General features: G+C 47.2%; 1 protein-coding gene across 1 annotated transcript; it reads right to left on the reverse strand.

Annotated features, from left to right (window-relative positions):
- Positions 1-17,877: 17,877 nt before the first annotated feature.
- On the reverse strand, positions 17,878-60,595 carry NCMAP (non-compact myelin associated protein). Its single transcript, XM_072750793.1, has 5 exons — positions 60,545-60,595; positions 30,815-30,935; positions 26,778-26,863; positions 23,421-23,505; positions 17,878-20,690 (listed from the first exon to the last, which is right to left on the reverse strand). The coding sequence occupies exons 3-5, from the start codon at positions 26,854-26,856 to the stop codon at positions 20,549-20,551; spliced, it is 306 nt and encodes a 101-aa protein (XP_072606894.1). The 5' UTR covers positions 26,857-26,863; positions 30,815-30,935; positions 60,545-60,595; the 3' UTR covers positions 17,878-20,548.
- Between the last annotated feature and the right edge of the window lie 11,107 nt (positions 60,596-71,702).

Raw genomic sequence — 71,702 nt, forward strand, 5'->3', positions numbered from 1 at the left:
TATGGGCAACAAACACACACTTTTGCCAAATGCACAATAGCTGCGTGTTAAAAAACAATGTTCTGCCAAAGCTAAAGACTTCCATCATAGAATATACTTTTGGATACAAGAATAAACTTTTATCAAGAAAGTATGAAATTTGGGGGTACCTGAGTGGCTCAGTTGGTTGAGCATCTGCTTTCTACTCAGGTCATGGTCGCGGGGCCTTAGATCAAGCCTGTATCAGGTTCCCTGCTCAGTAAGGGGTCTGCTTCTCCCTCTCCCTCTGCTCCTCCTTACCACTCCCCACCATCCCAAGGCTTTTGTGTGTATGTGTGTGCGCATGCACTCTCTCTCAAATAGATGAATAAAATCTCTAAAAACAAAAAAGTATGAAATTTTAACAAGTTTAACTACAACTTTATTATTAAAAATTTTGGTAGTCGGGGTACCTGGGTGGCTCAGTCCGTTAAGCGGCTGCCTTCGGCTCAGGTCATAATCTCAGGGTCTTGGGATCTGAACCCTGTGTCTGGTTCCCTGTTTGGTGGAGACTGCTTCTGTCTCTCCCTCTGCCTCTCCCCACTGTTCCTGCTCTCTCTCTCTCAAATAAATAAATAAATAATCTTTTAAAAAAATTTAGTAGTCAAATTTTTAGTAGTCAAATTAAGTCTGGCATTATAGTGCAGGAATAATAGCTTCTTGGTACTACAGTGTTCCTGCATTCACTATACTGCACATTTTTAATACTAAATAGACATTTTATGATTCCTGAGTTTCTCATGGCCTTCTCCATATTTATTTTACTGTCACTAATCAGATTCACTATGAGGTTGACTATATGAAGGGCAGAAATCTCTTGGCAATAAAAGAAAATAAAAGCTTAGTTGAATTTACCATTAATATATCAAGCTGTCAAACGATAAGCAGATTTCTAGTTGTTGTTTTTTTTTTTTTGCATGCATAAATATCAAATATGTAAGACATAGAACAGCAGTCTGAGATTTTCTGAATCTCTCTTTCCCAGTCTAATAGCCAGATTCACTAGATGGCAGTCTATCCTCTCAGAGGGAAGCAAACAATGACAAAGACACTGTACTGTGGTTTGATTGGTGGGTTTTTTACTGAGCCCTGACCTGACTATGTGCACCTTGGGGTTCTTAGATGTAGTAAGGAATACCAGGGACGCTTAAGACAGTCCTCAGAGAGTTTATAATGTAGCCAGAAGATAAAAGCAACAGGCAAATGTCGCAACAGAAAAATATAGCTGCCTGCTTTGCTTTTTATCCTATAGAAAGTTCCCCCACAGATGTTACATTCAGGCATTGTGTTGGTATATTTTTACAAGAAAAGCTGGAACAACACAAATGCCCATCAGATGGGGAACAAGGAACCGTAAATGGGAAAATTATCTTTTCCTGCTCTATGTTCTCTTGTGTTCAAGTGACAGTATCTTTTTAGGTAGGACCTCATAGTAATATTTACATCAGGGAATATACTATGTCAATCTTTGTGTTAGTGCTTTAAACACGTTAGAGAATTCAGTCCTCACAATAATACCTAGTAGGATGTTACAGACTGACTTATGTCCTCTCCTCTCCCGTTCACATGTGGAAGTCCTCACCCCCGGTACATCATAATGTGACTGTATTTGGAGAGACAGAGTCTTTAGAAAGGTAATTAAGTTAAAGTGAGGTCATTAGGTGGATCTTAATCCAATATGTCTGTGTCCTTATGAGAAGCTAGGAAGATCCAGATGCACACGCAGAAGGAAGACCATGTAAAGATGCAGGGAGAAGATGGCCATCTACAAGTCAAGGAGAGAGGCTTCAGGATAAACCCACCCTGCTAACACCTTGGTCTTGTACTTCTAGCCTCCAGAATTGTGGGAAAACAAATTTATGTCATTTAAATCACCCCATCCGTGGTAATCTATACAGAAGCCCTTAAAAATTAATATATAATTATTATCCCAATTTTAGAAATGACCAAATGAGGCCCAGGAAGGAGAAGTACATTTCCTAAAACCACACAGCCAGCATACAGCAGAACTCACTTGTAGGGTTTGGTCTATCTGCGGAAGGTTGAAACCACAACATCATAAATGGCTTGACATTTGTGTAGGTGTTAAGCAAATAGCTAGAGGAGGGAATGTAGACATACCTTATCCTATTGGCGAATGAGCAAATAAGCCTTCCTTAATCTGGTCAGCAAATGCCTCCCAGTCTGTGCCTAAACCCAGGTGAAAGAAAGGGAAAGCCAGAGGGGCTTGGGTGAGTTTTCTTCACCTCAGGCCCGGGACCATTCTGACAATAGTGGCCATAATAGTGATTAGTGATTGAAATCATTCTTTTTTTTAATAAATTAATTTTTTATTGGTGTTCAGTTTACCAACATACAGAATAACACCCAGTGCTCATCCCGTCAAGTGTCCCCTTCAGTGCCCATCACCCAATCACCCCCACCCCCCGCCCTCCTCCCCTTCCACCACCCCTAGTTCATTTCCCAGAGTTAGGAGTCTTCATGTTCTGTCTCCCTTTCTGATATTTCCCACACATTTCTTCTCCCTTCCCTTATATTCCCTTTCACTATTATTTATATTCCCCAAATGAATGAGAACATACACTGTTTGTCCTTCTCCGACTGACTTATTTCACTCAGCATAATACCCTCCAGTTCCATCCACGTTGAAGCAAATGGTGGGTATTTGGTTTCTAATGGCTGAGGAATATTCCATTGTATACATAAACCACATCTTCTTTATCCATTCATCTTTCGGTGGACACCGAGGCTCCTTCCACAGTTTGGCTATTGTGGACATTGCTGCTAGAAACATCGGGGTGCAGGTGTCCCGGCGTTTCATTGCATCTGAATCTTTAGGGTAAATCCCCAACAGTGCAATTGCTGGGTCGTAGGGCAGGTCTATTTTTAACTCTTTGAGGAACCTCCACACAGTTTTCCAGAGTGGCTGCACCAGTTCACATTCCCACCAACAGTGCAGGAGGGTTCCCTTTTCTCCGCATCCTCTCCAACATTTGTGGTTTCCTGCCTTGTTAATTTTCCCCATTCTCACTGGTGTGAGGTGGTATCTCATTGTGGTTTTGATTTGTATTTCCCTGATGGCAAGTGATGCAGAGCATTTTCTCATGTGCATGTTGGCCATGTCCATGTCTTCCTCTGAGAGATTTCTCTTCATGTCTTTTGCCCATTTCATGATTGGATTGTTTGTTTCTTTGGTGTTGAGTGTAATAAGTTCTTTATAGATTTTGGAAACTAGCCCTTTATCTGATACGTCATTTGCAAATATCTTCTCCCATTCTGTAGGTTGTCTTTTAGTTTTGTTGACTGTATCCTTTGCTGTGCAAAAGCTTCTTATCTTGATGAAGTCCCAATAGTTCATTTTTGCTTTTGTTTCTTTTGCCTTCGTGGATGTATCTTGCAAGAAGTTACTGTAGCCAAGTTCAAAGAGGGTGTTGCCTGTGTTCTCCTCTAGGATTTTGATGGAATCTTGTCTCACATTTAGATCTCTCATCCATTTTGAGTTTATCTTTGTGTATGGTGAAAGAGAGTGGTCCAGTTTCATTCTTCTGCATGTGGATGTCCAATTTTCCCAGCACCATTTATTGAAGAGACTGTCTTTCTTCCAGTGGATAGTCTTTCCTCCTTTGTCAAATATTAGTTGACCATAAAGTTCAGGGTCCACTTCTGGGTTCTCTATTCTGTTCCATCGATCTATGTGTCTGTTTCTGTGCCAGTACCACACTGTCTTGATGACCACAGCTGATTGAAATCATTCTTGACTTCATTTAAAATGAATAACAACTCTTGTTACTCTAAATAACCTTTTTATTTATTTATTTATTTTTAGTTTTTTGTCTTTATCTTCCACACCCAAATTCCCTAGCTGGGCAAGGTCCTTATGACATTGTCTTGTAAAGCTAGAGACATTGTCTAGCTGACTAGAGACCAGATGGGAACCAGTCAGCAAATATAAATTTGGACCACACACCTTCCTTTTGGCCCCCATGGAATTACTGAGGTTTGTTGTCCAGTAGCCTATGAGCGATAGACAAAGATCTTTAGGCCAGTTATATGGTGTGTGAGTATATGAATTGTGATTTGTCACCAGCAGACCCTCATCCCAAGGAATTCTAAAGGAAGTTCCGTAGGCTGAAAGGAAATGATAGCATTTAGAAATTTAGATTTATAGGACAAAAAGAACACTGGGAATGGTGAATAAGTGATAAATATTTTAAAAGCCAACTTTTTGTTCTTAAATTCTTTAAATGTCATTTGACTTTCTTTTTTTTTTTTTTTTTTTAAGATTTACTTATTTATTCTAGAGAAAGAGAGAGCACAAGCAGGGGAAGGGGGCAGAGGGAGAAGCAGACTCTCCGATGAGCAGGGAGCCTGATGACAGCAACAATGTGGGGCTATCTCAGGACCCTGAGGTCATGACACCAGAGCCAAAATCAAGAGTCAAATGCTCAACCAACTGAGCCACCAGGTGCCCCATGTCAATCAACTTTAAACCAAAAAAAAAAAAAACAAAAACAAAAAAACAAAAAGACAATGTAACTTGTGATCTTTTTAACATATATAGATGTAAAATATGTGCTAATCATGGCACAAAGGATGACAGTAGCAGTGTAAGTGGAATTGTACCCTTGTAGACACATCAATCTTCTCCAAACTGAATTTTTTTTTAATTCCAGTGTATATGTTAACATACAGTGTGAGTTTTTTAAAAATTTTATTTATTTATTCATGAGAGACACAGAGAGAGAGGCAGAGACATAAGCAGAGGGAGAAGCAAGCTCCATGCAGGGAGCCTGATGTGGGACTTGATCTTGGGACTCTGGGATCACTCCCTAAGCCAAAGGCAGACACTCAACTGCTGAGCCACCCAGGTGTCCCAACATACAGTCTTATATTAGTTTCAGCTGTACTATATAGTCATTTGACATTTCTATACATTTCCCCTCATCATGGTAAGTGTTCTTCATCCCCTTCAGCTGTTTCACCCATTCCCCACCTGCCTCCCTTCTGGTAGCCACCAGTGTGTTCTCTATAGTTAGGAGTCTATTTTTAAGGGGGACCTGGGTGGCTCAGTTGGTCGAGCGTCTGACTTTTGATTTTGGCTAGGGTCATGATCTTGGGGTCCTGGGTTGGAGTCCTTAGCTCCGTGCTCAGCAGGGAGTTGGCTTGAGATTCTCTCTTCCTCGCCCTTTGCCCCTGCCCCAGACCCCCTCAAATAAATAAGATCTTTAAAAAGAGTCTGTTTTTCTGATTGTCTTTTTTCTTTGTCCATTTGTTATGTTTCTTAAATTCGACCAATGAGTGAAATCATGTGGTATTTGTCTTTCTCTGACTTTTTTCACTTCCATTATATTCTCTAGTGCCCAATGATGGCATTGCTCTGAACTCTAGCCATTTCCCCCAATTTAAATTTAAAAATTATCAGTTTCAGTGATAACAGAATTGCTGGTTTTCTCAACAGCTGTTCAAATGTTAATAATATTCAAATGTTTTTTTTTAAGATTTTATTTATTTATTCATGAGAGATAGAGAGAGAGAGAGAGAGGCAGAGACACAGGCAGAGGGAGAAGCAGGCTCCATGCAGGAAGCCCGATGTGGGACTTGATCCCAGGTCTCCAGGATCACGCCCTGGGCTGAAGGCAGCGCTAAACCGCTGAGCTACCAGGGCTGCCCCAATAAAAGTTTTGTTGCATGGTAAAGACAACAACAATGATGGGCAGGGTGCAGGTTGTTGCAAATGGCAAGATTTATTTTTATCTTCTTGAGGTTTATTTTTATCTTCCACTGAATTTCAAAAATCTCCAAACAGAATTTTGAGGCACTTGCAAGCTGATGCCATAATTTTTATGAAGACAAATGTCTAAGAATAGCCAAGATACTGCTGAGGAAAAATTTAGGATAGGAGGCCTTGCCCTACTGTATTAGTTAAGAAAATGTAATGTCTGTGCAGAGCTTGACAAACTCACCAAAGAAGTACCACACATAGAAAAAGACCCACATGTATACGAAAGCTTGGTATAAGACAGAGATGGCATTGCAGATACTGGGGAGTGACACAGAGAAATTGGTTATGCATGTGGGAAAAAATGAAATTGGATCCATACCTTACTCTACACACAAAAGTCAATTTCCAATGATGAAACACTTAAAGTGAGAGGCAAAACTTCAAAAAAGAAAGAAAAAAAAAAGAGAGAGAAAGAAAGAAAGAAAGCTTCAAGACAATATCTTCAAGACCTAAGGATAAGGAAGACCTCCTTAGGATATAAAGAAAGTGCCAACCATAAAAGAAAAAAAGTTAAATTAAAAATGTTTGCTAATAAAAAGATACCACAGAGAGAGTAAAACAGACAAGTTACAAAATGGGAGAAGATATTTGTGACAATGTTACTATAACTGAGAACAGATTCATATCTGGCATGTATTCTTTCAAAAGTATCCTGGGACACCTGGGTGGCTCAGTGGTTGAGTGCCCTTGGCTCAGGTCGTGATCCTGGGGTCCTGGAATTCAGTCCGACATTGCGCTCCCGGTAGGGAGCCTGCTTCTCCCTCTGCCTGTGTCTCTCTCTCTGTGTTTCTCATGAATAAATAAATAAAATCTTTTAAAAAACACAAACTATCGCATACAAGTAATAAAAAAGGACAACCCAATGGAAAGACCGGCGAAGTCTTAAACCAGCATTCCATACAAGAACCTGTCAACTTCTTTAGTGATGTGGGAAATGCAAATTAAGATCACAAGATACCAATTTATATCTACTAGACTATTGCAAAGTAGGAAGTCTGGTAATTCGAAGTGTTTCTGAAGGTGTAGATGAACTAGGAATCTCATATTCTACTGACAGGAGAGTATAAATTGGTACCAACACTTTGGAAAAATGACTTGTCATTATCAAATAAAATTAAAGATGCAAACCTTATGATCCAGCAGTTCCACTCCAAACAAGGTATGTGTGTGCCAAGAGCCATGTATGAAATATTCATAACAATATTCTTCCTACTGGCAAAAACTGGACATAACCTAAATGTCTATCCCCAGGATCATGGATAGATTACAATATGTTTTTAAAATGGAATTTTTAGGGGCCCCTGGGTGGCTCAGTTGGTTGAGCATCTGACTCCTGATTTCAGCTTGGGGCATGATTTCGGGGGCATGGGACTGGCTCCATGTGGGACTTCATGCTCAATATGGAGTCTGCTTGTTTCTCTTCCTCTGCTCCTTCCCTGCTCCTTTGTGTTCTCTCTCTCAAATAAATAAATAAATAAATACATAAATAAATAAAATCTTTTCAAAAAATTAAACATGGATTTTTAAAGGAAAAGAATCGAATATAGCTGCATGTCACTAAATAGAAAAAACTTAAAATTGAGTGAAAAAATACCCAAGTTGCAGAAGGCTATGCACAGTATGAGCTCATTTATTAAAAAAAAAAAAAAAAAGGAAAAAAAAACCCTAGCAAAATTCAACAATGTATTATTTTAGGGAACCATGCACTTATGACTATTATTTTTAAGGTAAGGAACATTCAGGGGATCAGGATAGAGGTTGAGATAATGAAAGAGCCCAGAGGTAAATTATTAAACAGGATTGGTAATGCTCCAACTCTTGGGTGGAGTATGTTCAGAGCTATTTTTTTTTAAATGTTACATATTTTATTTGGTGTTTTACAAATATAACACAGTATAGGGAGAAAGAAAAACTCCTGGCAATATGGTTAGATTGTAGACAAAAGAATTTAATGGCTGGTATGCAAAAAGACAATCGAAAGTGTTGGAGGAAAAGAACTTTGAAACTAGAATTTAATCTCTAGTTATATTGTCCTTTAAATACTAGAGAGAAGTAAATATTTATTCAAGACCTCAGAAATATTGCCACATAAAGACCTTCTTTGAAATCACTCCTAAAGAAGAGAACTGAATCCAGAAGAAAGCAATGAAGCATGGAGGGTAAAGGTGAAAAAATGACTTAATAAATTGTATTAGTGTCCAAAAAATTGCGATCTACTACTGTCCCCCCAAACCCCTAAAATATTACAGGTTCTAGTACTAAAACTCTAAGTGTTCCTTCTTGGCAATCAGAGAGCTCCAAACTCAAGCAACAATAGATAATACTTAATATCCATAATATTGCCAAAAATTAGAAACTCAAAGTAATTCAAAGGGCCAGTAAGGGGATGGAGGAAACAGGATTTTCCACAAATTGATGTAGGTATAAATTATGTGTGCTTCTTCCCTGGAAGGCCTTTTGGCTGTACTTTGTCAAATTAACTATATCTATGCCCTATGATTGAGCAATTCTACCCCAGGGCATATAAACCTTCCTCACCTCCGCCAAAATATCAAAAAAGACCTCACATACAGATCAGTAAGGATATATATTTTAGAGTTTCTTTCCTTTTGTGTATGTAGTTGGAGCTGGAAGCAAACTGTGTATCCACCATTAAGGAGATGGGTGAGAAAAATATGGTACATGATGGACACTGTGCAGTGGTCAAAAATAATAAACTGATTTATATTCAGCAATACGGTTAGATCTTCAAAAAACACACTTAATGGTAAAAATAAGAAACAGAATATATCACATTTATGTAAAACTTGTATAAATTTAAAACATGTATTCTTAAAAGTTTATGTATTTTTCAAGACCCATTCATTCATTCCATCATGTATTCATTAAGTACTTTTTCATTATTTATTATGAGAGGTACTGCTCTTGACATTGGGAATACAGCAGCCAACAAACCAGAATTCTGGTTTTTATGGAACTTATATGCTATTAGAAGAAGGCAGATAATTAAGAAACATAAATGAGGAACGCAAGATGGAGATGGTTGATGAGCGAAATGTGTTGTTTTACAAAGGGTGGCCATGGTCATAATTGCATGGTTCCCTAAAACATGGTCTCTCTGATAAGGTGATCTTTGAGCCTACTTCAAGAGGAGGAGCAAGACAATGGCTTTGTGGAGGAGGAGAATTCCAGGCAAAGAAAACAGTAGGTGCAAAGGTCCTGAGGTGGGCGTGTGTTTGGCATGTTTTAGAAACATTAGGAAGATCAATGTGTGGCTAGAGTGGAGTGAGAGAGGGAGCCGCAGGAAGTGAGACAGGTTATGGTGGCCAAGATTTTGCTTGGAATTCATTAGAGGCGTTTTAGCAAGGGGAGCGAAATGTTCGGCTTATTTTTAAAAGATCACTGTGGTTACTGTGGCAGAGACAAGACTAGAAGCTGGGGGAGCAGAGAAGAGACTGTTACAGGGATCCAGGACAGAGATGATGGTGATGTAGAGTCACATTGTGGAAAAAAAATGTCAAAGGCTAAAAGAAAAAACAAAAACAAAGGAAAGCTTCAGCAGAATATCTTTAAGAACTAGAGACAGGGAATACTTCTTTAAACAACATATTTTTAAAAGTGCTAACCATAAAAGAAAGAAATTGATAAATCTGGCTATAGCCTGTTCATCAAAAGATACCACAGAGAGAGGAAAAAGACAAGTTTCAAAGTGGGAAAAGAGATACAACTTAAAAATAGAGCAGACAATAAATGGGTGGGTGTGAGGGAAATAGAAGAATCCAGAATGGCTGAGGGTTTGGGCCTGAACCACTAGGAGAAGGGAGTTGCTTTTCACTGGGTGGGAGAGACTGGGGAGGAGTAGCTTTTGGTGGAAAAAGCAGAAGAGCTGTTTGAGATGCCTGTTAGACACCCAAGTGGAACTATCAAGCGGTCTGTTGGCCATTTACGTCTAAAATTCGGGGAGAGATCCAATGATACTCACTTGGGAGTTGTAGCATCTGGATGGTACTCGAATCATGGAATTAGATGAAGTCTGAGACCAAGTAGGGAAGGTGATGAGGAGCCAGCAAAGGAGACCTAGAAGGAATGGTCACTGAGGTCAGAGGAGAACCAGGTAAGAAAGTATTTCCAGGGACCCCTGGGTGGCTCAGTGGTTGAGCGTCTGCGTTCAGCTCAGGGTGTGATCCTGGAACCTTGGGATCGAGTCCCACATCAAGCTCCCTGCATGGAGCCTGCTTCTCCTTCTGCCTGTGTCTCTGCCTCTCTCTCTCTCATAAATAAATAGAAAAAAAAAAAGAGAAAGAAAGAAAGAAAGAAAGAAAGAAAGAAAGAAAGAAAGAAGAAAGAAAGAAAGAAAGAAAGAAAGAAAGAAAGAAAGAAAGAAAGAAAGAAAGAAAGAAAGAATTTCCAGCAGGAAAAGGTGATAGGCCATGCCTGGTCCTGCTGCTGTAAGCAGCTGAGGTATGCAAGGAGGACTGAGTTGATCTGGAAAGGATAATTTCATGCAGTGATGGAGTTGAAGGCCTCACTGGAGAAGGCTCTAGAGAGACCAGGAAGAGAAGTGGGAGAGCAAGTAGAGACAACCCTTTTTTGTTTTGTTTAAATTTTTGTGAGCAGGAGATCTGAATTTTATTTCCACTCATCACTCCCTTGATTCAAATAGAGGTACAAAACATAGAAACAACAACAACACAATCAGGCTGTGAGATTAGCAACTCACCCTCCTCCTAATCACTCCCAAATCAGGACATATGGCTGGTGTTTAATTGATGTTTATCCTCCCTCCTCCTGCTCCTCCTCTATCCTGGGCTCTGGTCTTCCCTGAAGCCGCCACCAACAGGTGGGATGGGGGGTGGGGGCAGGGCAGACCTGGAGAAGCTAGTGTAGGCAGCCCAGTCCTCTGAGAATAGGTGAGGTGAGGACACGGGGTAGGCTTCCATCATCTTTCTCTTTCTCAGCCTCTTCATGGTCCCTTGCCCCCCAAATACAACCACATTGTCCCTCTGACCCCTCATTCTCACCTGTACAGCCCCTGTAAGACTGCCAAATGTTAGTGGTCCTCACGCCAAGGTCATCACTTCCCTAGTCTACAACTCCTTCTTTAGGCATATGTCCCTCTACAACCTCCGCACACCCCTGACCTGCAGGAGTCAGAGGCTGGAGGTTTGGGGCGGGGGCTACTTGAGTAGCAATCAGCACCTTCATGACGACTTGCCCCAGCAGCCCCAGAACCTCCAGAAGTGACTGTGGGGATGATGCCTCCTGTCCTCCTCCACCTCCCTCAGATACCACTTCTTGCTTTTTCCTCTGAGCTCCACTTCTCCTTTAAAAGATGCTCCTGTCTTCCCACCCATGACTTCCAAGTGCAACCCTGAGTGTGTGCATACCCTCCTGCTATGTATCTCACAAATTTCTCTACCACAAGAGAGGTGACAGTTCTTCTGAGTACTCACAGTCCCACAGACAGAATGGGGCCCTAACACAGTGCCCCAGAGACAATGAGGTGAGAACAGAGTTCCAGGGCAGGAGGGACCAGGTGCAAGAAGGCATCTCTCAGGAATCCACACTAAGCAAAACGGAAGTAGATCTGGAGGAAAGTGTGGTGCCAGGCACTTGGGCTCTTTGGGGGCAAGGAAGAGGATGACAAACTGAGCTTTAGACATGAGCGCTGTGGCCCCAGTGCACAGGTCCAGAAAGCCAGTGTCCAGGTCCTGCTTGATGCCTAGAGCCGCAGACTCCCCTTGGCCTCTATGGCTGTGCTTACGGTCATGTTCACGTCCTCTGTGGTAGCGCTGTGATGAGAGTGGCCATGGTACAAATCCTCAGGTGAATGTCTACGGTTGCAACTCTGGGCGTGTCCATGCCGGATGCTCTTATGAGTGTGACCATGGCCATGGGGGTTGCTGTGCCCTTGGTGGAAATCTATTCATGAGTGCCTATAATGGTGGCCATGGAAGTGTTTGTGCAGGTCACCAGCAGCCCCAACGCCGCCCAGGTCAGCAGTCCCACAGCCACCCAGTGGGGACCCCCTAGGCCTCTGGCCATGAAGCTGACCAGAGGGACAGAGACAGTGACTCCATTCAACACTTAGCTCTATACCAATGTGGGATCTGCTTCTCTCCACTCATGCCGTCTGTCCATGTCTATGGGCTGCTCCTCTATTCCATTCTATCCCCAGCCGCATTGTTCCCAAGGCTGTTCCTGAGACAGCACTTTGGACGAATCTTGCTGTTGAGGAAAACAGAGAGATGGCACAGTGCCCGAAGGGGCCTATGTGGTATGTAGTCTACAGATAGCTTACCTTTGCTTGACTTTAATAAGAAACAAATTCAATAAATTAAAAGAGGTGTCTATGGCAGAGAAGAAAAGTAGCAGCGGAGATTTAGAGTAAAGTGGAAAAGATGAGAAAAGAGTGGGGTCTAATGTGGTGAAAGATGACGGCATGTTATGAATTGAAGAGGATGGTAGAAGGATTTCTGCAGGGGGCCAGCAGAGGGGAGAAACAAAACAAAACAAACATCATCCTCTTCTCCCCTCTGATCTTCACCTTGCAGAGCAAACTGCTCGATTCAAGGTCACAAACACTTGGAGGCACCCAGCAGTCTCAGTCCGTGGAGCCTGCCACTCTCCATCTCAGGGCTGCGAGTTAGAGCCCCATGTTGGGTTGCAGAGATGACTTAAAAATAAAATCATTAACAAACAACAAGCAGACAAACAAACAAAAACCCCACCAGGTTGTGAATGCTCACACGTGAACATTTTTTCATCTCTTTTACTCCCATGTGCCTCCCCAGGCAAGAACTGAAAAGCTGAAAAGAATGAATAAATTGGTTGTTACATTTCTTTGAGATCAATTAAGGCATCACAGCATTTTTTAAGCATTTATACAGGGGCCCCGGTATAATTCATTCAAGAGGAGGTGTTGAGCAGGAGAGGGACCCTCTCTGCTAACGCCCGGGCTGTAATCAGACAGAGGGTTTCACTTCACCGGACACCTGAAGGCCAGTCCGGTTTCTACCTGCCTCTCCTGAACGTGGGCTGACCGTCAGAGTCCGGGACAGTAGTATCTGCTGAACTGCGGCAGTTTGCTCCTTTGCCAGGAAATGTTCTGTGCAGGGAATGGGTGTTGCGGGACAAAAGGCTACAGAGCTGACACAATGAGCCTGCTGTGTGCTCCCATCCAGTGGGCTTGAGGCAATTCCTGGAGACATTTTTGTTGGGTTACTGCACACCCACAAAGAGCTACTTAAAAAAGGGAAAAGAACAAAACTTTACAATTAGAGGGCTATTTAGAAAAGGCATTTAAAAACTAACAGATACACAGATGCTCCTGTTACTTCTTGCAACGGACTCTAAATTGTTCTCCCAGCCTCCAGTCTCTCCCACGCCACGCCACTCTGCACACTGTAGCAGGATTAATCTCCTGAAAGCACAGATCTGACCCTGTCCCTTCGATGCTCAAGCACCTTCAGTGGCTCCCTACTCCCTTTAAAATAACCAAGCACTGAAGATCCTTCATACTGGAGCCTCTCTTCTCTTCCCTCTCCTCTCCTTTCCATCTCCCACTGCTCCCTTGGACATGTGCTAAACGTCCAAGGGAGCAGCAGGATGCTCATCTTGATCTCTTTTTCCATCCTTCTACTCTTCCCCTGACTTACTCCAATTCAGTCTTTCACTATTTGTTGTTTCTTCTGGGGAGATTTCTCCCCAACTTACCAACCTCTGGGCTGAACTAGGCACTCCAGCAAGAGGCTTATAAATAAAAAAAAACCCCTGAAGTTCCTCCTATCACAAAATTGCTCTAAATTGTAGTTGTTTGCTTAATTGTTTGTCTTCCCTGCTACACAGTAAGCTCTGTGAGGTCGGGCACCATATCCATCTTGCTTGCCACTGTATCTCCAGGGCCTGGTACGTGCTCATGAACATAAGCAAGCAAGAGAGAGAAAATGAACTGAACAATCTGCCTTGACTCCGAAGCTTTTTTCTTGCTTTTCTTTCTGCCACCTGACCTGTCTTTGCCACCTTTCTTGGTCTATGAAATTTCTACCCAAACCACACATATTCACTCCCTCGATTCATAAGAAAGTTGACACTGCAGGAAAGAATGGTCTTTTCAAAAAAACGTTCCTGAGTCAATAGGATGTCTATAGGAGAAAAGAATCTTGACCCTACCTCACACACACACACACACACACACACCAAAATGAACTTCAGATGGATTGTATATTTAAATATGGAAAGTAAAATAATAAGACTTTTGGAAGAAAACATGAGAAAAATCTTCAAAATCTTTAGGTAGGCAAAGATTCCTTAAACGGGATACAAAAAGCACTAATTAAAAAGGAGAACATTGGGGATCCCTGGGTGGCTCAGCAGTTTAGCACCTGCCTTCAGCCTGGGGCGTGATCCTGGAGACCCGGGATCGAGTCCTGCGTCGGGTTCCCTGAATGGAGCTTGCTTCTCCCTCTGCCTGTGTCTCTGCCTCTCTCTCCCTCTCTCTGTGTATCTCATGAATAAATAAATAAAATCTTTTAAAAAAAACTCATAAAAAAGGAGAATATTGGTAAATTACCATTTGGGCTAAAAAGTTATTTTCATTAAAACACACCATCAAGAGACTTAGAAAAGCAGAGACAATAGAGAAATAATAGAGAAAATCAACGAAACCAAAAATTGTTTTTTTTATAACAATTAATAAAATTAACAAACCTTTAACTGAGTTGGTCAAGAAAAAAAGAGAGGGACACCTGGGTGGCTCAGCATGATCAGCTTGGGGCATGATCCTGGGATCCTGGGATCAAGTCCCGCATCAGGCTCCCCACAGGGAGCCTGCTTCTCCCTCTGCCTGGGTCCCTGCCTTTTTCTGTGTCTCTCCTGAATAAATGAAATATTTTTAAAAATTGGACAGATTAATCATACAATGCAGTGATTCCCCTACTAAGGTAAACGCCCAAGACATTTAAATGTATGTCTACACCAAACTTGTACATGAATGTTTACTGCAGCATTATTCATAATAGCAAAAAGAGTAGGAACAATCCAAATATCTATCAGCTGGAAACTGGATAAACAAACTGTGGTATAGCCATATAATGGCATGATATCCACCCACAAAAAGGAAGGGAGTACTATTTCATGCTATGACATAGATGAACCTTGAAAACATTATGCTAAGTGAAAGGCACCAGTCATAAAAGGCTACATATTGGGCAGCCCCGGTGGCGCAGTGGTTTAGCGCTGCCTTGGGCCCAGGGCATGATCCTGGAGACCTGGGATCGAGTCCTGCATCAGGCTCCCTGCATGGAGCCTGCCTCTCCCTCTGCCTGTGTCTCTGCCTTCAATTTCCCTCTCTCATAAATAAATAAAATCTTTTAAAAAATAAAAGGCTACATATTGTCTGACTGCATTAATATGAAATGTCCAGAATAGGAAAATTCATAGAAAATGTGAATTAATGGTTGTCAGGGTCTGGGGATAGAGGGCTATGGGAATTATCTGCTAATGGATAGGGAGCTTCTTTTGGGGGTGATGTTCTGGAATTTGATTAGTGGTGATGGATGCACAGCACCATGAATAGACTAACAACCACTGACTTGTATATATTTTTAAATAGTTTATTTAATTTATTTGAGAGAGAGAGGAAGGATGAGCAAGGTGAGGGGCAGAGGCAGAGAGACCAGCAGACTTCCCATCGAGCGGGGAGCCCGATGTGGGGCTTGATCCCAGGACCCTAAGATCATGACCTGAGCCAGAGGCAGATGCTTAATCAAGTGAGCCATCCAGACGCCCTGACTTGCATGTTTTAAAGGGTAAAGTTGATGGAATGTAAATTATAGCTCAATAAAGCTGTTATTAAAATAAAGGTAAGCCACAGGATAACAGAGGACTTATATCCAGAATGTATATAAAACTCCTACAAGTCAATAATGAAAAAGGAAGACAACCAAAACCAAAAAAGGGACAAATGGAAAAGTAACTTTACAAAAGATGAATCTAAAGGGCTAAGAAACATTAAAAAATGGGAGTGTCTCGATGGCTCAGTGGGTTAAGCATCTGCCTTCAGCTCAGATCGTGATCTTGGGGTCCTGAGTTCAAACCCCCCCATTGGTCTCCCTGCTCAGCGGGGACCCTGCTTCTCTCTCTCCCTCTGCTGCTCTCCCTGCTCTGGCTCTCTCTCTCTCTCTCAAATAAATAAAATCTTTAAAAACAAAGTAAAACTAAAAGAAAAAAAAAACATGAAATAGGAGACCAGTTCCACTAATCATCAAGGAATTCAATTAAAACCATCATGAGAAACCACTGTGAGTCCATCAGAATGACTGAAATTCAAGATAATATCCTAGTGTCCGTGAAGGATGTGGAGCAAGTGGAACTCCCCCACTCTCCTGGTGGGGATGTTAGTTGGTGCAGCTCTGTTCAGCACTGTCAACGAAGGCTAAATATAACCTATACCCTGTGTGTTACTCAACTGGAAATATTCCCCACAGAAATATGTATACGACCACCAAACTGTTCTTAGCAGTCCTACTCGTTACAAACCCAAACTGCAAACCACTTCTATGTACATCAAACAGTAGAGTGGATAAAAACACATCACGTATCAAAGATGACCACAATGAGCACGAACGACCTTCAGCTGAATGTGGACAGATATTATAAACATCGTGTTGTGCAGGAGAAGCCAGAAACAAAAGAGTTTACCCTACAATTCTACTTATAGACAAAATTGTTCTAGGGATGAAGAAGTCAGGACACTGGTTACTTTTTGTGGGAGGGGAGTGGGGTAGGGGGAGGAAAGGAGCTCTTGGGATGCTGGAAATGCTCTGTCTCTTCATCTTCATGCTGGTTACACAAGTGAGCTCAGTTTTTGTGAACATGTTTCGAGTCGTGTGTGTGTACATGTGTGTGTTGTACTTCAGTAAAAAGCTTTACTTAAAAAAATCCTATCCATTTTTCCAGGTCCTTTTATTTATTTATTTTTTTAAAGATTTCATTTATTTATTCATGAGAGACACACACAGAGAGAGGCAGAGACTCAGGCAGAGGGAGAAGCAGGCTCCAATGCATGAAGCCCGATGTGGGACTCAATCCCAGGACCCTGGGATCATGCCCTGAGCCAAAGGCAGACGCTCAACCACTGGGCCACCCAGGCGTTCCCCTTCTAGGTCCTTTTAAAATACTTCCTCATTGGGGGACCAGATCAAACTAGAGAACCAGTTTGGTCCAGACGCCATGGCTGTTGCTATCAAAATAAGCTCACATAGCCAACTCCACCGATACAGGGCTGGACTCAAGAACGGGCCTGCCATGCTGCTAGAACTCCTAATGCTGCTGCCTCTTGAAATGCAGCAAGCCAACATACCTGCCACCAGAGCATATTTACACCTTTCCTTTCCTTTGATGTTACCAACTTCTGGATTCAAAGTCCATAGCAGAGGTGCCTGATTGGCAGGCCGTGGGTCCTATGCCCTCACCCTAGCAGCAAGAGACTCCAGGAAAATGAGTGTCTGTCCTTTTCAGCTTTTATAGCAGGAGATGGTCTTGCTTCTCAAAGAGGCCGACTCCCCAAACACAAGAAGGGCCACCGAAAGAAGGACATGTTACTCCCCTGTGCCTGTTTCCTCACCCCCAAAATAGAAATAGTGATGGCTCCTACACATGGGAGCTGTAATGGTTAGAGGAGCTGGTGCGTATAAAAGGCCCATCACATACCTGGAACACATCAGAAACAATTAATGGTAAGTGTCGTTATTGGTGACTTGGGTTGCATTCTAATGTCTACATCACTCCGTGGGGCCCCCAAATCTCGACATATCAGCATTCCTGGTGTTTAACAGCAGGCTCTGGAATGGGATTCCTTTTGTAAGAGTTAATCAAGCTACCAAGTTTTCCAACTCATGGTAAGGCCCATTGTCGGCAGCCCACCTTTCCCACCGCCCTTTAGAAATGAGAGCACAGTGTTTGCAACAGCCGAGGCTTTCCCCCCACAGGACACTATTTACATTGTTAGGGGAAGGCAGTTCTTAGAAAAGGTATTTGTTAACTCTAAATTTAATTGAAGTCAACTCAACGGATGCTTGATTTAAGTCTCTTTATTTTTTAGACATTTTCTTTAGACATTTAGTATCTTTTGTTGATTCAGTGGCCGATTAAGGCAGCATCTGCTGAGTTAGGAAAGGCACCTGTCAGAAATGAAATACTCCCGTGTTGCAAGGCCCCTGTCCCAGGAAACCACTGCAGCCTCCTTGAAGAGTGGGGACAGTGACAGTGTGTTTAGTAGCACCTCACCTTGCACATAGGTGCCCTCAAAGGATGTTTACTGAGTTATCTTCATTAGTTAAAAACAAAACACTAGAACCCCTTTCTTGGCCTCCCCTCACCTCTCTCTCCGCGCCCCCTCCACTTCCAAGCTTTCATTTAGCAAAAGAACATATAACAGAGAATAATTCCTCTAATAATTCCAGGAAGATTCCAGTATGGGCAGAAGAGTTTGGTTTTAGGGCTGGAACATTCCAAAAAAAAATTTTTTTTCTTTTTTTAAAGCAGAACAATTTTTTGGAAACATATCTATTTGGGATTTGAGTCCTTCAGGAAATAGCTTTTCCTGGTTGGATGCCATTTCACCCTTTGCTCCCTGGGGATTAGACTTATGGGAAATGAAAGAGGAATCCTTAGAGCTTTGATGGGCTCAGAGAGGGGGCCTTTGACTCCAGTCATGGGAGCCCAGAGGAGGCTACCAAAGTGGCTTTGCCCCATACTGTCAATTTGGAAGCTAGACTCCTGACCTCTGCTGAGATACATGGGCCTTTGCTCAGACACATGTTCGGCCCACAAAAGAAATTCATGTTCTCTGAGCCAGGATGTTAAAGAAGAATGTGGTACAACAGAGAGAGGGACTTTGGGTTCAAAGAGCCGTGGGTTTGAGTCTCATCTTTGCAACTTAACTAGCTGTGTGGCTGTGGACAAGCCCTTTTCTCTTTGAATCTGCAACTTGCAGCTGCAAACAGAAAACATAATTCCTTCCAGGGTTATTAGAAAAATAAATCCTATGAGATAATTTGCATGAAAGCATCTTGCCAAGCACCTGATACTTGGTAGATATTTAAACACAGTAGGGAGAAAAGATGTTTGGGGTAGGAAGTATTTGCCAGTATTTTTCCAGACTTATCCAAGCGAGCATTTTTAGAGTGGGATGACATGACTCTGTGACCCTGGGTCAGTCTTCTTACCTTCCTGACCCTCAGTTTCCCCTCAGAAGAGATTTCTGATTCCAAGAGGAAGAGACTCTTAGAATTTGAGGTTAAATGTCGGAGTGTGTCACTTTCTGTAACAGAGTAAAGATTTATGACCTTGTTTCCAAGATGCCTTTAATTGTAAGGTGTACAACTGATTAAAAACAGCTTTTTGAGAGAGAAAAAAAAAATACTACATTAATGGACCCATCAATTTGAAGACATATCCTGATTTCAGAATCATTAAAATGTGAACAAATATGTCTTGCCATTGAAGAAATACTGTAACAATAATGCTGGCTCTCATTTATTAAGCATCTGCTGAGTGCCAGGCACTCCCCGAGCTGCTCTACTAAGTCCTTGACTAGTTAAAGTAAGCTTGTGAGGCAGAGGTCATCATCCCCACTTCGTGGTTAGCCATCCCAGTATGGAGTGCTCGCATCACTCTGCCAAGACCACACAACCAGGAGGTAGGGCTTGGAAGGCAAGTCTTAATTTCAAAATGGCTCCCCTCTCAGTAGATTGTTCTCCAGGCTAAGGAGTCAAAGAGAGAAATGGTTTGCAAATGTCATACTTTGAATGTGGCCTGAATCTCTGTGAGGTTATCAGGAAGGACCCAGGTGACATAAACAGGATTGTCATCTGATCAGTCTCTAATACTGGTCCTTGGAGGGAAATGTTACCTGGAGAGAGAGGATTGCTCAGAAACCAGAGGGAAGCCAAGAAATGAGACTGAGTCGGGCTTAATCCCGCCCCAAAGGGAGAGGAGGGGCTCTGACTAGCTCCAGACTCATTCAAGGTCCACGGACACTGCAATAAGCTTTGACCCCAGAGGCCATCATTCCTCAAGGTCATCCTATTCCTTCATCTCTCTTTGCTAATGAAAAATAGAAAACTTTTGAGGAGAATTGTTTCTCCCCCAACCAAAACCCGCTGACTGGTTGTCATAAGCTAGCTAGCGGTCATCTAGTACCAGAACAAGTCCTACATTAACAAGTTGGTTTTTTGGTTAGTTAGCCCAAGTTAGTTCCCCTGTGCCTGATTAATGGGATTGAGCATTTTGCTCTGCAAAGATGTGGCTATAGCACTTATTCTGATAGGACCCCAGTGGCAGACCCTGTTGTGATAACTCTTGAGAGCATGTGCTGCTGACCTCTGACTCCTGACCAGAAGACTCCTGGGCTGTCTGTCTGTCTAGCAGTTGTGCTTGGGGGAGAGAGCCACACCCGCTTCAGTGGATTCCCAACATAGCTCTACCTCATCAGATCACAACAGAATCTTCAACAGCCTTGTGGAAGGGTGGCACCAGGGATATGGATATAGCTAGGGTGGGGCAGGGCAAGACAGGGTTGGGGGTTGCCTGAAGCATCAGGAATTGCATAAGAGATGTTCCCGTTGACCCAATCCTGGAAGGAACTCTCATAGTGAAGCTGCCAGAGGAGAAATGTGCTTCTGGATCTTGACTGAAGAAGGCCCTTTGGACGGTGGCCAAGATAGCACCCGCGTGGGGGGGCGGTCACCGAGTCTCCACGTGGACGTCAACGGGGCTGAAGGTCACAGTTGCAGGGTGCTGGCTGCTGTTGTTGTTTGGGCCCAAGGCAGAAGGCGAGGCTGGCTTGGGCCCCTTGGGCTCCAGCTCCCGCCTCGTCCTCATTTTCCTGGAATGAGATACGCATGCATGCTTGAGTCTTCGACCTTGTCTAACCTATGATTTTGGCTCTGGCAACGAGATTAATGTAGATCATCATTAAATCACGCTGCTTAACTGCCAATCACAGAATTTTACAACTGGGGGGGGGGGACCTTAGAAATCAGCTAGTCAGACCCTTCCATTTTTTGTGTAACCCAGATGAGATATTTAGCTGTATTTTTTTCCCATTAATGAATGGGTTAAGTGACTCAGATAGGTGATTACATTTTTTTTATTAAAGATTTTTATTTATTTATTCATAGACAGAGAGAGAGAGAGAGGCAGAGACACAGGCAGAGGGAGAAGCAGGCTCCCTGCAGGGAGCCCGCTGTGGGACTGGAGCCTGAGTCTCCAGGATCGTGCCCCAGGCTGCAGGCGGCGCCAAACTGCTGCGCCACCAGGGCTGCCCCAGAGAGGTGACTACATTAAAGACAAATGAAGATACTATGATTTTTTTCAGTTCAAAGTGGTAGTGTGAGTTAAATTTTGCAGTTTCATTATGTTGCCAAGTTTATTGCTAGAAATATTTAAGAACTTTTTGCATAGTTGAGAAGAGAATGGACTTAAAATGTACATCCAATCTTTCATATCATATGCCAGAAAATTCAGTGACTGACAATAATCATTAATTCTAATGTCTACATGAAATTTCATCTTGTTGATCTAACATAATACTTTAAAAAAATTTCAAATGCTCAGAAAAGTTGCACAAATAGTACAACTATTACCTGAGTATCGTTCACAGAACAATTCACTGATTGCCAGCAGTTTGCCACATTTGCCTTCTCTCTCTCTCTCTCTCTCTTCATTAACACACATGCACACACACGCACACACAATTACACAGAGTGTTTTTCTAAATCCTGAACCACTTGAGTTAGCTGCAGACATCATGCCACTTCATCCCTAACTACATCATGCCACTACATCCCTAACTGACTTCATCCCTAACTACTCCTCAAAACAAGGGCATTCTCCATGTAACCATCACTATCCCACTTGGTTATATTCTCCATGTAACTGGTCCCAGTTGAAGAGACCATTTTAAAGATGACCAAATCGAGGCACAGCGAGGTTAAGTGACTTGCCTGCCTTTGAGAGGCCAAAGACTAAGCTCTGGTCTCTAAGTTGCAGCCCAGGCATCATTGTAAACAGGGTGGGGTGGGTAGAGTAGAGTCTCCACCCAAATTACAGCCTAGGCAAGGGGCTCAGAGCTCCCACAATAACAGGCAGGAATGAAGGGCAGAAGTTGCATTTGGATGCCACTTCCTGGTCTGGGGCAGATCCAAATTGTAATACCTTCAACATTTTAAAAATAACATTATTATTACATATAGTGGTAGGACTATTTTATTGGAAACTGCATGTACTAGGTTTGAATCCCAACTCTGCCACTGAGGGCTGAGTGACCTTGGGCTTGTTGGCTCATTTCCTGGTACCCGTTTCACAGCTATAAAGTTGGGGGATATAAAAATACCCACCTGGTAGGGTTGTCGTGAGGATTACATGAGTTGATACACACATAAGGAACTTAGAATTATGCGTGGCACATAGTAGGAGATCTTTATATGTATATTATATACATGTAACACATAATATAAAACATGAACATTATTATAAAAACAATGCCTGTTTGCATCTCAAAAATAAAGAAATATACTCCCTCCCTCTGCCAAAACCAACTAACCAATTAGCAATCCCATCATGCAGACACACTGGTTGTTAACATCTTGCTGTGTATCATTTGAATCTTCCTTGATTTAAATAAATAAAATCTTAAAAAAAAACATTTTTAAAAAGATGCCTGGGTGGCTCAGCAGTTAAGCTCTGCTTTCATCTCAGGGCGTGATCCTGGAGTTCAGGGATTGAGTCCCACATCAGGCTCCCTGAGGGGGGCCTGCTTCTCCCTCTGTCTATGTCTCTGCCTCTTTCTCTCTGTCTCTCTTTCTCTGTATCTCTAATGAATAAATAAATAAATAAAATCTTTTAAAAAATATTTTAATCTTCATTATGTGTATAACCCACATGTATAATCATAATGTACATATTATTTTTGTAAACTTTGCCGATACATTGTAAATGACTTTCCTCACCGATAAACACACTTCTCTTTTTTAAATGTCTTCCAAGTCTTCTGTGATGTGGTTGTGTTCCTAATCTCTTTATTTTGATTTCTTGCCTGAGAAGAATAACCTTCTAGCAAAGTTGTGACTTAGAGATGCTAACACGTGAGGTGATAACACATTTATTCTTTACGCAATCAAATGATATTATTTTCTCTTATTTAGTCCCAGGCAAATAATAGCTGGGGTGACAGGCATTCCAGTATTTGTCTCCTCAAATACTCATGTGATCTGCTCAACACACCCTAGCACAGGGTTCCTGGAGAGAAAAGGATTGGAACATTCCTCTATTACCATAATTTACCTACAAGGGCTTACCACAGTGCTCAAGGGCATTAGCACTGTGATGATGATTATTATATTTAAAAATATTTCTCCAGGTATAAAAATATTTGGTTACTATAAAGTTTCTACAGGAGAACAGAGGTCAAAAAAGGACCCACAGAAGGTTAGTGCATTTGATGATGGACTCATGGATACTCTGCAGCACACTGCTGGCACCTATAAATGTTAGTTCCCATTCATTCTGACATCACCGAAGGCACAAGACCATCAGAGCCCAGGGCATCCTATACCTGTTGTACATCTTTAGCAGGATCAGAACCACAGCGAAGATGATGATGACAACTACCACAATGGCAGCAACGATGGCTCCGGAACCTACGAGGAGAGGGGTGGAAATGTCAAATGTGCAAACTGAAACAAAGGAAAGTATTCAGAGACTGGGAGGGGGACTTACACTTGGCACCTTGCATCCTCATTAGATAGGCGGGGAGACTATGGGATATCCTAGCACCCTGACTGCTGACCCCGGGACAGAGACATTTCTAGAGCAGCAGTGCACCCCTACCTCCAGGGGGACATGGAGGGCAGCATCCTCAGCACATAACCTGCCAAAATTCTGTCTCAGGCCATCCTGTTATTATCACTCCTAGCACAGAATCTAACTTCCTTTGTGAAACAGGCAAGCAAAACACCCTTCCCTCTTTTTCATCATACAAAAGTAGTATGTGATTTTGTAATTCATTTTGAAAATATAAATACAAGCCAAGAAAGAGAACTCATTGCCCCAGGAACTACTGATCATCTACACATATATACATTCACCGATGTCATCATGTATATGCAGATATGCATATTAAATACCTAGCCACCAACACTTTTGGATAATTTATTAATCCTATGTCCGAAATCCACCTTAAAGAAATAGTCTTTTTTTTTTTTAAAAAAAAAGATTTTATTTAATTATTCATGAGAGAAACAGAGAGGCAGAGACACAGGCAGAGGGAGAAGTAGGCTCCATGCAGGGAGCCCGACGTGAGACTCGATCCCAGGACTACAGGATCACGCCCTGGCGTTAAACCACTGAGCCACCAGGGCTGCCCAAGAAATAGTCTTAAAAGTGGAAAAACATGCACTTGAAAAAAACGGAACCATGTTCCATTCACAGTTTTACAACCATATCCTCATCGTCTTTCCATGTAACTACCTTGTTTTTCACGACTGTTGATGGCTAGCCAGTTCTCCATCGTTTGCATGTGCCATAATTTGTTGACCAATTCTGTATTGAAGATATTTATGTTGTCTCCAATTTTAGACTATGAAAAACAAGGTATAATGAATGTCCTTGCAGCTTAATATCTTAGATTTTCACACCTCTAATTCCATGTCCAAGATCACATCCTTGTTGGAATTGATATTGAAAACACACAAAAAAAAATTATAAAGAGGGGGTTATACTTTAATCTGTTTGATTCTGGGGAGTTTATCCTAAGGAACAATCCTAAATACAGAAAAAGCTGTATGAAGGGAGATGTTAATTACAATGGTATTTATTCTAAATATGGGAATGGTTCAATAAGGTATGGTATGCCTATCTTATGAAATATCATACTATAATTTTGAATGATGTGTGGAAAAGAGAATATGATATTATGTACACCCCTACATGTACACATTATGTTGCATCCATTAAAATATGTGCATACAAACATTACGTTGACTAAAGAAGCCAAATAAAAGGGTATATAGGGTATAAAGGTTAAAACCAGGTAGGACTGATGTCTGGTGGGAGAAGTCAGAGCAGAGGATTCCCTTGACCAAGTGGGGATGGTGTGACAAGGGACACTGGGACTTTTGGGATACTGGTGGTGGTTCACTTCTTGATCTGCAGGCTGATTTCACAAGTGTGTTCAATTTGTGAAAATTCATCCAGCTGCGCACTTATGATTTGCACATTTTTTGAGCGTATATAGTGCTCTTATAAAAGGTTTACAAATAAAAACAAAACTAGGTCCAAATATTCACAGGAAGAAAGACTAGAAGGCAAGAAAAGGGGGTGCGGTAGGGAATTCACCATGGATTAACGTGTTTTTTGTTTCCTTCCTGGGGAGCCCAGTGATGCTACTTTAATTCATGGTTTCTCAAGCATGTCCGGATAACCCTTTGTTGTGGGGGTCGTCCTGAGTGCTGTACGAGATTTAGCAGTATCTCTGGCCTCTGCTCACTAGATATCATTGACAATGCTTCTACCTCCCCATCAGCTGTGACAAGCAAAAGTGTCCAAACGCTGTCAAATGTCCCTTGCTAATAAAGTGGCCAGATAAAGTACACAATACCTGTTTAAATTAGAATTTCTGACAATGAATAACTTTTGGTATGTCTCAAATATTGCACGGCACATCCTTATACTAAACAAATGTTGCCTTCTTTTAAATTCAAATTTAACCGGGTGTTCCATATTTTATTTTCAAAATCTGGCAAGCTTATCTAGGGGACAAGATCGTCTAGTTGAGAGTCACTACCTTTAGTTAAATAAAAGCAGAATGATTCCCATCTTGCTGATGGAGATTCTATCTACCTTGCATTTCCCTTCAGAACTGTTTTGAGCTACGTCAACAGGCCTCTGTAGGTCTCCGCACGTGGCAAGGAACAGGCTGACATGTGGGACCCTGTCCCAAGAGTCACCCTGTCCCAAGAGTGACCCTTTCTGGGTCTCTATGGCAGACACATGTCATGCCAATAATTGGCTTCCTGCTAGTGCAACAGTCTGGAGCCGTTATCACTGGGTAAACACTTGGTGAGTGTTGGGAGGCCTGTTCCATGAGCAAGGCTGTGTACCAGAGCAATAGAAGTGACGGAAATGGGCCCAACTCCCCCTCACAAGATTCACTGGGACCCCTGGGTGGCTCAGCGGTTGAGTGTCTGCCTTTGGCTCAGGACGTGATCCTGGAGTCCCAGGATCGAGTCCTACATCAGAATCCTTATATGGAGCCTGCTTCTTCCTCTGCCTATGCCTCTGCCTTCTGTCTGTGTCTCTCATGAATAAATAAATAAAATCTTAAAAAAAAAAAAAAAGATTCATTGGTTTTCTGAAGAGTGGTTGCTAAGTTTTTCATTCTGGGGACTCCTTGCTCCTGGCAAATGTCTCCCCAGGGTTACTCCCACCTACACTCATTTACTCCTTTGTGAATTGATGGAATGTTTTTGCCTTGCAAAATTGGCATGAACAGTATGAAACCAGTTACATTCTAAGGTGACTCATTTAGGAACATCTTACAGGAGATGCAAATGTCTATCGCCCTCTAGACCCCAAAACTCCCTAACAATAATAGTAGTAATAGCAGTGATGATTATAATCGTTAGGTACTTTGTGTGCATCGAGGCTATTCTAAGCTCCTTACATGGATCATCTAGTTTAGTCTCACACCAACCTTCAGGGGTAGCTTCATTAATATCCCCATCTTGCAGACAAGGAAGCAGGCACAAAGCAGTGAGGTCATGTGCTCAGGGTCACAGCGGGCATATGGAACAAGTGAGGCTGGGACACAGACAGTCTATCCAGACCCTACGCTCTTGGCCTCTATACCAGGAGCTGACCATGTCCTCATCCTGCCACCCTTCCCCCAGCTGCCAAGCCACATTGGCCTTACTCTTGTACAGGAAGTCTTCTCTGGTGGTCACGTTCAATGAGAAGAACGTAGTACCCCCCAAAGGGGTGGCTGTGGTCATCTCGATCCTGGTAAGAACAAAGATAAAGTTTTGTTTAACATCAGAGTGAGCTTTACAATGCCTGTATGCTGCCTCTTTCGGTCTTCACCTGGATGACCAGAGAAGAGGCAAGCATGCATTTTCTCTTGGTGGCCAGTAAATACAAGGCCTTTTACTATCTATTGCGGGGAATTAAAAATCAAGTCTGACATTTGTAAAGAACTTCATTTTTCAAAGCAGCTTACATTAACTCAACAATATTTATTAAATTTTTCCTAACTAGTTTTCACCCAGAATGTCTAAATTGATTTACTAGAAACTGTGCGAGGGAAGTGATTATTGTCATTTTACTGAAGAAATTGAAGTTCCCAAAGCTTCATGGAGCCTCAGGTTTGACCTTAACCCAGGGCATCCACCTCCCATGCTGGTGGGACTGTTGGCATCTCCAATGATGCCTGAAATGCTGTTGCTGCTTCCAGAAGCTTTATAATCTAAGAGGCACACATAAGTAAATAAATAAGCAAGCAGATGGAAAATTTGACGATGCTATTAAGCAGTCAGTGACATGAGCCATCACTGGGCTGTGAAGAATGGTTTCAAGGAAAAGCTAAATGTGAATGGGCCCTGAAGGATGGACAAGCGATGGGATGACAGGACAGAGGACAAAGGCCAGCTTGCACAAAGCCCTCAGCGGGAAGACGGTCAATGGTGTTGAGCATCCTCCAGGCACCAGGCTCGGTCAGGGGCACCTTCACACACTCTATCTGCTCACTCGTTATCTTCTCAGTCATCACATTTTGCTGCTGAGCAAACTGAGGCTCAGAGTGGTTGAGTGAATGGATGGAAGTCACACAGCGAGGAACACGTAGAGCTCGGACCCAAACATATTCTCTGAGTTCAGAGTATGGCTTCTTTCCCTGACGGCAGCAGGAACCAAAATCCACAATCCTGTAATCTTACACTCGAGGAGTGAGCCACGAGGTACACGGTTAATATGATGTCAAGCCACCAGAAACAAGTGTCGCGATCCTCCCCGCCAAGAAGTTCTGAGCGTGCGATAGTATCCACAATTGCTCTGAACAACGGGCATCGAGAAGAGGGGGGAAGCAAATGAGATTTCCCTACTTCAGAGCAGTAGTTTTACCACAGCTGCTGACAGTTTGTAGGCCTGTGAAAGATCACCACCAAGAAAAGAATTATCCAGGCCTCCTGGTAATGCTAAGAAGCCGTAAGGCTTCACGGTGGTCACTCTATGTTCTGGAGAAGAGATATTCTATAGATCTAACACAATATAAGCATACAAATTTGCTTTCTTTTTCTTTTTTAAAAAAAGATTTTATTTATTTATTTCAGAGAGAGAGAGAGATAATGAGCAAGGGGAGCCACGAGGGAGAGGGAGAAGCAGGCTTCCCGCCAGGCAAGGAGCCCAACTCTGGCTCAATCCCAGGACCCTGAGATCATGACCTGAGCTGAAGGCAGATGCTTAATCAACTGAGCCACCCAGGTGCCCCTCATTTTTTTCTATTTAACAAAGAAAAAGGAAATATGATCATAAACATTTGTTCAGTCTGAGTACATGGGCTCCTATTACATTATTACTTATAATTTAAAAATATTTATTCTGGGCACACTTGGGTGGCTCAGTTGGTTAAGCATCTGCCTTCGGTCAGGTCATGATCTCAGGGTCCTGGGATTGAGCTCCACTTGGGCTCTCTGCTCAGTGGGGAGTCTTCTTCTCTCTCTCCCTCTGCTCCCTCCCCTTGCTCATGCTCTCTCTCTTGCTATCTCTCAAATAAATAAAATCTTTACAAAAAAAAAAAGTGAGTTAGTTGAAATCCTTTTTCTACTCTACTTCTACCTCATTTCCTCCCTTCCCCGAAGTGACCACTACCTTAGCCATTAGTGTGTATTCTTTTCATCAAAGTTTTAAAATGTTTACCATATCTGTGTATACCCATAAACACTGCAGAGATTGTGGTTCTACATAGTTACTAAACAGATACTAACTGAGCACCTACTGAGTGACTGTGCTAGGTGCTGGGAACACACTAGAAAAATGCAAGACAGATTCCTTGCCTCCAGAAGCGAGAGAGAGAGAGAGAGAGAGAGAGAGAGAGAGATTGTAGATTTGATCACAACATTCTTGGGCTGAAAAAAACAATCATCTCCCAGTGCCCACACTTGAACAGCTGGCAGCAAAAACCCTTCACTGGCTGTTTCCACCCTCTCTTTCCAGTCTCCCTGCTCCTCACACCAGCCTCCACCAAACTGCTGTGACAACGGACCACTCCATCCTCCCCCGTCATTCCTGGTCTTTACTGCCAGCAGACTGGCTGCCCAGGCTTCGGCCTTCCCCCCCCTCTCCCCCCCCCCCCCCCGCCCCAGAGGACATCTCCTAAGAGTTCCCACCTCTGAGCTGCAGCTCCCCACTCCCCCAGCTCCTGGTGGAAATGGGTCAGGGCACCTGCACTGGGGCAGGCCATCTGCACCCAGGCTGGGGGCTCTGGTGGCTGTGGCCTGCCCCACACCCTGGGGGCCTCAGCCTCACAATGGCCCTCCCTGCCTTCCTTTAAGCCATGTTCTTGTCTGTCCCCTCCTCCCAAAGACCAGGTCCTCAGGACTCCCACGACTTGGGCTCTCCCAAGGAGCCCAGCCTGGCTTTGCCCGGCCTCCTCATGCGGGTTGGCTTTTCTTCCTGGCTGGGCTTCCCATCTCCTGACCTCCTTACACAGGCCCACTGGCCAGACCCCACTGCCTGCTCCCCCTGCAAAGTGAACGTATGCTTCAAGATTGAGCCCAAGCATCCCCAGAAAGGCTCCTGCTCCCCTGGCCAGAACTAGCCATGTTCTCCGCTTCCACAGCACTGCTTTGCAAAGAAGCACCGCCCCGGGCATGTGTCTCAGTTGCTCTGTCTGGCAGTTAACTTTCCAAGTTCATTGTCGGGTCCTTGAGGGGAGAGGCTGTTTAGGGTCTTTTTCGTATCCTCCTCCTACTTCTCCCAGATAAATTATCTGGCTCTTCTCACCTTTGCTAGTAGAAGTCCTGGAGCAAGTGATTGAACTTCTCCTAGCTTGGTTTGCTCATTGGTAAAATGAGGTAGCTTTTTCCAAGGCAGCTGAGGGTTAGATGTTAAGCACGGAAAGTGCTTTCAGTGCTAAGTGGTGGCTCTTAGTATTTTAGTGGGTACTAGCAAATATTTGCTGAACTCAGAGACAGGTGGCTCTGGAACTCAAAATAAGAAAAAATTCTCTAAAAATAAATTTGGACCCATATGAAGATATGGAATGAAAGTCTTTCCCCATCCCACCTGCTGCCCCCATTCCTACTCCCAAGGAGAGGCACCTGCCCCCCCCCGCCGCCCCCCATTCCCCATCCCATCCTAAAGAGTTTTGCATTATGCATTTGCATATTATACCTTTGCCTGAACCTTCTGCTTCTATCCCCACCAATAGCAAGCTGAGAAGACTCAGCAACAATGCTTTCTTACAATTCCTTTACAAAACAGAAAAGAGAGACAGAGAGGCAGCTACTGATGGAGGATCACCTAGTGAGGGAGGCATGACATAATCACTGGAGAAGCTAACCCTGCCTCCGTGGGACCAACATGCAGAAAAATGACACAAGCCACTATCCCAACGCCTGCTAGGTACCAAGACCTTTAGCCAGATATTTTCTTTTTAAATCCATTGAACTAGCAAATACCACGTAAAATAGGTTTTCTTGTCCCCTGGATTAGAAGAGGACCCCAAGGTTGGGGGTATAAAGTTGTCTTTCCCTGCTTACACCGTCTGGAAGATGCAGAGGTGGCATAGGTACCTGGCCCTGCAAGCCTCAAGCCTGTATGATTCCCACTGCACCAACCTGCCCCTGCTACCTGCACATCTAGAGGGATTCCTGACAGGTTACTACAGAAACATGCAGGTGTGTGCACGCACATGCACACACACACACACACACACACACACACACACACACTGACCAGTAATGCGGCTGCCTAAGGCCACCAGGACTCAGATTCCTTTGCAGGCCCTTCAAGGTGACCTCGTGGGTGCTCAGTTCCGGCGCAGACGTCCTTTCAGATGGGCCGGCTAGTCTTCTTTCTGAGGAAACATTGAGTAATCTCAGAGTATATCTTGCCTTATGTCAGGACCCAAGGCTCTCAATTGCATCTCTGTTCCTGCCGCTTCAGAGAAGGTGGGAGGGAGGGGGTGGTCCTTGATGGTCAAGGACATGGGTGTTTTCATGTGTGGGACCCAGCGATTCTTGTTAACCAAGTGAGATCCAGCTGGGGGATTTCAGTATCAAATTTGTGTGTGACCAGGTCCTCGGCCGTAGAAAAGCAAGGAAGGTGCAGAGAGGGTGAGAATGATTTTTAATGACAGAGGTTAATGTAATAATAACAATAATAATAATAATGTGGCTGCATGGTACTCAGTGCTTATGAAGGAGCTCTCATTCAATCCTCATACCCATCAGGTAAGGAAGGTGCAATCACTGCCCTTTGAAGAAACTGAGGCTCACAGTAGCGAAGCAATCAAGCCAAGCTCACAAGTCTAACAGGTAGCCATGCTAGCATTCAAGCCAGCGTTTGTCCTATGCTGCGGCCCCTTCTCCATAAACCCTCACTGGACTGCCTCCCTGGGAATGTGCAAAACACAAAGGGCCCGGCACCCAGGCCCTGAATCAACGATGGGCTTTGATGAGAAAACCACACAGGCTGGGGCTCAGCCCTTGCCCCAGACCCCTGACCGGTCCTATCTGACTGATGCCTGCCCTCGGCCACACTCTGAACCTCTGTCTCCAGCACAGCCTTAATCACATTTATAGAATCTACAAGGAACTGTTGTTTCCTTGGGTTGTTTACAAATGGTCCTGTGTGGGAGGTCAGTCCGGGAAGTGATGCGAGGTCAGGGCCTTTTACTCTCTGAGTCACTTCTCCTTTCTCTCTGCCTATCTCTTGGTCGAGTGTTAGAGCCATATCTGGAGGATAAACATTGCCAGATCCAACCTGTCCCAAATATCCCGCCCCCCTGCTCTGCCCCTGTGGTACCCTCCTTCCTTCTGGCCCGGCCTAAAAGTTCCTCCCTGGATAAGACAACAAAACTGACAGATCACTCACTACTCAACTGGCCAACTGTATGTAACTCAAAGTAGGTAACCCACGAATGCCCTCCATCCACCAAAACACGGGGATCGACTTCTCCCCATCACTTAAAACATGGGAAGATTCGGCATGACTTGGTTTCTTCCACAGACATGAACCTCACTACTCCAAGTAGCCCCTTGAGTTTTGGGGAATTTTTTTTTTCCAGAAAATTAACCTTCATGTTGAAACCAAAATATCCCTCCTTATCATTTTCACCTAGTTCTCTTCCCACAAAGGTAAGTGTGCTACCTCTTATAATGACAACCTGCCAGGTATAAAAGCACTTCTACGTAAAAAAAAAAAAAAAAAAAAAAAAAGGTGAAACCAAACTTCAAGGATGAAAACAGTGACCGCAGCAGGTAATATCAGCACATCAATTTTACCTCCCACCAACAGGTGGCGCTAGCAGCTGGCTACAGGATGTCCTGCTTAACCCAACCAACCAAGGGTTGGTAAAGGTCCTGTGAACTCAATCCGTTCTTAAGTAAAAGAGCTTTCTGCCCTTGAAAACAGCAATGGTATGTTCTCTGATTATTTTTTTCCCAGGGCAAATATTCTAAGCTCCTTCAAACGATCTTTACGATGATAATGTCCTTCATGGGTTAAACACGTAATATATTTAGCACAGTGGCTGTGCACAAAGTCTATTGATACTATGCTGGATTAATGCAAACAAATAGCTCATTACCCTTACAGGCAGTCACAGGTGCTCATACACACCCTACTGATATACTCTCAAAACCCTTTCCAGACTTATTCTTATGCTTGTTTATGGTCAAAGGCCTGAGGTCGGCAAGTAGAAGGGCTTTCTAAACTGCAAAGTCCTTTGGAAATATAAGGCAATAGCAGCTGCAGTATGACGGGACAATATTATGATCAGCTGCTGCCCAGTAACCAGGTCTCCATTACGCTCTTGTGCAAATGTCATTTTGAACTTAAGTGCAAGACTTTGCATTGGCCCCTGTTAGCCTTGACCTTATTGATGTGGGCCCTCAGGAGAGAAATTCCAGCTTCTCGTGGGTGGCTCTGGAGGACTTCCTGGTGGTGTTCTCCTGGCACACTGTCTTTTTTTTTAAATTTAATTTAATTTATTTATGATAGGCACACAGTGAGAGAGAGAGAGAGATGCAGAGACATAGGCAGAGGGAGAAGCAGGCTCCATGCACCGGGAGCCTGACATGGGATTCGATCCCGAGTCTCCAGGATCGCGCCCCGGGCCAAAGGCAGGCGCCAAACTGCTGCGCCACCCAGGGATCCCTGGCACACTGTCTATAAGCTCATGACCCAGCGGGAGCTTTGGGGTCAGGTTGTCTGGGTTTGGATCTTGGCCTCATCTCCGACTAGCCCTATAAGCCGAGGCACTTTTGTAGGCTTCAGTGGTTTCTCTTGGAAGGCATGGATAATACCTGCTATCTCCTAGGGTGAGAGAATCAGTGAGATAGAATTACTCGGCGCAGTGCCTGGTGGATGGTGGGTGAGTGGTAAAGCTCAGCTCCTGGCCCCTCTTCTCCTTTCTCTTCTGTCCTCAGTCTGTGCTCTCCCTGTTCTCCTTGGACCTGAGCTCTCAGTTCTCTACCTGGTCAAGTGTTAGCTGCATCTGGTCAAACTCAAGTATGTACAGGGCAGTCAGAGAACCGGACCGTGAAGCCCTGTCCCAAGGGGGGATCTGAAGAGGGATCCACTACAGCTTCTGGAGAGTTTGACTTTCTCTTTCATTTCCACTGAGGAATAGTAAAACCTCCACCAGGAAGGCAAAAATCCTAATGGGGCCGGTAGAGCAAGGGGGTTGCCGGATGGACAGGGGAAGGGCATGCCACAGATTCATAACTGGGGGTGAGAACCAGGAGAGCAGGGTTTCCATTGCCAATGAATGGCCATGTGACTTTGGAAAGTCCTCTCCCTTCTCTGGACCTTGGTTTTCCTGTCTATACAATGGTCCAGTTTGGGGGTGATCACTAAGGGCCTTTCAAATCTGTGGTTCTATTGCATTGTAGTCATTCATAGCTTGAGAACCAGTGTCTTCCAAAAGCTCATCCTTCCTTGCAGATATTGACTCTGGGGACATTAGGAGAAGGAGCACAGCATGTGCAATTTTTGACTAGAAGGCAGGAATCCTTCCTCAAAGGCACCTGGAAAAAACCAGGGAGAGCTCTGCAGAGGGGATCTCTCTTGGCAGCAGCATTAATGGGACTCTCAGGAAGGAACCTTCAAACATTCTGTTGGCTACATGGTGACCCGAGTCTGCCTGAATCCTCAATGGCCACCACCCATATTCTCCACTCATGTTGGGTTTCACATCGTCACCCCCACCCCATCTGCCCTGCCTGCATGACTTTGTCCTGCTGTGTGTCACAGCTCCCAAAGGTGGGGTCTGAATTGGCTTACTGCTCCCCTGAACTTGGGGCCACACACAATTACACACTGAACACATATTCCTCATGGTTGGTTTCCAGAAATTAGGAAGTACATTTCTTGTTTCATGTATTTATCCATTCTTTTATCCTCCCATCCATGCCTGGACCCGCCCACCCACCCATCTACTATAACATACCTTCATCCTTCTACTCATTCTTCTATCCATTTTCCCTGTCATTCATTCAACCAGGGCCCACCGTGTACATAACAGTAAGAGGGATTCAAAGACCATGGGGATCACATCCCTAGAGCTCAGACACAGAGGATGGAAGTGGAATCGTTTCCTTTTTTTTTTTTTTTTTAAGATTTTATTTATTAGAGGGAGAGAGGGAGAGAGAGAATGCACAAGCAGGAGGGAGGGGCAGAGGGAGAGGGAGAAGCAGACTCCCCGCTGAGCAGGGAGACTGATGCGGGGCTTGATCCCAGAACCCTGGGATCACAACCTGAGCTGAAAGCTGATACTCAACTGACTGAGCCACTCAGGTCCCCCTGGAGTTGTTTCCTTTAAGATCTTTCCTCCAATCAATATTGAGTGCGGATCACCCCCCCTCCCCATGTCTAGCTCAGCAGTGATCATGGAGGTGCCTAATCAATCATATTGAAGTCCTACGGAAAAAGCAGTGGCCTTTGGATCCGGAAGTCCAGATTTCAGGCCCACCACATCTATTAAGTCCTATTTACCCACCCTGTCAAATTTTGGCTTGAACATCCTTTATTCTGATTTTTGTGGCCCACACTATCATGAAAGGTGCCCCCAAAGAGCTTCCAACCAAGACCTGCAAGCCTGATAAGTTCCATGCACTAAGAGTTATAAATAGAAAACCCAGATGAAAGTGGTCACAAGGCAGATTTGTGCCCTGTGCCAAAAAGGCAGCACAGGCTGTGCCAGGAGTCAGCAGGAGGGAGACCTGTGGGCGTTGTGGTTGAGACCGACCCAGAGCTGGAATGTGACCTGTGGCTTCCTTCTGCCCCTCAGTCTTGGGGTGCAAGCCAACGGCCAGCTCCCCATAGTACTCAAACCACACTGAGCCCCCATGTAAGTCTCCCTGTGTCACTGTCCCCAAGGGGGAGAAAGCTTAAAAGGTTAAAAAGTTGATGCCTCCTAAGGGACTATGTCAAAGGGAAATAATCCCCCCTTGACATGCTGGTCAGGAAGGGAAGCAAACTATTTAAGGAGACACTGACAAAGCACTGGGCACTGGGCTTCTACACGTTTTCTTGTTTAATCAACACCACAGGGCAGGTCTTTCTATGTCCACTTTGCTGACAGGAAACAAGCTCAGAGAAGTTAAGGAACTTGCCCAAAATCTCACAGCAAGCGAGCGCAGGAGCCGAGTCTTGAACTCAGAACTTCTACCTTGAAAGTGCCCATGGCTGCCAAGCCTCCCAGGAGGTAAGCAATATTCCTGGGGACACCCTGAGGGTCAGTGGCCCTGCTGGGCCAGGGCTGTGCTCACTCTTCTTTCTACTTGTTGATACTGTGAGCCCAAGAGGTATAATAAACCTTCAGAGGATGGCAGGGTTCCTCACCATGGCCCTGTTTACATCTGATAATCCTGAGTCGCAGGGGCCGCCCTGGTCATTGCAGGATGGTTAGCAGCATCCCTGGCCTCTGCCCACCAGCTGCCGACAGCACCCCCAGCTGTGATAACCAGAAATATCTCTAGGCTTTCCAAGTGTCTTCTGGGAGGCAGATCGCCCCAGGTTGAGAACAGCGAGCAGAGTTACAGGCCTGTCTCTTCACCGTTCCCTATCCTTTCTACCCCAGAGAGTCTAGACAACAAAGAAAATGTCCCGTTTGTACTTACACCTGTGGACAGATGACCAGTAGTGACAATGACGGTGACCACAAACACAACGGCTGTCAGTCCTTCCGCTGCTTCCTGCGTCCCACTACCATGCTGAGTACTTTGTGTGTATTTTCTCACGTATGTTACCTCTACTGTTCCGAGGAGGGAAATGAGGCTCAGAGAGGTTAGGTAACTGGTGCTAAGATATAACAGAGCTAGCAGGCCTTGGTTTCCTAGGGCTGCTGTCACAAATGACCTCCAACGAAGTGACTTAAAACAACACACATTAATTTTCTTATAGCTCTAGAGGTCAGCTCTAAAACCCGGCTCACTGGGCTAAAATCAAGGTGTTGGCCGGGCTGTGTTCCTTTTGGAGCTTCTAGAAGAGAATGTTTCCTTCTTGTTTCTAGCTGGGGGCAGGTCACTGACATTCCCTGGCCCATGGCCCCATCTTCCACCTTGACCTTCAAGCTCACAGTGGAGCATCTTCTATCTCTCTGTTTCTGGCCTCTGCCTCCATCGTGAAGCCTCTTACTGGCTCTCCCGCCTCCCTCTTCTAAGGACCTTTGTGATTACATTGGCTGCACCTGGGTAATCCAGGCTACTCTCCCCATCTCATAACCTTTAACTTAATACGCCTGCCAATGCCTCTTTGCCACATAAGGGAACATGGTCCGAGGTTTTGGCGATTAGGACGTGGTGACCACTGGGGGCCAACACTCAGCCTGAGACATAGGATTCAGACTCTCATCTCTCTGACCTCAAGATTTGTACTCAATCCACTCGTGCTTCTTCCACTGTGCCTCAGGAGACACTTTCTGCCACCGTGGGGGATGCAGAGAGGGATCACATATCCAGGAAGTGGTGGGCACCAGCACGCATAGGGAAGGAGCATTGGGAGAAGTGCTATGGAGAGGAGCAGAGAGAGTCCAGAGACCTTGGAGCAGCTGGCTGGGGCATGGGGGTGGGGGTGGGCTCGGGGGCAACTGGGCGAGCCTGACTCATTCCCTGCCACACAAGCTGATTCTTCCTGGAAGCCTCAGCACCTACCTCCAACCTAAGCTTCCAACACCTCTGTTTGTAGTTCATCTGTCCCAAAGGGCCACCCCAGCCCAGCCCCTGCCTGCCAGGATTAGGTTCCATCTGTGTGATTTACTAGGTAACTGATAACCATTCTCAATTTTCCCTTTCCAAATCTCCCTGCCAAGGGCTTAGAAAGTCTTCAGTCTTTTTTTTTTTTTTTTTTTTTTTTTTTAAATTCATGAGAGACACAGAGAGAGAGGCAGAGACATAGGCAGAGGGAGAAGCAGGCTCCCTGTTGAGCAGGGAGCCCGATGCGGCACTCGATCCCAGGACCCCAGGATCACGCCCTGAGCCAAAGGCACACGCTCAACCCCTGAGCCCCCAGGCACCTTGAAAGTCTTCAGTCTTGGGCAGCCCGGCTGGCTCAGCGGTTTAGCGCCACCTTCAGCCCAGGGTGTGATCCTGGAGACCTGGGATCGAGTCCTGAGTCAAGCTCCCTGCATGGAGCCTGCTTCTCTCTCTGCCTGTGTCTCTCTTGAATAAATAAATAAAATCTTAAAAAAAAAGAAAGTCTTCAGTCTTAAACATGCCTTGCTCTGGTGTGCAAGGTGCCGTCAGCTGTCCGGTCTCACCTGAGCCCCCCAGTCCCCTCAGAGAATAGAGAAACCACATTGAGTGGGTTAGCCAGGCTCCCTCTCCCCAGACAGGTAGAGCCTTTGACTTTCCCCAGCAGCTCGCAGGCTCTTCAGTGACCTAGGGATGGTTTCTCCAGGCTCCTGGGTGTGACAAATCTCCTGGCCCATAAGCAAATGACAGGTAAAAGAACAGATTCAGCTTCCTGGAAGGAACAAATTTGGGGAACTATTTTTTAAAATTAATTAGAGAGGGAGGGGGAGGGAGATTGATTGTGAGCATGAGCAGGGCGAGGGGCAGAGGGAGAGGGAGAGAATCTCAAGACTCCATGCCCAGCTGATGCAAGGCTCGATCTCATGACCCTGAGATCATGACCTCAGCTGAAATCAAGAGTTGGATGCTCAACTGATTGAGCTACCCAGGTGCCCCCAGAACTGTTTTTATGTTTTAAAAATTGCAGCGGGGGCGGGGGGCACCTGAGTGGTTCTATCCAGTAGAGCCTGTGACTCTTGATCTTGGGGTTGTTAGTTCAAGCCCCACGTTGAGTGTAGAGATTACTTTAAAAAATAAAGTCTTTAAAAACAAAACTGTGGAGGGGCTTTGGGTTACACAGAGCAGACAGGGGGACAACAAGCATTCATCTCTGTGTCCTCCTCAAATCCCCTGTGATGACAGTAAAGGAATGAAGATGTATAAGTCTCACGGCCGAAGGGAAAGCAGAGAAGAAACCACATTGGAGAGAGGCCGATTGAGCCTTGAAAGCTGGACACGCCTATGGCTGTGTGTGACTTTGCAGCCTGGAAAAGGCTGAGATTGGGGTGGCGAGGGGCAGGGGGGACAATAAAAATAGATTGTGCTGAAGAAGCTCAGGAAAGCTCACGAATGGGTGGCAACAGATGCCGTCAAAAGTTGAGTGCCATGTGGAACTAAAAAAGGGAAGATGAAAGTTCGTAAGAGGAGCACCTCAGCTCCAGCCCCACCAGACCCCCCACCCTACCCTCACCACAGTCCTCCCGTGTCCTGAACAATTCAGGAAGTTCACCTCTACAGAGTGATTCAGGAGGTAGATCTGCACTGCCCAATGTGAGAGCCACATGTGGCCACCTAAATTTAAATGAAAACTAAAGTTAAATACAAATTACAGTTCAGGGGGCACCTGGGTGGCTCAGTGGTTGAGCATCTGCCTTTGGCTCAGGGCATGATCCTGGGGTCCTAGGATCGAGTCCGGCATCAGGCTCCCTGCAGGAAGCCTGCTTCTCCCTCTGCCTGTGACTCTGCCTCTGCCTCTCTATATGTGTCTGTCATGAATAAATAAATAAAATCTTAAAAAAAAAATTACAGTTCAGGGCTCTAGTCCTTCCAGCCACATTTCAAGTGCTATTTACGGTGACTCGTGGTTCCATGTTGGTCAGTGCAGGGCTAGAATGTGTCCACCACTGCATAAAGCTATATGGGGCAGCCTGGCTCTAGACCCTGGCCATCCAAAATGTGGCCCTTGTATCAAAAGCATCAGCAGCTCTGAGGACTTTGTTAGGAATGCAGAGTCTCAGGCCTCATCAGGAACACTAGACAAGCATCTGGACATGAGTCTGCCTTGGACAAGATCCCTAGGTGATTCAGTGCACATCTGACTTTGGGACTCAGAGTTCTGAGAGAAACCTAGGGCTGGTGGCAGTTAATTCCTGGCTGTGAATGGGGCTGAGGGAAAGTCTAAATCATGTGGTGTGGGGCTCACAACCCCTTGGGCCAGAACTTGTAAAGCCCAGCTCAACCTCCAAGCAGGAAATTAGAGAGGGGCTGGAGAGACTGATCAGCCAAAGGGAACAGACTACAGATACTGATAGAAGTTACGGGCTCCTCCATGAAATGACCAGGTTCCTGCCAATGAGCCAATTAAGTCATTAATTAACAAGCCCACACCCACACCCAGAGCTTCTTAGGACATTTTTTGTTTTTTTAGGACTTTTTTTTTTTAATGAGCTTTTTAGGGCACCTGGGTGGCTCAGTTGGTTAAGCATCTGCTTTCGGCTCAGGTCATGATCTCAGGGTCCTGGGATCAAGCCTTGAGTCCAGGTCCCTGCTCAGCGGGGAGTCTGCTTCTCTTTCTCCCTCTGCCCCTTCCCTCCCCACCCCCACTTGTGTTCTCTCTCTCAAATAAATAAAATCTTAAAAAAAAAAATGAGCTTCTTAGTGCCTTACTTTTAAACAGAAGCAGACCAGCCAAAGATCAGCAGATCTTTGGGGGTAAAAGCCCCCGTAGACAGACAGCAAACAAACCAAATTAACAGCTGGAGTCCTTTAAAACAAATGGACAATACAAAGGGCAGAAGAAAATGTCCTTGTTCTCAGAGAGATAAAATACTGCATCTATAAAACAAGAACAGGGTGCTATAAGAAAAGAATATTCTGAGAACAAGCAAGGGAGTCCAGAAATTTAAAAAAAAAATATGACAAACTAAATAAAAACTTCATTAGAAGAGTTGGAAGATGAGACAATTTCTCGTAAAGTGGAACAAAAAAGATAAAGTAGTCAGACCAGATTGCTCCAGGAGATCCGACATCTTATTAATAAGAATTCCACAAATGATTAAAGATTATTTTTTATTTATTTGACACACAGAGAGAGAGAGCACAAACAGGGGGAGCAGCAGACAGAGAGGGGGAAGCAGACTCCCCGAGGACACGGGGCTTGATCCCAGGACCCTGAGATCATGACCTCAGCCGTAGTCAGATGCTTAACCAATTGACCCACCCAGGTGCCCCCCACAAATGATTAAAAAGAGAAAATCAAGGGAAGAAAATTATCAAAGAATTCCCAAAAATTTCCTGGAAATGAAGGCCATGAGTCTTCAGAATGAGAGGACCCTCTGAGTCCCCAGAACAATGAGTGAAGAAGACCCACAATAGGGCTCATCACTATGGCTTTTCAGAACATAGGGCATAAAGAGAATATCTCATCCATGTCTGTAGATTTTTTTTTAAATAAGATCAAAAACAAATAAAAGGACCCACAATCAGATGAAATCAGAATTTGTCAGCAGCAGCACTAGGACCTCTGAGACAACTCTCCAAAGTTCTGAGGGAAAATAATTTCCAGCCTAGAAGTATACAGCAAGCCAAACTAAATACTGAGTGGAGAGGTAGAAGAACCACGTTTCCAGGCATGCGAAGCTTCAGGAAAAATCCACCCCACCCCAGGCACCCTTCCCCGGGAAGCTCGAGTGGAGGGATAAAGTAGGACAGGAGACCCAGGGATCTGGGGAGCCCGGGGTGGCACCCTACAACAGCCAGGGGGATCACTCACAGTCTGGCTCGGGGGAGGACGGAGGTGCAGGGACATTCCGCCAACCAGAAAAGGGGAAGCTGGCTGATTTTCTGATGTGTTGGTCCACACTGAAAGGAGATCTCTTTTCTGGAAGAGTTTGGGGAATGAATTTATGATAGAAAAGTAAGCTTCCCCAAAGGGCTTAAGGGACCACATGCCTCCCTTCTACACCCCCTCTTCAATGTCTCGTTCACCCCTCCTCACCCCTGGTGGCAGTCCTGGGAGGCCACTCCTTATTGTCAAGGGACTCCCTGGAAACCAGTCTGAAAACTACCAAGTCCATGGCTGTCTCCTTACAAATGGGGAAACTGAGGGCCATCGAGGCATCCGGGCGCATGGAGACAGGAAGGTTCATTTGGAACATGTTTGAGAACTCCTTGTTGATACATTTGAAACAAGATCAATGACAACAATAGGAAGAACCGAACCAAACCTAGAAGGAACGGGCTGGTGGGCAATCGGGGAGACCCCATCCAGCCCTCACTGCCCTCAGCTCTCCTTTCAGCCCCCAGCTGCTGCACAGACCCCGGTTTCTGAGCTGCTTCTAACTGCCACCTCCTAGAGCACGAACACATAGATGTAATTGAGTTTTGTATCCCATGGAACAGGCAACTGCAAACTTCTGGGGGGAAAATGGGGATTTGGGATGCCTGGGTGGCTCAGTGGTTGAGCATCTGCCTTTGGCTCAGATCATGATCCCAGGGTCCTTGCATCGGGCTCCTCACGGGGAGCCTGCTTCTCCCTCTGCCTGTGTCTCTGCCTCTCTGTCTGTATCGCTCATGAATAAATAAATAAAATCTTAAAAAAACGGGGGGTGGTGGTGGGAGTACAGGGCAAAAACCAAATCCAAACAGGCACCTGAGATCTCCTGGCACCAGGTGCCCTGTCCCCCAGGGCTCCTGTGTGGCTCCTTATAGCTGTCTTTAAGAACCCAGACCGGTGTCCTCTTACAAACTCCAATAATCTGGATTTGTCCCTAATACCAACTTCTCAATGGTCTTGCTTTTAATTCTCTGCCTCTCCCTCCTCCTTTTCCACACACTTGGCTGACCTCCCAGTGTTGGTAATTAATGAGTTTAGGATGCAGACGCTGTCTGGAGTATCTGCAGTGGCGCATGGAATTCTAGGAAAGCTAGACTTACTCTATAATTTTAACATGCGACCTCCTGGCCTGGTGTGTGGAGCTCGCCCTCTTGCCCATACACCAGAGTCACCACCGCCACTCTGCCTGGGAGACCCGCTAGGGGGGTAAGATCTCCCGGGGCCGGAAGTCAGGAGTACCTCTGTAACTCACTTGCTGTGTGACCTTGGGCAAGTCGTTTGTTTGATCTGGACTTTGGTTTGTTCTTCTGCAAAATGCACAGTTGAGACCCAGTGACCTCCCTCTCACGCGCCTTCAGCCCTGCGGCTCGCCCAGCGTCCCTTGCCCTCCCCAACTCTCGCTGGCCTCCCACACCCTCCATTCCAGAGGGAACACCCCTGCCCTTTCCTGCCCGAGCCCGGGGTTGGCAGGCACTGGCCTGCAGACAGGACAGGAGGTGGGGGAACCAGCCCAGCCCTTGGAGCCGCCCTTGGTGAGGCTGGCCCATGGCCAGTCACAACAGGCCGTGAGCTACAGAGGGGTGTTTGTCTGGGGGATCCGGGGTTGCCTTTAAACCTTCACTCTGGCCTCTGGCCCATTGCCTCTCTCTGCTCCCCACCCTCTGAGATGGCAGGGCCAGTCCCCAGCTTTGTTAGGAGGTGGGCCTGAGCGTCCCCTGGGGGGGGGGCGTGCTGGGGAAGTGGGCAGAAGAAAGGAGGTGGGTAGAAGGTCAGGGGAGCCACAAGGTGGCTGAGGTGAGGGTGGAGGGTGCAGGCAGTAGGGCCGTGGGGAGCGTTTGGGAGGAGAGGGGAGGCCCTGACTCCCTCACTGGCTAGGCCCCTCACGGGCTAGGCAAGTGATTGAGAGCAAGGTACTTCCTCCTCCACTCTGGGCCTCAGTTCCTTGAGCTTTAAAATGGGATTGTCCCCCCCACACTCAGCGCTGTGAGGACCAAATTAGATAAAATGAAGAATTTGCAAACAGTGTGTTGTGATGAAGGAAATCGTTTGGACTCGGATGGACCACAGCTCAAATCCCACCTCGGTCACCTCCACACTCACTGTCGTGAGCAACTTATTTACCCTCCATGAGTCTCATTTTCCCCATCCGAGGAAGCAAAGGTATGTGTGCAGCTGGACCAGGCTTGAACAAGAATTGACAGAAAGGGCCCTGCCCAACAAAACCATCTGACCGAATGAAGAATTGGTCAGGGCCGCGTTGTGGCTTTTGTGCCCCCTCTCCCCCGTTAATAAATTTTCATGGGCTTTAAATATTTATTTTTTCCTGATGTGAAAAAAATTGTGAGAAAAACATGTAAAGGGATCCCTGGGTGGCTCAGCGGTTTAGCGCCTGCCTTCGGCCCAGGGGGTGATCCTGGAGTCCCGGGATCGAGTCCCGCATCGGGCTCCCTGCATGGAGCCTGCTTCTCCCTCTGTCTGTGTCTCTGCCTTTCTTATGAATAAATAATAAAATCTTTTAAAAATGTAAAGAAATATGATGTGATGTGAGAAAAAGATGGAAACATTTTCTACCTCTCTGGAAGCTGGCTTTCTTCCCCTCTGATTTTCAAAGAAGTTAAATATTTTGGAGGGCCTTTAAAAGTTTTGTGAGCTCCGTGTCTGCTGTGCCCAGCGGGTAAGCCAGCCCTGGAACTGCCTCGGGGTTCCCTCAGGGCTGACCTGTCCCAGGTGCCACCGCGAAGGCCTGAGGGTGCCCAGGGTCGTCTCTGCAGCATCGCCCATGGAACCCAGAGTCCGGGAATGCAGACCCTCACACCCACAGAGCTCAGCCACAGGCCCCCGTCTTTGCCGGACTCTAGCTTCAAGGCTGGGTGAGGCCTATCCCGAGGCTGACAGCCTGAGAGGACCACAGGCGGGCAGGCTGGGAGCATCCGGGGCCCCGGGTGTGTGAGCTGGGCCTGGCTCCCAAGGAGCTGCGGTGGGGGACAATGGACACTTGGCAGTCATGACTGCTCAGGCTGGGCTCCTCCTCTGTGCCTAGCACTGTGCTTGGCCTTCGTGTTCGCAATCCCATCTAATCCTATTTGCACTCTTTCTGCTTTACACCCAAGGAACGGGAGGCTCAGAGAGGCCCAGTAACCCACCCAAAGTCACAGAGCTACCAAAGCAGGGGTGGGACCTGGTTTTCTGCTTCCCAAACCAGGGGCCTCCCGGTACCCAACACTTTGGCCTCCAAGTTAGAGGAAACGTGGAAGACGCTTTTAGGGTGTGCAGAATGTGCAAGGCAGTGTGAGTCTGGCGTCCAAGGAAATACAAAAATGAGCAGGAGTGGTGTAAGGGGTGTAAGGCATACTCCTGGGGGTGCTGAGCCACAGGGAGCAGGGAGCGAGCACCTGAGCACGTGCCTCCATGGGCCAGTGCATCCCCAGGTGGCCCTGAGGGAGCTAAGCCAGGTGGGGCTGTTGCTAAACACACTAAGAGATGCTTCATTTCCTCGCACAGCTGCCCAGAGCCACGTCTGCTTACCCACGAATGACAGCAGATGCCGCACTCTGCTAAAGCCTATGTTCAGGGACCAGTGACGGCCTCGGAAAGAGGGGCTCAGAGTCACAGAAGGAGGGTGGTTATTGGCAGGGTGGGGGCCTTGGGCCCTGGAGGGCACCAAGGGAGCGTCTCCAGGGTGGGGGGCACCCTGTCTCCACCCCAGTCACCCCACGGCCAAGTGGAGTGAGATACATCCCGAGTGTGCCTCTCCGCCTTGCAGCGGAGCCCACGGAACGGGCCTCTCCACTCTCAGGAGCCATCAGCTGAACAGCCACCGACAGAGCCTCATGGCCACGGCCCACTGGCCAGACCCTCAGCGGCCTCTCATCGGCTGAGCTGAATGACGTCCAAACGGCTCAGCAGGTTTTCCATTGCCTGGCAGCGCGGAGACATGTACTTTCCAACACGGTAGCCGGGGCTCAGGCGGGCCTCCCGAGGCCTGGAAACGCAGCTGGGGTGAAGCGGGACATGATGCACCCGTGAAATACCCACGGGATCTCAAAGGCTGAGTCCAAAGTAGAAGAATTAGAAATACTCCGGTATTAGGTATTGTATTAAATACTCCAGTACTTAGCAGTAGTAGAAATCTCGTTAGGAATTTCTTAACATTGATTACCTGTTTGAGAATGTTTGGGATATACTGGGTCAAATAAAATATATTCTCAAGTGTATTTAGCCTGCTTTTTACTTTTTAAAAAAAATTTTTTTTTGAGAATCTTAAGCAGGCTCCGTGCCCAGTGTGGAGCCCAACGAGGGGTTCGATGCCACAACCCTGAGATCATGACCTGAGCCAAAACCAAGAGTCAGATGCTTAACCGACCGAGCCACCCAGGTGCCTCTCTTTTAACTTCTTAAACGTGGCTTCTAGAACATTTCAAACTACATGAGTGGCGCACGTAACGTTACACTGGATAACACTGATTTACACTCTGTCCTGCTCCCTTTGCTGCCTCTCCTGCCACCAGTACCTCATTCGTGTGTTCGTGCATTCACTTATCCGGTAAATATTCCCTCATCCCACGCTGTGTGCTGGAGACGGTGCTAAACAGTGGAGACAAACAGGAAACCTCCGACAAAAAGGCATCGGAGGCCATATGGAGAGCCTACGGACTACACTTCAGAAACGCCAAGCACCTTGTGCTGCGCACACACATCCCGTAATGTTACTTGCCTCTGCTTCTATTTGTGCTTCTCTCTCGGATGACTTCCTGACTCTGTCTGCCTGGTGAACTCCTACTTATACTTCAAAACCAAACCTTCAAATACATCAGAAATTTAGGTCAAATGTTTTCCCAAAAAACCCCAGAAACTGCTCCTTCGTGAAGCTTGTCACTTCTGCCCTTACACCCTACTGGAGTGGTAAATTACCATGTGATTATGCAATTTTAGTCTTTTTTTAAAAAAGATTTTATTTATTTATTTGAGAAAGAGCACAAGCAGGGGGAGCACCAGACAGAGGGAGAGGGAGAAGCTGAGCAAGGAGCCTGATGCAGGGCTTAATCCCAGGACCCCAGGATCATGACCCGAGCTAAAGGCAGATGCTTAAACAGACTGAGCCACCCAGGGGGCCCCAGTGCAATTTTATTCTTGTGTCAGTTTAAATGTCACCATTCTGTCTAAGGTTTTCCCTACACCGCACCCCCCCCCCCCAGGAATGATCTCATTTACCCTCTTTCATGCTCTTCACCAGCTCAAGCTGTCTTGTTTGTGACCCCGCCATCTCCACCGACTGTGAGAACAGGGCACTTGTCTTTTCATTCAATGCTGACATCTCAGTGCCTGGCTGGCACCGTTCTCGGCACCTGGGAGGCACTTAGAGACGAAATGATGGCACGTGTGCAGTAGTGCAGGGTGCTACCACAGAGGCTCTGGCACTAGACGACCAGGGTTCAAATCCTGTGCTTAATTCACTATTACAATCATTGTTAAATGACTCAATGAGCTACTGTCACCATCATCGTGATTACGTGGCAGCTTTCCCCAGCTAGGCTGTCCGCTTCCTGAGGGCCCAGGCAGTCTCTTGGTCACAAAAGCTGGGGGTCCCCATTGCAGGGAATGATACCTGCTCCAGGGGTATCCAAAGCCAGAAACTTAAAGTGGTCGCTTGCCATTAGTCCACCCGCTTATTGCCCAGGCCTTTCAGATTTATCTTCATTTCTTACAAATGTTCCTTATTGTCTCCCTCCTCATCCCCATCCCTGCTCAGGCGCAGGGTTCTATTCTCTCCCCTCAATGCTGCCATAACCTCCCAAAGGGCCCAGCCTGCCTCTGGCCTGGGCCCCTGCAATTCTTCATGATGCAGCCACAGTAATGTCTAAAAACTTCAAGTCTACTCCAAACTAGAACTTACGGTGGTCAACAAATCTTCTGTGCAGTATGCAGATCCTGTAGACCCCTCCAGTCTCCTCTCTGCCTGAGCTCATCCTTGTTAGTCCCTCCCAGCCCTGCCACAGGGCCTTTGCACGTACTGAGCACACTTTCCTCACCTACTGACACATTTGATTCTTTACCCCAAGAATCACTTAAAACCCCTGTGCTGCGTGCTCTCACAACTCTGTGTCTCTCCTTCCCCACTGGCTAGTTAGCATCTTCTCTTCGATGGATGGTCATGTCCCATACTGGACTCATCCACCCAAAGTAGAAAGCATATTAGCCTTTAAATTTCTTAAATATAGAAACTGAGCCCCAAGAGGGTTAAATAAGTTGGCCAAATAAGTTGCCTCTCTCTCTCTCTCTCTCTGTGACTATCATACATAAATAAAAAAATTAAAAAATAAAAAAAAAGAATAAGCATTTAATTTTTTTCTAAGATTTTATTTATTCATGAGAGACAGAGAGAGAGAGAGAGAGAGAGAGAGAGAGAGAGAGAGAGGCAGAGGCACAGGCAGAGGGAGAAGCATGCTCCATGCAGGGAGCCTGATGTAGGATCTGATCCCGGGTCTCCAGGATCATGCCCTGAGCCAAAGGCAGGCGTCCAACCACTAAGCCACCCAGGCATCCCAAGAATAAGCATTTAATGAGCACTTCCTACAGTTTTTCTAAGAACTTTGTTTCTATTTGTATTGCTTTTATTTTTATAACTCCCATAAGAACCCTATTGAGGTGGACATTACTCATCCCATAAGAACCCTATTGAGGTGAACATTACTATCTCTATCTTACAGATGAAGAAACTGAGGTCCAGAGAGGTTAAGTAACTTGCCTGAGATCACACAGCCAGCAAAAGTGGTGGAACTGGGTGGAACCCAGGCAAAACACCCCGCAGTTCATGCTGTTAGCCAGCACACTTCACTGCTTTTGCTCAATGAATATCTTTATTGTTGTTATTGTATTTTACTGGGATTTTGTAAGGTGAAGAAGGGAGGAGTGATATTCTTGCTGGGCAGAATGGCAGGAGTAGAGACAAGGGGGCAGGAGTGGGATGAGCACAGTCAGGAAGGGAAGTGTATGTCTTGGTGAGAGGATGGGACAGTGAGGGTCCCGGCTCAGTGGAGCTGAGTGTGTAGGGAAGGCCAGAGTGGAGATCAGATGTGAGGGATGTATTGGGAGTAAGCTGTGGAGAAACTTCCTCCGTAAGGAGAAGCTGGCACCCCTGCTCTCTTAAGAATCCCTGTTACAGACCCAAGTGAGAGGTCTGAAAACCAGAAGCATCAAAGCCAGACTGACCTGGCTCTGCTGGGTGCCCAGCTTTGCAAAGTTACTTAACCTCTCTGTATCTCCATTCCTTTCTGTAAAATAGAGGTAATAAATGGGACCTCCTTCATAGGGTTGATGTTTGGGTAAAGAGCCTAAATTGACTGATGAATGGATAAAGAAGATGTGGTATAGATGTAGCATGGAATCCAACTCAGCCATCAGAAAGAATGAAATCTTGCCATTTGCAACGATGTGGATGGAGCTAGAGGGTATTACGCTCAGGGAAATATGTCAGAGAAAGACAGGTGATGGATTGTTTTTTAAGATTTTTATTTATTTCTTCATAAAAAAAAGATTTTTATTTATTTCTTCATGAGAGACACAGAGAGGCAGAGACACAGGCAGAGGGAGAAGCAGGCTCCCTGTGGGGAGCCCGATGAGGGACTCGATCCCAGGATTCTGGGATCACGACCTGAACCCAAGGCAGACGCTCAACCGCTGAGCCACCCAGATGCCCCTCACTCTAGGTGGGATTTAAGAAAGAAAACAGATGAACATGTGGGGAAGGAAGAAAAGAAAAAAAGGAGAGAGGGAAAAACAAGCCATAAGGGACACCCGGCGATAGAGGACAGACAGAGGGGTGGTGGAGGGGAGGTGGGGGGTGGGGGGATGGGTTACGTGGGGGATGGGCGTTAAGGAGGACGCTGGTGATGAGCACTGAGTGTTGTACGTAAGTGATGAACCACTGGATTCTACTCCTGAAACCAATATTGCACTGTACGTGAACTAACTAGAATTTAAATTAAAAAAAAAAAGGGAGCGATCATGACGATAGAGCCTCTGGTGTAGCATTTGGCAGGAAGGAGGCTGAGTATATTCTCTCCCCTCCCTCACCTCCAGGAAGATCTCTCCAAACCCCAGTCTCACCAGAACCAGGCTAAAATCAACGCATGATCCAGAACCACCAAGATCCCCAGAGATGCCAGGTCAGTAAGACGAGGGAGGAAGAAAGAGAGGGAAAAGTCAAGTTATCCAGCTTCAAAATGCGTCCAGCTGAGGAAAAAGTGGTTATAATGCAGCTCCTTGTCCCTCCTGCTATGGCCTCTCGGGCTTACATAACTGAACAACTGAACCTCTCTGTGAGGTACCCCTTCGGGGCCTCTGGAGCTAGGGTTGGCCATGACATAAATAAATATTTCTGTGCTCTCTGCCCCCGGGCTCCGGTTCTGAGCAAACACCACAGCCTGCGAGGGAGGCCGGGCCGGGGGGTGAAATCCAGGCCTGGAGTCGGGAGGCGGCTGGTCCAGGCCCGGCTCTGCCCCTGAGGACGCGGACAGGAGCTGAGGAGCCCTCGGGGGACAGTGTCGTGGGAGGAGAGAGTCCAGGGTGGAACCCGTGGTCAGTTCTCTCTGCAGACGGAATCATGCCCCCTGGCTCCCCTGGCTCCCCTGGCTCCCCTGGCCTGGTGCCCTCGGCCTTTACGCCTCCGGCCTCCTCTCCCGGCGCACCAGGGCACCCACACAGGCCCTACCTGGGCCCTTTGGGCTTTCCTCCTCCCCACGGGGTCGGTCCCCTCTCTGGGAAGGGAACTGGCAGTGTGGACTGGCAGTGAGCTAGGGCGGACTGACGTAGGGGTTCTAGAGTTACCCTGGGCTTGGATTCCAGCTTAGTGGGGTCACCTCAGGCCTGTGACTTTAACCTCTTCTGAGCCTGTTGCCTCACATGCAAGCTGTGCTTTGTGTTTCCTGTCCACTCCTGGTCGCAACAGTCAAATTGTTAATAGTAGATGCCGATCACTTAGCCTCGCTGTATAAACCAGGCACGTGTGAGGGCTTTGCCAAAGTCATTCAGCGGGGCCCCCGGGTGGCTCAGTCGGTTAGGATCTGCCTTTGGCTCAGGTCATGATCTCAGGGTCCTGGGATCGAGCCCTGCATCGGGCTCCCTGCTCAACAGGAAGCCTGCTTCTCCCTCTCCCTTGGCCTGCTGCTCCCCCTGCTTGCATTCTCTCTCTGAATCAGATAAATAAAATCTTAAAAGAAAAAAAAAGTCATTTAGCCATGCATGCTAACCCCCAGACCTGCCCAAAGCTTCGCCACCAATCTCAAGAAGGTCAGTCTCTTCTGAGGATCTTCACAGCATCTCCTAGGGACCTCGGTTAGAGCACTTAGCACAGGAAAGTGTAATTAGTAGACAGGTCTGCCTTCCCTTCTATTCTAGGAGCTCTCCGAGGGACAAAACCTGCCTCAGAACCATGCGGCCAGCACTCAGCACTCAGGGGGCAGGGAGCTGCCATTTAAGAAGACACCTGAGTGAATCAATGAATGAATGCACGCACACTGAGAGAAGCTTCATGGAAGAGATGGGCTTAAGCAAATGCCAAAGAAGGGTCAGGTTCGAACGTGCGCTGAACTCTCCAGACTCTGGCTCCCTGAATTCTAGCGATGCCCATTGGAGCTCCCCACTCAGCTCCATGCAGACTCCAGAGGCGTCACACTGTCCTCTGGGCTCCTACAGTGCTTGGACTTGGACCCTAATTTTCTAGTAAAAAAAACAGGATCCTTGGCCTCACAAAGGATTCTGGGGCCATGAAGCGCCCAAGAGGGGTTCTGGAAGCAAAAGAATGGAGTCAGGGAGACTGAAGGAGCCCCTTAGAAATCTTCTTCTGTTCCTTTTCCTGCTTCTCTTCTTGCTAGGACCTGCACCCCCACCCTCCTCTACACATGCTTTGTAAGGCAGATAGCATATATCCTCCTTGTAAGGGGCAAGGAGTTAATGATTTTTCTAGAAGAGATAACACCTAAGTAAAGAGCAGCTGAGAATGACCAGACAAAGCTATCATACCATATTCCAGATCACTGGTGCTCGAAGACATCTGGATGCCAAGACCCCCTGGCTCCAAGGAATCAACACGTGGGCCCGGGTCTCTGTTCTAACAGGTTCCTGGATGCCTGAGAGGACACAAGGACCCAACTGTTGTCCTCAGTAAAACCCCCAGGCCCCGAACAAAGATGAGACTCTGTCCTTTCTTTCCTGAGTAGACTGTATCTGCTCTCTCTATATCTTCCTTAAATTGTTTTCACCTCTTGTGGGTTTGAGTTTAATTTCCATCCTTTCTGAAGCCAAGAACCTTCCCTCTTGGCTGGTCCTATGGGATCTCTTTCGGGTCCTCGGACCTGGCCTGCCAACAGTCAGAATGAAGGCAGAGATACTGGAATTTCTAGGATAGTCCAATGGCTGATGATCGTAGACTGACTTGCATAGCACCTGGCCTGGCCACGCACCCAGCATCCGACAACTGTCTGACAACTGCCCAGTGCACTGGGGGCAGCGTGGTTTTTACTCCATCGTGGGGTTGGGATATGCTACCGTGAAGGAACAGATGGCACAGCCTCTTCCCTGGGGACTCACTTCTTGCAAAAGGAATTCAAATTCTAGAGCCGCCAGGCCTTTAGCTTTCTGCACAGCGTCTCTCCGCCACCCCAATACGATCAGTCACTTCTGACTTGGTCTTGGCAGCCAGCATCCTCCAGGGACTCTTCTCAACCTTATCCACCAACACTTGTCTCCTCCCTTCCTCCCACCCCAGGCAGGCAGAATGAGATGCTTCCTTTCTCCAGACCCACTAGTGCTTGGGCTCCTGGGAATCTGGCTGCACAGAATCTTCCATCCCACATGATCCTCAGCAGCATGTCCCAGACCCTATGCCCACCAAGAGGCAGAGTCCACCTTGCCACTCGCTGGAATCCAGGTGGGCCCCGTGACCACTAGGACCACTAGAATATGGTGGAAGTGCCACTGGCAGTTCTAGCTACAGCCCTGGCATGGCAGCTTCTGCTTCCCACGTGCTTCCTCCTGGAAACCGCCCTCTCGGAACCCAGCTGCTGGGCCCTGAGAAGCCCAAGGCCCACAGGGAGGCCCCAGGGGGATGCTCTCGTTGACAGCCCCAGCTGGGATCCCAACCGACAGCCAGTGCTGATGGGCAGCCACATGTGAGCCACCTGGACACCCAGGCCAGCTGCGTCTTCAGGTGCCTGACTACCTGACCGAAACCAGGTGAGAGACCCCACGTGAGAACCTCGCAGCTGACCCTGGCCAGCCTGTAAAGCCATGAGACAAAAAAAAAAAAAAAAAAAAAGTGGTTTTTGAGGTACCCAAGTTTTGGAGTGGCTGGCTCCCCAGCATCACATAACCAGCACAAGACTCTAGGGTTCCCACCTTTACCAAGCAAAACCTGCCTCCATCATGAGACCCTCCCCAGGTCACCTTTGCCACCTCCGACCACTTTTAATAATTGTTTACACCAATCATGATGACTTTGAATTGAGATGCCTGGACCTGCTTTTCCTTTAAAATATTTATCAGTCTAGGGGCGCCTGAGTGGCTCAGTCAGTTAGGTTTCAACTCTTGGTTTCGGCTAAGGTCGTGATCTTGGGGCCCCTATGTTCAGCTCCACACTTAGTGCAGAGTCTACTCAAGACTCTCTCTCTCTCTCTCCCTCTCCCCCCAGCTCACTTTCTCTGTCTCAAATAAATAACTAAATCTTTAAAAAATATATATATTGGGGCACCTGGGTGGCTCAGTTGGTTGAGCATCTGCCTTCAGCTCAGGTCATGATCTCAGGGTCCTGGGTTGGAGCCCTAGGTCAGGCTCCCTGCTCATCGAGGAGTCCACTTCTCCCTCTCCCTCTGCCCCTCCTCTCCGCTCATGCCCACTCCTTCTCTCTCAAATGAATGAATAGAATCTTTTAAAGACACATTTATCAGTTTATTTGAAACACAATTTTTCTACCACCTCTGAAAATAGAAAAAAACAATGTCAATTGCCATCACGAATTTGATGAAGCAGATCAAAGTCATTAAATTCTAGCCAGACAGTTACCCCCCAGTGTCTGAGCCCAAGGCTCGCACTCTGTTGGTTTAAGAGATGAGCAAGCTTGCCGCTACCACTGGAGCCAGGCTCTGAGTTCCAGGATCTGCGCGATTATAGCAGATCAGCTTCCAGATCCCGGATCTGCACAGTTCTGGCCACTGTGTCCTTAAATTCAACAGTTTAGGGCAGCTTTGCAATCCTCCCACTTTCCCGATTACAGCAGGTGCCTTACACAGCTCCCCAGTCTGGCCAGTTCTGCAGTGTTGTGGATTTCTCCAGCCTTTTCAATACCTTTGAAGAATCAGGTGTATAAACCCCTTCCTATGTAAAATGCCAAGTACCACTTCCTCGGCTTACCCTGAGCCTTGTGGGAAATGCCCGACTTCCCTACATTCTTGCAGCGTCTCCTGGATTTCTTTCTTTTATGATTGAAGTATTTCCTTCAAGAGGATTTTCAGTGTGGGTCTGTGTCTTCCACCTTCTGCAGCTTTATTTGCCCAAGAATATTTTTATTATGACCTCATGTTTGAATGACACTTTGGCTGGCTTGAAGATGCTGGACTGAAAGGGTTTTCTTTCAATTCATAATAGCACTGTGACTTCTTTTTTCAAGAGCCCTTGAAGGGTAGACTGGTAATCCGCTTCTTGGTCCTTTGTAAGGGCTGTTACTACGCTACTTCTCTCTCTCCCTGCTCTTCCTCTGTTTTTGGTTGGCTCAATTTCACCCCGTATCAGTGTAGATTTTTCCTTATTTCTACTGTTGGCTATTCTAGGAGCCCTTTCGATCTGAGACCATCCACATTTCATTTGGAACATTTAATCTCCATCGTTTCGTTCTTTATTTATGTCATTTTCATTTCCTTCTGGGATTCCTACTTTCCATCTCCCTCAGCTTTTCTTTTTTCTTTGTTACCTCTATCTTTTCCTGCTTTTCGGGGACAGTTCTCAATCCGATTTCACTCATGAATAGTGAATTCTTCAGCTGTACCCACCCTGATATTTATACGATCTATTGTGTCCTTTATTTTAAATGTTCTAACTTTCATAGCTCACGTTTGACTTGGTTCTCGCCTATGGCTTCTTGTTCTTGTTTCACACATGTCTGCTCTTATCGCCTTAAGATAATTATCACATTTTCCTTTCAAACTGTGGTCCCCCTGCTTCCATAATTCTGCTTCAGATGTAATGTGTCACTTGGTTTATTGCCTTTCTTTTATAGTTGCCTTTCTTTATATAGTAGTATTTCTTAGGTGTCTAATTACTTTGTCGGTGAGTTCAAGTTCCCCTGGAGGTACCAGCTATCTCTCTGGTAATATACCCTGGGGAAGGGCCAAAGTCATAACAGGAGAGAATAGATGAGCTCCAGGGTGGAGAGCCACAGAGACACACTTGGCCACCCCCTCTGGCTGCCACTCTGCTCTGTGACTGTCGGGCTGCACCTTTGAGTTCCTAAGGGAGCCACAGCCTGGGCAGGAGGATTCCAGTGGGAATCCCAGTGGGGTTCCACAGGCTGGGGGTGGGGGTACTAGGAGGGGTGTGGACGGGACAGTGAATGCCTGGGCCTTTGCCTATTCTATTCAATGCCTCACCCCAGCTTTGAGTTGTCCCTGACCACCCCCGGGGGGCAGCTGCCCAGGTTTTGCCATAGGGGCAGGACTGGAAGCCAGTAAGCTTCCCTCAAGAGCAGGACAGAGAGAGGTTAAGAGGTCAGGCTCTGGGATCTGTCAAACATTCATTCATTCCACATTGAAGGCTCATATGTACCAAGGTATTGTGCCAGGTGATGGGGAGAAAGTGGAAAACAGTCCCTGCCTTCATGAGGTTATGCTCTGACAACCAACCGGCAGACCCCAGTCCCAATCCTGGCACTGAAAGTCACATAGTCTTCCTAAGCCTCAGTTTCTTCATCTGCAAAATGGAGATGATCATACAGTATCTATTCATAGGGTACTGAAGCTTTTAGGAGACAATGCATGCTGAGGGATTAGCACAGTGCCCTGCACGCAGGGCATGCAAATGTGTTAATTATTGTTATTATTATGACCAATGATACTGATACTGGGGATTAGGAGCTATTTCTAAAAGATAAATGGTTCCTCTTTGTCCTCTGGGCAAACCAGTTCTCCTTAGGGTCTGTGATTGTAGAGAAGGCCCAGGTGGGGCACCTAGAGTTTTGGAGAAAGAGGACTCAGTGGGCTTGACCCTTAAAAAGTTTAGGTCAAAAAACACCAAGGCAGGGAGTGGGAGGATAAACAAATCAAGTTCCCTTTTCCAGAGAGAACTTTTTTTTTTTTTAATTTTTATTTATTTATGATAGTCAGAGAGAGAGAGAGAGGCAGAGACACAGGCAGAGGGAGAAGCAGGCTCCATGCACCGGGAACCTGATGTGGGATTCGATCCGGGGTCTCCAGGATCGCGCCCTGGGCCAAAGGCCGGCGCCAAACCGCTGCGCCATCCAGGGATCCCTCCAGAGAGAACTATTAATGCTGCTCCAAGTGGTAAGATTTCAGATAACCAGTACCTGCCCGCCCCCCCGCCCCCCCCCCGCCATTCTTTGCTTGCTCTTTTTTTAATTGCTAAAGAGCAGTACAGTGAGGAGGTTAGAGTCCCACAGAGACAAGCTTCCACTGGAATCCCAGCCTAACTGTAAGCTCCAGGGCCCACGCTGCCATGGGGTGCAGAAGACAAAGCGCCCAGGGCCCCAGAAAAATGTTTTCATTTCTTTCAAGATCAGAAGAAAAGAGGAACTTTTAGGTTGGAAAAACAATGTTTTCTTTAAAAAGGACCTATTTATTTTTTTGAGGGAGAGAGAGCGTAAGCACAAGCAGGGAAGGGACAGACGGAAAGGGAGGGAGAGAATCTCGAGCAAACACCTGCTGAGTGTGGGGCCCCATGAAGGGCTCCATCTCCCGACCCTGAGATCAGGACCTGAGACGAAACCAAGAGCGGATGCTCAACCGACTGAGCCACCCAGGCGCCCCAGAGAAAATGCTTTAATATACCAATGCAGTCATAGATACATCTTGTAACATTTTTTTATGGAGGAAGGGGCCTCTGAAGGCAAAATTGCCTGGGGCCCGGGGAAGTCAGAATGCATCCCTGGTTACCTCTGTGGCACCCAGCAAGCTGCTTCTGTCTCTGAACCTCGGTAGGAACAAGGGCATCCTACCCCTCGCTTCCTGGGATGCTGTGGGTGTTCCAGGCCCTGCAGACACCAGCAGGTGCCCAGCCAACAGGAGTGAACCTTCGTTTCCCTCCCTGACCTGCAGGCTGTAGCCTGAGGAAATCTGTTGGAGGATAATAGGATGAGGTAGGGCGGCGGGGAAGCAAGGTGCACGACAGGCTGAAGAGGTAACTCCAGGTGCAGCAACAGATGGCAGCTTCAGGGCCAGGCCTCTGTGCTGTGCTGTGCTGGGAGGTCTGCAAGCAGCCAGGCACATGGAGGGCTGTGTGTGAATCCTGCAGGGCGGGCTGGCAGCAGGTGTGAGCCCCGGAGAAGCAGAAGGGGTGAACGAGTGAAGGAAGGAATGCGGTGTGAATTGTGGAGGAATTTAAAAATTCTGAGGCTGGGCAGCCGGGGTGGCTCAGCAGTGTAGCACCGCCTTCAGCCCAGGGCGTGATCCTGGGGCCCCGGGATCGAGTCCCACATCAGGCTCCCTGCATGGAGCCTGCTTCTCCCTCTGCCTGTGTCTCTGCCTCTCTCTCTCTCTCTCTCTCTCTCTTTCAGGAATAAATAAAATCTTAAAAAAAAATTCTGAGGCTGTGTTTGCATGAAGGGTGGGCTCAACAGTTCCCAAGACGCAAGCTTCTCTAGAGGGGAAGGGAGTCTAATAGCTATTAAGTGATTGCTGTGGCTAGAATCCTATCATATCAGGAAACTGAGGCCCAGGGAGGTGTCACACCTTGAACAAGATCCCAAAGCACAGGCCCAAGTCCTTGCTCCTTGCCTAGGCTTGCTGCTGACCGCTGCCGGGGGCCGCCCTGGGGCCGGGTGTGCTGGCCTCGGGGTCTCACCCCACCTGCTCCACCTCTTCGAGGCCCCAGCAGCTACGGGGGACCTGGCAACCCCCCACCCCGGGCCCCAACGGCTCAGGAGTGGCCAGCCCCGGCAGGAGGCCCCTCAGACAGGCCTCTAAGCTGGCTGAAGAACAGGCCTCTCTGTCTTAGAGATTGGCACACCCTCCTTTCCTTCCTTAGGCCAAACTGCAGCCACCACCCCGCCCCGGGGGAGGCTCAAACCACAGGAGAAGTTCCAGCCCTGCGGCCACAGCCCTCGGCTTTACCTACACCCGGCCCTGGCCGGCTCAGGAATCCACAGCCACTGGCTCTCGCCTTGGCTCGGCCCCCCCTTTCTTCCTGCCTAGGATCCGTCCTTCCCATAAGGAACCTGCCCCAGGGAAAACAGAGGGATGCGTCCTGCCAGACCCCAAAAGAGCGGGACCAGCCTGCGGAGCGCGCATCTTGGCCCGGCACTTCTGACAGCGAGGGTTCAGCCTTAGGTTAGAGAGGTCCCTGGGCTGATGATTTTTCTTTACCTCTTAAAAAAAAAATTAAGTGACAGACCCCCCCCCCCCCCCAGGGCTCTCAGCGGTTTAGCACCTGCCTTTGGCCCAGGGCGTGATCCTGGAGACCCCGGATTGAGTCCCACATTGGGGTTCCTGCAGGGAGCCTGCTTCTCCCTCTGCCTGTGTCTCTCATGAATAAATAAATAAAATCTTAAAAAAAAAAAAAGTGAACAGAGATAACAGTCCTTCTTTCTCATCACCCTGCGTGAGGGTTTCCTTTTTAATTAAAAGCTTTCATTGGGCAACTTAACATCCACTTTGACTTTCTTTTTCTAACTTTTCATCCCCTTTTATTGGAAGATCGGGAAATTAGGGCAAATGTGGCAGCATCTTCAGTTCCCAGAGAGTTTAGTGGAGCCTGCTGTAGAGCCAGAGCCCTTGGGATCAGGAAACTCAGGGCCCCCCACCTAACGCTCCCTGGCTGAGCATATCTCCCCCTGCTTCCGCACCTCCAAACAAAGGGTGCCCTTGGTACCTCTAAACGAGGGGTCCCTGTCGCCCTTAAACACCAGTATCCTGCATCCCAGAAGCAGTAGCATGGGGATCAGTGTGGATGTTGCTTTGCTCTTCGAGCCCCACAGGTCTCTGAGGCACCCATTAATCAAGGGCAAGTGGCAAATTAAACAATTATGAATGATTGTGGAAAGTGCTGCGAGGAGAAACTCTGAACCTGGCTCTTTTAGGGGGTACAGTGCGTCCTGTCTCCTGGGGGCGTGTTTCCCCAACCCCTCACCTCCACCTCAGACCCCTGCTTCTCACATCATCCTGGTCACACCAGGGTGGGAGCGACCCAACACTGCCTTTCCAGGGCTGCAGAACAGAGGAGGCCCCTCACCCTGCTTAGACGATGGCTCAACCCCCCAAGACACGGCTCCCCCCTGGCCTGAGGCTGGAGGGGCCACACTCCGTGGTGGGATAAGAGCGCAGGAGCTAGCCACAGGGATGGGCTATTGATAGGACACTCCGATAGAGTCCCCGAACGGGGTGGCACGCTCCTCCGACCTCGTTCACTGGGTCATCACACACACCCAGTGGTTGGCTCGTTGGCACCATGTTGCCCCCTTGGGCCATGTCACTGTGAGCCCACACGGAGAGCAGCAGGGACACGGTGAGGGATGCCCCACCCCCATGAAGGGGTTCTGGGGCTCCTTTCCCTTTTCTCTTCTGCTCCCATCAGGTACCCATGATCCTTTGGGGTCTCTTGTCACCCCTTCCTCCCCTTACACATGTAACTTTGAGATGGCCACTTAGAGGACATGAGAAAGGTATTTGACCCACCTAGGCTTCCAGCTCCTTCACCTACTCCGGTGTGGCTGCTGGGATTCAAGATTCCAGGATTTTGAGGGCCCTTCCCTACCTCTGTAGCTCTGGATATGCTTATCATGTTACCCTTCCTCCCCATACGAGGGTGGTACCCCTGATCTGATACTTGGGGCTCATGTTTACAGTTTCATCCACCTAGACCACAGTCTTCTACATGCATACCCATCTGTTAGGATCTGGCCATCTCTAAACTGGCTACTTGTTGACTACATACTCATTTATCATTTATTCATATTCATCCAACAGGTATGTAGTGAGACCTACTATACGCCAGGCCCCACACCAGTGCTGGGGAGATGATGGCGAACGTTGTCCCTGCCCATGAGGAGCTCCACCCAGTCCAGTGGAAATCAGTAGCTTATGTTTGTTGAGAGCCCACTATACAGACTCTGTACTAAGTACTTTGTATGGATTATCTGACTTAATCTTTCAGAGAAACTACTTCATTTAGAGAGTACATCAAACTGAACCATGGAGGAACAAAAGTTTTTGCCCGAGGCTACGTTAGCCCGGGCTAAGGGGCAAGGCAAGGATTCGAACGCCCAGGTTGACTAATGCCAGAGCACTGGCCCTTAAGCACTGTGCTTTCTTTCCCAGCTCCACTCAATCCCATCTCCTCCAAGAAGCCTTCCAGATCCTCCTCCCAGACTAGAGGACTTCCTTGGTCCCTCCAGAGTATGTGACACATCTGTCTCCTGTCCCACCAGGGTACCCAGACCGCAGAATAGTAGCTGTCCCTGCGCCTTTCCTCTGGAGCAGCTTGTTCGGGAGCCACCTGCAGCTGCTCCAACGCGTCTACTCAATTTGCTGATCTGAACCTGGACCGTGGGTTCCTCCCCCTGGTGTGGGTTTCCAGCTCCTAGAATCACAGCTCTTCCTCCCCGAGAGGCCCCGCCTGGGCCCACGCATCAACACACCCATTTCACAGATGAAAACAGATGAAGCAAACATTGGTCCTTTCCACCTCCTGGCTGGCCAGGTCAGCTCCCCCTCCTTTCTTCCGGGGGAGTCTCAGGCTCTCCGACCCGCGCGCGACAAGGGGATGGGGTGGGGGGCGCCACAAGGGGATGACCTGCCTTCTGGATGCGCGGAATATCAGTATCACCCAATGCAGGTGGGTGCTAAGGGCGCTTCTCCGCGCTGCGCCGAGCGTGTCTGGCGCCCAGGGCACCCTTACGCGGCCCCCTCCGCGGCCCCCTCGGCAGCACCCACGGGAGACGCAACTTTCTCCCACCGGCTCTGATCGCCGCCGTCACGCGCACACCCCGGGCCCTTCCTGCAACCAGAGCCCCCGCCGCCAGCCCCGGGCTCTCCGCCGAGCGCGGCCGGCAGGTGGACCGCGAGCCCCCGCGCCCGAGCCGGGCCGCCCGCGCTCCGCGCAGCCCCGGGAGCCCCTTACCTGCCGCGCCAGCCGCCCGCCCCGCGCCGCCGCCCGCTCGCCCTCCCGCCCGCCCGCCGGCGCCACGGAGGCCGCCCCGCCCCGCCCCGCCCGCGGGGACCCCGCCCCCGGCCCCGCCCGCCCGCCGCGCGCAGGTGATCCTGGGGACACGCGGCGCTCGCCCCTCCGGGCCCGCGGGGGCGCTCCGGGGGCGCCGGGGGCGGGGCGCTGGGGGGCGGCGCCTCCCCGTGGCGCCCTCGCGCGGCGCCCGGGCCGGGCTCCTTCTCGCGGCTCCGGGGCGCTCGGGCCAACAGCCCCCCACCCCCACCCCGGGGCAGAGGGGAGAAGGGAGCTTAGCGACACCCAGGCCAGATGTAGGTGGGTGTCCTCAAAGTGGGATCGCATTAACCCGATTGGGAGGTTTGGGGGTCACCAGGTCATCAGGTCACCTGATGGCCGCAGAGGTCAGAACTTCTCCTTAATGAGGCTGCGGGATTCACTGCTGTACCCCACCCCCACCCCACCCCGGCACACGGAGGTCCTCAGCCCGCAGGTACTGAAAGAGGGAGGGGACTAAGGAGAATCCCAAGCCCTCCCCTTTCAGAAACAGGGAAACCGAGGCCTGGGAAGCAGAGGTGAGTTGCCCCAAGTCACACAGAAGGTCAGCGACACACCCGTGAGAATGTTTCTGCATTCTGTTTTCAGATTATTTCCAGAAAGTGTTGGGTTATGGGGCGCCGTGTTGCCCTGGGCTCCTGGTGCGATGCGGTCCAGGCCTTGACAACGTGTGTCCGCCCCCCCCCCCCCCCCCAAGGTTGGCTGGGAACTGAGCGCACCGTGTTTTCTTTCTTTTCTTTCTTTCTTTTTCTTTCTTTTCTTTGCTTTCTTTCTTTCTTTGCTTTCTTTCTTTCTTTGCTTTCTTTCTTTCTTTGCTTTCTTTCTTTCTTTGCTTTCTTTGCTTTCTTTCTTTCTTTGCTTTCTTTCTTTCTTTGCTTTCTTTCTTTGCTTTCTTTGCTTTCTTTCTTTCTTTGCTTTCTTTCTTTCTTTGCTTTCTTTCTTTCTTTGCTTTCTTTCTTTCTTTGCTTTCTTTCTTTGCTTTCTTTCTTTCTTTCTTTGCTTTCTTTCTTTCTTTGCTTTCTTTCTTTCTTTCTTTCTTTGCTTTCTTTCTTTCTTTGCTTTCTTTCTTTGCTTTCTTTTCTTTCTTTTTATTTATTTATTCATTCATTCATTCATTCATTCATTCATAGAGATGCAGAGACACAGGCAGAGGGGGAAGCAGGCTCCACGCAGGGAGCCCGACGTGGGACTCGATCCAGGGTCTCCAGGATCACACTCCGGGCTGCAGGTGGCGCTAAACCCCTAAGCCACCGGGGCTGCCCGCGCACCGTGTTTTCATAGCAAAGTCCGCGGTGGGTTTTGGTAACGGAGACTAAGGAGTGCAGTTCTGGGGGGTCTACTTCATCACCAAAGACATGAGACACAATCCTTGGCTTCCAAGAGCTCCCCTGTGTGTGTGTGGGGGGGGGGGGGGGGGTCTGTCCACACACCAGGGGCCGCGGAGAGCCGAGGGGAGCCCAGCCCGGGAAGATCCTGCTCAGGCCCTGAGAGCTGAGATCTTCAGAGCAGCTTCCAGATGCTACCAGAAGCTCTTGCCGGGGTGTGCTTGGGGTCAAGCGCTCAGGAATCAGTGGTCTCAGGTTCCAGTCCTGACTCCCCTGCAAGACAGGATCAGTTTTTAACACCCCTCTGAGACTCAGTTTCTTTTGGTTGGATGAAGAGAATACACTTACCTCCGTATAGTTGTGATGAGGCTTAGAAAATACAGTGTTTACAAAATGCTAGATAAATGGGAGAATTATGATGCTGAGTGGTAGGGGCTGGGGAGGGGGATGTGCTGACACAAAAGGCAATTTGGCATCTCTGGGTAGGTCCCCCTACGTGGGATTTGATGGTCTGCAGCCTTCTGCCATCCGCGGCTCCACCCCACCATCTGCTTTCTCTGTTAACCCAGGCCAAGCGGCCATAGCACACCTGCCAACACACCTACAGTGAGGGGTCAGGAAGGAGCCCCTCCCTTCACCAGCCTCCCCCGCAAAGAGTTGACTGGAGTCAGACACCTGAGCCGAGCCCAGTGAGGCAGAAGTGTGAAGGGACTCTGGGTAACCTTCCCCTTTCCGGGTATGCATTCAATCAGTCCCACTGAGTGTTCACTACAGGCCAGGCACTCTGCTGGTGGCAGTGGAGGGGGGGGTGCAGTCAGTGGGGGTCCCGCCCCACCCTGTAGACCTCACCTTCCAGTGGGGGCGGGGAAACAGCTGATACTCTAGCACAGAGGATGGCAACACAAGAGAAAGACCATCTGTGAAAAGTCCTTTCAGGTGAGCTGAGCCTGAAGGATGTGAAGGCAGAAAAACACAGGCCCAAGATGGAGTCACTTATGCTAAGCCAAGTCACCAAACTCAGCCTTAAACCTAACCTAATTGCAGTTTCCCTCCAGATATGTGGTCTTCACTGGTCAATCAGGAATTTCCCGGTCAGCACCAGTGAGGAAATATGTCATGGGGGTCCGCTCTGTCCCCAAAAGGAAGATGAGGTAATGTGCCTGATAAAACCCCCCTGTTCTTCCCTGCCCCCACCAAGAAAATGGCCTTGCCTAAAACAATACTTTTTTTCTTTTGCTAATAATTTCCTTTCCCAACCCTCTTTCCTTTGGAAACCTTCTATTTCCATGACTCCTCAGAGTTCCCCCTCTCCTTGCTGGAGGGGATGCAGCGTGACTCATGAATCACTTAAGCCAATTAGATCCATTGAAGGATCCATTGATCCTTTTTCTTAAACAAGGACGAGCAAGGAGGTGCAGGGAGCAACTGGAGCTGGAGAGCATTCCTGGAGGACAGAGAGCCCATAAGGCCAATGTGGTTGACCTGAGCAGGGGCTGAAGGCACAGTGGACAGGATGATGAGGTCAGAGGCAGGCAGAGATCAGATCTCGTGAGGTCTCATGGGTCACTGTGAGGAGTTTGGACTTCATCTCAAGGACCATGGAAAGCCAGGGAAGGATTTGAAGACAGGCAATGACCTGATCTGACCTTTGTTTTTAATAGACCTCTCTGGCTGGCTGAGAAGAATAGGTCAAGGGAGCCCAGGAGGCAGGGCGGTGGGGAATGGTGGAGTGGCCGTGGAAGTGGGGAGAAGTGGTCAGATTTGGGATATATTCTGGAAGACGGGCAGACAGGAATTGCTGATGCGGAGGAAGATTCAAAGAAGGCCGTGGGGTGACTGCTGATGAGTCAGCTCATGTCCTGAGCAGTGGAGGCTTCCACGACCAGAATCCCTGACCGTCCTTTTGGCTGAGCTGGACACAACCTGGAGACCTTCTAGTCTCCCTGGGATTTTACACCCATAGAGCCTCAGCCCAGGGGAGTGAGGAAACATGCCCATGTCCTGGGTAAAAGCAGAGGTCCCCCAGCTCCCAGTCCAGAACCTGCCTGACCACGGGCTTCATTTATTTCTTGGGCAAACCAGTGAAACTGGGTAAAGGAAATCTCATTTGAAATGGAGTCGGAAGGCCAGAAGGGGAAGCTCTCACCCTCTACCACTCCTCATCAGTTGCAGAAGCAATAGAAAGAGACAATACCTTGCATTCCACACAGAAAGAAGCCTGGACATTATTTTCTCTGCATGAGGAAGGAAGATTTTCTCCTGGTCTGGCAACAGCCCAGCCAATGAGAGACTGTCACAACTCGGCCGGTGAAAAGCCACTACACTTACAACTCCCAGTTTCCTCCCATGGAATTTTTTATTAATAACAGTCCTTCTCAACTCCCTGCCCTTTCCTCTTTGTTCTTTCTTCTTTGTTCACTGGACTTGCCTATGGTTTTGCCATAGCTTGCCTGTCCTGAGTTGCAACCCTCTGCTATTCCTGAATAAACCTGTTTTGCTGGTAAAATAACTGACAGCTCTGTTTACAGGAACACCAGGAATGGGCATCTAGGTAACAGGTAACAGGTAGTAGGTAACAGCAAACAAGATTATCAAGTGATATCCCACAAGTAAAAACTAGGAATGACCACAATCCCAAGTGATGGGGGAATGGCCAAACCAAGTGTGCTTCATAACGGAGGCACGAGGCGCACAAATACTCAGGCTTTTGCAATTTATGGAGATGTGTGGATGTGATAGTGTGATTTATAATAAGAAATACGTGCATTTTGGTTTTTATCTGTGGTTCCTGGTTCACAGCTCCCCAAACCCATATACTTTCCTGATTAGGGCAATAGTGGCATCTTTTGTTCTAATAGTTGGCCTTTGTCCTCGGGTTTTGAAATAGCTTCAGAGTAACGGGGGAAATCGGTTTCTTCTATTATTCATAACAAGCCCCTTTCAACCACACCTGAGTGTATGTTAATGAAATGATTTTTGGAAAGTCTCTGGTTCACACAAAGAGGAAAGCTGATTGCCAGAACCAGCTGAGTGATTGGAGAGTTGGAACTTTATTGCCCTTCCCCATCCAGGGAGGGAAGAGGGGCTGGAGGCTGAATCAATCACCAATGGCCAATGACTTAATCAACCATGTCTATATAATAAAGTCTCTGTTAAAATCCAAAAGAATCAAGTTTGGAGAACTTCTGGGATGGTAAACAAAGATACATCCCCTGCCAGGAAGGTGTCACACTCCAAACTCCATGGGGACAGAATTTTCTGTGCTCAGGACCCTTCTACACCTCATCCATATATTTCTTCACCTGCCTGTTCATTTATCTTTTAATATCATTTGTAATAAGCAGGTAACCCAGTGAGCAAACTGTTTGAATTCTGTGAGCAGCTTTAGAAAATTAATTGAAGCTGAAGAGGGACCTTGGGAACCTGTGATTCATACCAATTGGTTAGAAACTGAGGTAACAATCTGGATTTATGATTGGCAACTGAAGGTGGGGAGAGGGAGATAGTTTTGGGGGACAGAGTCCTTAACCTGTGGGTTAACTGATGCTAACTCCTGGTAGATAGAGTCAGAATTGAGTTAAATTATAGGACACCTAGTGAATGTTGTAGAATTGCTTGGTGTGGGACCCCTACTCACCCCCACAGACACTTTTGGTAACCAGAAATGTCAGAAGTAAAGCAGTTTATTGAGAGTAGAAGAGACAGGAGTGTGTTTATCCATAAGAGAATCCATAAATAGAGAATGAGAATAGCACATGCCAACTCTGACAACTCTATAAAAGGTATGTCCATATACTGATTAAGATTTGAAGGGAGGGACAGCTGGCTGGTTTAGTTGGTGGTGTGTGTGACTCTTGATCTCAAGGTTGTGAGTTTGTGTCCCATGTGGCATGTAGAGATTACTTAAAAAAAAAAAAAAGACTTTAAGGGAATTCGGTGTGATATAAATCTGGTGATCTTCTATGTTCTTTTTCCTGTAGATCATAATATTTAAACAAAAATTTTATAAATCAATGAAAATTGCTTATTAAATTACCCAACAAACCACCCCTGTTTCAGATGTGCCCTAGGGATTCTTAGGTGCTTGGAGATTTAAAAATAACAAAAAGCTGCTCTTTCCACATGGAAAATACTCAAATGCACTGAGTCATCCTTTCTTTGTCAGCAGAAGGTATTGCTACAAACCAGCCTCCTGAGCACCTGAGATTTTACCTCCTAGCCAGGACTGTGCAACTCTCACTTCTCCCTTCAAAGCCTTAATCTGCAGTTTATGGCTTTTGAGATGGTTGCTGGGGAAACCAGACAAATGTCATGTTAGGATTAGAATGCAATTTCGGGGTGGGGGGGAGACAAAGCACAGAGAATTGTGAATCCAGAGAAATCCGAACCCACACTAATTAATCCAGTAAAAAAAAAAAAAAAAAAAAAAGGAAGCAAACATACCTAGGGCAATTGATTTCAAAATCAATCCCTTGGGGATCCCTGGGTGGCGCAGCGGTTTGGCGCCTGCCTTTGGCCCGGGGCGCGATCCTGGAGACCCGGGATCGAATCCCACGTCAGGCTCCCGGTGCATGGAGCCTGCTTCTCCCTCTGGATCTGTCTCTGCCTGTGTCTCTGGCTCTGTCTCTCCTTCTATCTCTCAAGAATAAATAAATAAAATCTTAAAAAAAAAAAAATCAATCCCTTGTCTCTCAATCAAGAGGTGGAGTCCAAAAGACTTAGAAGTCATCGCTCTTAATTATCTACAGGGCACACTGTGATTTTTCATGTGGCTATTCCCGTGATAAATGTGGGCTGCGCAGCGCCCAAATATGCCATTGTGCAACTGAGCAAAGGAAACCTCGCATGAAATGGAGAGGGGAGGCCAGAAGGGGTAGCTCTTGTCTCCTACCACAGTCCTCAGCTGTAGAATCAACAGGAAGAAACCTGTAGTTTACTTCCCCAGCATGAGGAAAGAAGATTTTCTCCTGGCCTGGCAACAGCCGCGCCAATGAGAGATTGTCACAACTCAGCCAATGAAAAGACACTACACTTTGAACTCCCAGTTTCCTCCAATGGGCTTGTTGTTTGTAACAGCCCCTCTCAACGATCCACACCCCCCCCCCATGCTATAAAACACGGTTCTTGGGATCCCCGGGTGGCGCAGTGGTTTAGCGCCTGCCTTTGGCTCAGGGCACGATCCTGGAGACCCGGGATCGAATCCCACGTCGGGCTCCCGGTGCATGGAGCCTGCTTCTCCCTCTGCCTATGTCTCTGCCTCTCTCTCTCTCTCACACTGTGTGCCTATCATAAATAAATAAAATAAAATAAAAAAAAACACGGTTCTTCTCTCTTCTCCTGACTTGCTTCTGGGTTGGACTTTTTTGGGGTGTGGTCAGTTGCAATTGGTCTGCTATTCCTGAATACAATTATTTTGCTGGTAAAATAACTTACAGTATTTTTTTAATATTTAATTTATTTATTTATGAGAGACACACAGAAAGAGGCAGAGACATAGGCAGAGGGAGAAACAGGCTCCCTACAGGGAGCAGATGTGGGACTCGATCTCAGGACCCTGGGATCATGACCTGAGCCAAAGGCAGATGCTCAACCACTGAGCTAGCCAGGCGTCCTGACAGTATTAAGGTTAACAAGGTCCAGTAGAGGCAGGCATCCCTTCCCGTGAGCTGCTGTCCTGTTTCCGGGTTAATTCCCATCTCACCTCTGGGAGCATTGGGTGATGGAGAGCGAGGAAAGAAGAGAGTGATGGGCGTGAACTAGGCGTCTGTAACACACCCCACCCCATAAGCCACCTGATTTCTCTGGGCCTCTTTTTCATCCGTAAAATGGCAGGTTGCACTGTGTGATCTCGGAGGCCTCTTCTAGCACTGTGGTCAGTTTGATGATCTTGACCGTCTCTAGACAGCCAGCCCCGTGATTACCAGGTGGCTTCCTCATTTTGATGCTACATTTTAGGGAAGCCCCATGATTCAGGGCATTAGCACAAATCATTTGCAGGTAATAACAAGGGAAAACTTCTGTTCCCAGAATGAAAATGAGAGGCTGTAAATTAAGCCTTTGGCCATCATCAGAAGCTGCTGTCCCTCAACTTGGCAAGGAACCTGTGCTTTTATCTCGAGGGTTCTAGGAGCTCTTCCTAGTGGCAGCTAGCTCATCTGCCCTCCTGGGCCCACTCTCACACCACAGTCACCCTGGGAAACCCAGAACAAGAGTAAACAGGGTGGAAAGAACGCAGAGAGAAGACGCAGGTCAGCTACTGTTTACTTGCTGTGTGACCTCAGGCAGATCTTCTAACCTCTCTGGGCTTTTATTTATTCTTCTGTGATTCATTAATTCATTCAACCAATATTTACCGAGGGCCTGCGATGTGCCAGCAGCGAAGGAAAGTGACAGTAAGTCATCCCTGCCCTGATGAAGTTGACATTCTTATGTGGGGAAGACAAAAACAAACCAACGGGTATGGCAGGCTGGAGGGTGGCGAGTGCTCTGGAGGGGAACCAAGGGGTGTGGGAAGAGCGCTACCTGCCCACTGGCCTCCCACGGGGCATGATGAGGACCGAATGAGTTAATGCCCACTCAGTTACTTCCTCAAACAGTCATGGGCTATGCACATTGAAGGAGTAGCTCTAATATCGCAAATGGACATTTTATGAACTGAGAGCATTTCCAGAGATTCCCAAGGCCAGAGAATGGGGTGAGCCAGGGGTCCAGATCCCAAGTCTAGGGTTGAATCATGGCCTGGGACTGGAAGGGAACGTGAACATCCTCTTGCCCAGGGGGTCTCAGTCCTGGCTGTCCCCTTAGAATCATCTGGGTGCTTTGAAGCACTTCTGCTGATGTCAAGGCCACCCCACTGAACCAGTTCTCGGGACAGGGCCAGATGTTCACCTTCTTCCCCCAGCTGCCCAGGGGCTGCCAGGGTGTGACCTGGGTGGAGAGCCTCCCTCTGTAGACCAGGGGCCTGAGGCCACAGAGGGAGCACCACTTGCCCACAAACTGTGATCCAGACCTCTAGAACTCCTTCCCCTTCCAGGCACGGTGTCGCTGCTGCCACTCAGTACCTCATTCCCCTCAGCTGGGAGTGCCCTCGGGGGTGGCATGGCATCCAGCCTCTCCCCCACACCTTCCTGGGAACGGAGTGTCTCTCTTACCTGTGGGCTACAAAACAGTGTGACCCTTGACCAGGCTGTTGATCATTCCACATTCAACCTTCGTTATGGGCTGAATTGTGTCCCCCCCAACCCCAAATTCGTATGTTGAAGTCCTAACCCCCAGGACCTCATGTGACTTTATTTGGAGACAGGGTCTTTCAAGAGGTAATTCAAGTAAAATGAGGTCACATGGGTGGGTCCTGATCTAACCTGATTGGTGTCCTCATAAGAAGGGAAGATTAGGACACAGAGAGGAGACCCTATGCAGATGGCCATCCATCCTGAACCACGAGGCTCTCAGGAGAAACCAACCCTGATTTTGGACTTCTAAACTCCAGAATGGCGAGGAAATCAATTTCTGTTGCTTAAGCCACCCAATGTGGTACTTCATTTTGGCAGCTCTAGCAGACCAGTACAGCCTTGTCATTGTCACATCACAGGACATCCAGTCCTGTCTGGCACTGGAAGGAGAAGACAACTTGATTTGATTCCCTATAGTCAGTGAACCTTATACACACTTCACGTTTCAAGGCTAAGCTCAAATATCAGTTCCCAGGGTACTCTTACTGCTAAATTGGACTTCTCTTTCCCTTCCTTTTATTAGAGATAAGCGGATGTCATTTTTCCTCTCCTGACGGATTGTGAGCTGCTCACGACCTACTCATCTTTGTGTCCTTCATAGCACCAAGCATAAATCCCTGAACTTAATAGATGTCCAGGAAAGAGCCATGAATGAATTGATGAAACACAGCCTTTGACCATGGTTTCTTGGGTCACCAGAAAAGGTTAAATAATAAAAATGGAAATTATGGGTCACATTTAGGGGTTATTTAGTTGTCTAGACAATTCTATAATGTAGGTACTAGTATTTATTGCATATTACTAGTATTTATTGCATTTTACAGATGAAGAAACAGACTTGGGACAGGACTTATAGTTTGCCCAAGGTCACCCAGATAGTCTGGTCCCGAGAGTTTCAGGCTCATCCACTATGGGTTAGTACTATGGTAGAGTTTGAACCAGAAAGAGGCTTTCTAGTCTGAAGATCAAGATGGCACTAGACTTGAGGGGATGCGTGCCCTTCATCTTCTCAACTTCACTAACACTTATCATCTGACCATTTGTTTGACTCTTTCCCAAACCACCACAGACATCACTCTCTGGCTCTGCCATCCTTTCCAACATTACCTGGATTCCTCCCTTCCCACATCTATCACCATAGCCCTGGGGACAACTTCTGTTCCTCAAACCTGCCCTGCACTCCCTCATGGCTGGGTCAGAGGTGGGCCATTCCTCCCAGAGAAATGCACCCTTGTGCTCTCCTGACCCTTCCTTCCGTGAATGGCCTTCCTTCAAGATCCCACATCCTTCCATGAAAGCCCATCTAACCCCCGCCCCCAGTCAAAGTCATGTTCCCTTTCTTGGGGTGCCCTAGTACTGGGTTTGCACCTGAACCATAGCCTGTGCTTCTGTCTTGTACTATAGCTGGCTATTTGCAGATCCATCTCTCCTGCTCTGTTGCAGGCTCTGGCAGGGCAGAGGAGTTTATATTTCCCAGAGCACTTAATGTTAAGTAGATTTTAAAAATATGTTTGATTTGCCAAATGAACTCATTTGCCTTATTGCGCCCTCTGCCTTGTATGGACTTGGCCTTTCTTTGCACTGTGGACAGGGCAGGGAGAAGCAGCCAGAAGGATTTAGGATTAGAACTCTCCATCCCTCTGCTCCCCTTATCTCTATGTCTCTTTGAGTGTCTACTTCATTCTCCCTTAATGCACAAAGGCCTTCTCCTCAGAGTAGAGAACATGGTAGCCAACAGCTCAGGTGGAAGAAGAGCTTCTTTCTAGAATTCCATTTTAGGAGAACATTCTGATTGGCCAGGTTGGGTCACATGCCCACCCCGTGGTCAAGTAGGAAGTTTCTCACCTCAGAAAAGAGAAATGGGAGAGGAGCAGACAAAAACACACCTACTTCAATATGTTGATGAACCTTTAAAAGCTCGAAAGGTAAGAGCATTTTACTAATTGGTGAATTGGTCAGATTTTAGGAAACTAGTGAATAAGCATTTTTTAAAAATCTGGTCTTCATTTTTCACCATCCAACTTTGATTTAAGGTGAGATATGAGGAGTGAATCTTGACTCTCAAATATACCTAAATCACTGGTGGCATAGACGGTTCTGACACAGATCTTCCATATTCCCACAGAACTTCTTTATGGTCTTGATGCTGAGTGACAGACAACGCCAGCGTCAGAGTCTTCCTGGTCACATTCAGAGACACGTGCTATACAATCAGAATCCATAAAGAACATTATTTTTATCACTCCCATAAATTTTTGATAAGGAAAGCCACTTTCTATTATGGTTTCCTGACAAATTGCATTTATTTAAACACTTAAAGATCCAGAGAAGGAAATAATACCACAACGTATTCTTCTTTAGATTTTCTGACTTTAGAGAATTTTACTCTCATACTTTATCCTTCCATTCCTTTTTCTTAGGGTAAATTTTTATTCATAAGATTGCAAAACCATCACTGTATCAAATTCCAGAACTTTTTCATCAGTCCTAAAAAAAACCCTGTAC

This window comes from Vulpes vulpes, chromosome 2 (assembly GCF_048418805.1).
Source record: "Vulpes vulpes isolate BD-2025 chromosome 2, VulVul3, whole genome shotgun sequence".
NCBI lineage: Eukaryota > Metazoa > Chordata > Mammalia > Carnivora > Canidae > Vulpes > Vulpes vulpes.

What these genes read in the sequence shown, in the direction of transcription:
- NCMAP (XM_072750793.1), bottom strand. Translation starts at nt 26,856, where the DNA reads ATGACCACAGCCACCCCTTTGGGGGGTACTACGTTCTTCTCATTGAAC. An exon ending in AGAAGACTTCCTGTACAAGA is followed by an intron (nt 23,506 to 26,777) that starts GTAAGGCCAATG and finishes CTCTCCTCGTAG; the next exon opens with GTTCCGGAGCCATCGTTGCT. An exon ending in CTGCTAAAGATGTACAACAG is followed by an intron (nt 20,691 to 23,420) that starts GTATAGGATGCC and finishes ATCTCATTCCAG; the next exon opens with GAAAATGAGGACGAGGCGGG.